Consider the following 69,737-nt stretch of genomic DNA (forward strand, 5'->3'; position numbering starts at 1 on the left):
AAACCCTCCCGATCCTAACCAGGGTTCATCGTACCGACCGCTAACCGGTAACCGCCGGCCTCCGGTTCCGGTATACCGGACCGGTTTGGCCGGTTACCGGTCGGAACCGGACAAATTCAAATTTAAATTCAAACTTCCCCGTTCAACCGGTTCGTACCGGTATACCGGCCGGTTAGACCGGTTTACCGGCCGGTTAGACCGGTATACCGGCCGGTTTGACTGGTAACCGGCCGGTTTGACTGGTAACCAGTCAAATTCAATTTTTTTTCTTTTTTGGTTTAAATTCAAATGCCCGCAAAGTATACTAAATAAATGTTTGTATAACATATTTTAGTCTAAATGAACCCTCCAACCCTCTTTTGTACTACTTTTACATTGTATTTGTATACTTTTTTATGCACGTTTTTTTTGTTTAACTTTAAATCCCCGCAAACTATACTAAATGAACGAATTTTTGAGAAAATTTGACACCATTAAATTTGTCGCATCTTGAAGTATTTTTAGGAATTTTTTGAGATTTTTTCATTTTTTTTGAATTCAAATTTAAATTTTGAATTTGGACCGGTTTATACCGGATCAAACCGGAACCGGTCCGGACCGGTTTGACCGGTAACCGGTCAAACCGGACCGGTTACCGACGGTTAGGGGAACCATGATCCTAACTCGGATGGGTTCTTTTGGATTCCTCGTTGCAGGCACGGCCACTGGGCGCGCCGTTCAGTCCGTGTCCGTCCGTCATTCGGTCACAGTCAGTCAGAGCCGGGCACGTGAAGAGCCAGGAAGGACTCTTCCTCCCCCTTGACCCGACCGACCGAGGAGCTGACCCGCCGGCGAGAGACGCCGGTCGTCATCGTCGTCGTCGCGGTCAGTCCGGTGCGGCGGGGTCGAGCTCACGTGCGCCCCGCAGATCGATGTGCAGCCACCCATCGAATGGAATCGCCGGAGCCGGTCAGAGCAGAGAGGAGGTGGAGCCGGGAGGTCGATGGAGCCCGGCTGGAAACTTCTCCGCTTTGACTCCGGATTCGTTTCGTCCGCGAGAATATACGTAGACTGTCCGACTCCGACGTGTCCGCGTTTTGACTTGGGTCTTAGATCCTATTTCGAGGTGTTAACACTAAAATTTAGCACTTGTATGCATTAGTACTAGGAATCAAATAGGACCTTACAAAACGTCATTGAGAAAGTTTGCCGGTGTCAAATTTGAACTCACTTGCTCGTAATATGGTGTCCTACGGAGAGGAGACCTTCCGAAACTTTGGGCACGAATCTAACAACTACGCACTATGTTCTAAATTGTAAATCGTTTTTTTACTTTTCTAGATATATAAATATTTGCTATGCATCTAAATATACGATATACCTAAATACATAGAAAACAATTTCTATCTAAAAAATCAAAACAGCCTATAATTTAAAACCAACGGAGTATTTTGGTTCTTTGGGTGTGCATAGTTTCGCTGGATTTGTCATGGCAAAAATTTTGGTAACTAGTGCTCCCTCTCTGTTTGAGAATGGAGGTAGTATTTTCATTAGCGAGTTGTATAGACACCAGAGTGTTTTATTGAGCTCCAGCGGTCAGTTTCCTATAGCAGTACATTTACAAATAGTGATAATGGTTATTAATTTAAGCATATTTTATGCCTCATCCATACTTCGTGTACCGGGTAACGCCTGCGTACCTTTTGGCACAGAACGGGGGGTCATTTTTTTTTTAATTTCCGCGAGCACGTGCCTAGACCAGTGTCAAGTAACGTCTAAATCAGCCCTACTACAATGGGAGTGTGATCGATAGGAACGGGCTCAGTACGGCCAGCTCGTTGTGAAAGCTGAATTTCAAATGGATCCTGAAGCAAAAAAGAAAAAGAAAAAAAGACCCTGTTTCTAAGCTCCTGCCAATTTTTTAGCGAATATTCATCATTTCAAATACGTCCTTATTATTGACTACTCTATTTGTTTCAAGTCATAGGTTTTTTTGGAAACATATAGTTAGACTGTTAGATATAGTGTTTATCTAGGTGCATAGCAAAATTATGTATTTAAAAAATTTAGAACAACCTATAATTTAGAACCAAGAGAGTACTATCTTGATAAGTTGATGTCTCATAGAGCAAATTCAAGCTTAAAATAGCTAGCTTTATTTTCTCGTCGGAACATTAAGTGTAACTGACCATAAGAAAAGTATGTTGGAAGACTTTCACAAGCGATTCTAGTTGGACATTGTTAACAGATGCATATATCGACTTGTATTTACAATATAAGTGAACTGTTGTCATGCTAATTCTTTTAATGGTTAACAGTGCAAATGCAACAGAGATGATTGGATCTGAAGTTCCTTTTCTGTCGAAAGTTCAGGATTCAGGAACTTGTGAAGCGGCCTCAATGACTAGAAGTTTTCGCGTTTTCCCCAATCCTCGTCAGACACAGGATATATGCGCAGCACGTTTCTTTGGAGAAGTGTCGTGCCGTACATACGTGCTGTCACGTTAAAAATGCCTTCTTCTATGCTTCATTCAGTTGAGTCGGGGCGTGTATCGCGGGGAAAAAAAAAGGGGGTAGCACGTGCTAAGCTTTATTTGTTATCCTTTTCACACGTGCAAGAAAGGTGTCGCAGTTCTGCCTTTTTAGCACTGGCGTGCTTGTTTAACATAACATTGGGTCATGTATTTGGCTTTCTACTACTCCCTCCGGTCATCAATAGATGACGTTCCGACAAGATTTTTTAGTTCATTTTAGTTCAAAGTTCTGGTACTTTTCACTAAAAAGTTACCTTTTAAGATTTGATCATTCTCCGGCATGGCAGGACTTTTTGGTACTTTTCATTTTCTTGCGATTATTATCATTGACTTTACCTAGAAGCTAATTAAAGTTTTGGGCAACATACATGCAAATAGAAACCACCCATACAAGTCTCCAGACAATATCGTCAGCTGGAATTTTTTTTTAATTTCAAGTACTGTTGAAGGAAGCACACCATGTACTCTCAGTCTCTCACACACCACGAAAAAAAAGCGCTCGCGTGTGTGTAATCTGTGAGCACCGAGTTTTAATCCTGAAGGAGCCATATCCTCATGCCTCCACCACCAGACTAAGTAATTTCTACCGAGTAGAGTTTCCTAAAGATAAGAGGGAAACTTGAGGCTGCACATCCAGGATGAAATCTCATGGAAACTTAATGAGTCCGGCCAGTTCTCGACAAGCTCAGCTTACCATGCGCAATTCATAGGGGCGATCAACACAAACCTCAACGAAATCATCTGGTCGGCTTGGGCACCTCAAAAATGCAAATTCTTCAGTCGGCTAGCGGTTCAAGATAGAATCTGGACTACGGACAAGATAGAATCTGGACTACGGACAGACTGCAGTCGAGAGATTGACCGCATAATCCGGCTTGTGTACTTTGCCACAGAGTTCCTGAGACTGGAATGCACCTCTTCTCCGAGTGCAGGTTCACCAGGCGTATTTGGGCTGATATTTGTACTTGGCTTGCGGAACCGTCACTGCACCCCATAAATTGGAAACAAACAGCCTCAGTACATGAGTGGTGGTCGACTCTGGCCAAAACACAAGCAGTTCCACGCAGAGGTTTGAAATCCTTAGTCATCCTTGTGTGCTGGGAAGTATGGATGGAGCACAACGCTTGCATTTTCAACCGTACAGAAGCGCCCTCTTTCATGGTGACTGCAAAAATCAAAGATGAGGCGTCGATGTGGACTATGGCTGGTGCGAAGCATCTGGCACACCTCATTGGTAGAGTGTGGGTCTACTTGCGACCATGTTTTTTACGCTTTAGCTGTGTGCTATCTTCTGTATAGTTTTTAGCCCTCTGACTTTCCTTCTTTTTATTAATATAACAGACAGTTCTCCTGCCGGTTCCGTTTCAAAAAAAGATAAGAGGGGATCTTTTTTAAATGAAACATAAGGGAGAAAAACTATTGTTCAGCCAGGCTGGTTACACTCAAGGGTTTTGCTACACAATAGTCCGAATTGATTGTGGACCGTCCATTTGTTAGATCTACATGGCTAAGATCACTTGTTACCTCCTAGGAGGGGCAATGGGAGAATTATATATTTATATATTTTCTTAAAAAACATTATAAATTAAGTTTTGTTAGTAATTGTTTTTAGCTCTCCTGAAGGCCTTGCACCGACCATCAAATGGATCGGACCATGGATTAAACGGCCACCACATTCCACCCTTTTTAATTTTAACGGAAAAGTATAACAAAAAGGTTAGTGGTAGAGAAGAGTCAATCTCCTTTACTCCTCCGGACATTTTAACTTATGATTTATTTGACCCTTACCGTTTGGGGCAATTCAAAGAATAGCACTGGTCTCTAACGGTAATTTATATATTTTTTAGAAAAAACAATAAATTAAGATTGCTAAATAATTTTTTTATCTCTCCTGAATTTTAAATTAATATTACTTTGACCTCTTACCTCTTGAGGAAATTCAGAGAATAGCACTGGTATCTAACGATGTTCAGGAAATAGCAGTACAAGTATGTAAAATTACAACATAGCACCGCAGCAACTTAGCGATTCATGGAACAACACTCCTTGTTTTCCTTGTTTCTACCAAAATCAAAAGACCAATTTGCCCCTTGTGTTAACAGCATGTTTACGTAACCTTGGGTTGCTTATCATTAGTGAGATTCTTGATTTCTAATTGTCTTAGGAAGCAGTGCCATCAAATCTAGAAATTATCCCCTCAGTGCCACATCCATTAGGGAGCAGTTAAATGACCATCCGTTAGGGAAAAATTGATGGCAGGTTGTACAAAGGGAGGCTAGCATATACCTGAAATGTAGCAGGGACGATTTCTTCTATTTATAACTGACAGGAGGATCACAATCAAAATAATAGAGTGGTTAAAGTTGATGGAGTGGTATTTAGCGATTCATTTGGCAAAATCATTGCTATTTTCTGAATTCACTGAGTACCGTAGCAAAGTCCTACATCCCCATAGCTCAACTCCAAACGCTCACAAGGCAAGTGCACCCCCCTCCCCCCCTCCCAAACAATTTTCCACAGCGCTGCCAACATCCCCTCCTGAAAAGCCCTCTAAGCTCAACCGCCACTCAAACCCTAACCAACTCACACGAGCCTAACCTGGTCAGCCACATGCAATTGACACTACCGGAAATCGGGTATACGTCGAGTGTAACAAAGTTTGCCGAGTGCATAAACACGGGCACTCGGCAAACAGGCTCTTTGCCAAGAGCGATACAAAAAACACTCGGCGAAAATGAAACACTCGGCAAACAATAGATTTGCCGAGTGTCAAGTCCAAGACACTCGGCAAACAGGCTGCTTTGCTGAGTGTCTGGGCCTCTGCACTCGGCAAACAGCCAAACATGCAGCCTTTGCCGAGTGTCTGGGCCCCTGCACTCGGCAAACAGGCAGTATTTGCCGAGTGTCTGGTCGTTACGACACTCGGCAAAGTCATCGTCACAGTTACCCTTCCGTTCCATCTTTTTTTTTGCCGAGGGCCGTCTAGACACTCGGCAAAGTGTTTGCTGAGTGCCTGATGAAAAACACTCGGCAAACACGCCTTTGCCGAGTAAACAGTCGTCGTGTGCTGTATGCCGAGTGCTACACTCGGCAAAGCCTTTGCCGAGTGTCTGGGGCATTCGGCAAAGCAGAGAAATCCCGTAGTGTGACCATCATTTTACTCTTCCCCGTTTTGGCCTGACCCATAGGAAATGTATAAGGGACTAATAATGATGGCGCCTTCAATTGAAAAGTACCCTTACAATTTTCACTTTTCCTTATTTTGGTTAGGATAATGTACTTCCTCTATTTCTTTTAAAAAACAAAAGTTATTTGTTCAAGGGTTGATGATTTTAAGTTTTTTAAAAAGAAGCCTAACTCCAAAACCATGGTGGCACCTAAACATGGCTGGGTATAGATTACACTACTGGCATATTTAATGAAAAGGAAGCACACGGGGCTTTTCCATCCCTTGGTTGGAATTGGGAAACCGAATGTTAGCACCTAGTTTTGGTGGATTATGACGCCAGCCTTAGGAAATTTGTTTGGAATATTTCACTGTAAAGTAGCGGCTGTAGTCTATCTTCAATCTCTGGCGATTTGACAAAAGGAACAGCTAAAAGCATGCAGGAAGGTGCAAGAAAAGATCGAAGCTGCTGCAGCTAAACGTATATGCAGATAATGGAAGGGCCTTTTGCGGAAGAAAAAAAAAGAACGAAGGAGAAAGAACATATCTGAAGAGCCATCTTGCTCGTCGAGTCACCTTCAGTTCAGTTCATCCTAGCTCCATGGTGGTGAGTGAGCAGGACAGACCGAGAGATAATAAAGTCTAAAAGAAAACTGGAGCTAGTCGTCCGTCAGGTCATGGAATGGGAACAAAAGCATGAAGTTGCTATGTACTTGGACCGGTAGCTCGGATTATCATTATCAGTGTAGTGTTAGCGATGTTTTTATTGGGCGTATCACACTCACGGGCTCACACGTGGCACAGTACTCCTGATAGATGCACACAAGTACTGCATCATTTTCTTTAGGGAAAAATCCGGTTTACACCCTTGAACAATCGTAAAAGTCTGATTTTCAACCTTAAAGTATAAAACCAGATAGGATAGGCGATTCAACTATCGAAACCGGGCAAATTTGGTCATCAGGGTGGTTTCGAAGGTGGTTTTGTATTTTTTTAGAAAAATTAAAAAATTCTAATGAGATTTATAAAATCAAGACTAATTAATTTTAAAATATAAAAATATGAAACTAGTTTCAAATTTTTTAAAAAATGTAATCTATCTATTATTGCTCTATTTGAATCTTATTTATTCAAAAATAATAGGCACAATTACAAGCAACCAAATACTATGAACATAAAAAAATGGATTCGAATAATGACAAGTACAGTGCCAATAGATATGTTACATTTTTAGAAAAATTTTGATACCCATTTCATATTTTTTGATTTAAAATGAATTAATTATGAATTTTTTAGTTTAAATTTGAATATTTGTAATTTTCATAAAATGAAAACCCACCTTAAAACCATCCAAAGGGCCCGGTTTCCATAGTTGGATGGTCTAGTTTAAGGGTGTAAACTGGACTTTTTCCCTTTTCTTTATCACCTCAACTCTGTTCTTAAATCATTTGAAAAAAAAACATATCTGGTCGTACCACAAATAATGTTTCAGAATTTGGAGTGTGAACCTGTCCGGGAGGATGTATAATATATTTTTTCTTTATTTAATAATTAATAACTTAGAAAATTGTAGAAATATGAAACAAAATACAGAGGATATGTTGTAATTCCATCAAACTCCCGTTTCTTTTTTTGAACATTGTTGGGACTAATAATTTGGAATGCAGAATTTTTGTTCGACTGTAAGGATTGAGTCACGAACGTACCACGACCCACACATTTTGAACGTCTACAAATGAACCATTAAAGCACCCAGATGAGTAAATTATAGGTACTGGATTTGTCTCACTTTAACTCTCATCTCCACCACAAATTGTAAGTTCAGAAAAAGAAAAAGGCACAATCTTAAATGTAGTCCTTTTGCTGCCCAAGTGCGACAACGAGGAAAAGTTCAGAAAAAGAAAAAGGCAGAAGCCTAGTGTCCTTTTCCTGTCCATATGCTGCAGCATAGATCGATCCAAAGGGTAACGCTAACGATGATGGCGAGAGCCGTGCACATCATGAGTTGAACTGTTGAACGGGTCTACCGCGCGAAATTTCTCAACAAGCCTATCCTCTGTCCCAGGACAATTTTTATTTGGCAATCAAAGCAGACATCACGAGAGGACAAGAGAGGGCACAGATTGATGATGATCTGAGTGGACGGACCGGCCGGAAGCCGTCAAAAGAGCTGCTGCCGTTTTGCCGAGCTTGCAGTGGCCAAGTTGCAGCAGGCTCGAATTCCTCAATCCTCGTGTGCATGGCTTCCGTCTCCGCGTCTTCTTCTCCAGGGGCTAGCCCTGGAAATATGACCTCATCTCGGTCTCAGATGTGGTTGTTGGTTTGCAGGGATGCACTGTCCATGGTTCTGTTGCTAGCTAGGTGAAAATTTGATGATTAGCATTGAGTTTTCATTTCAGCGTGGGTGCCCGGGCCCTCGGAGGCTACGTAGCTCCGCCCCTGATTGGTTGCAGAAGATTTTGCATTTGTCATTGTCGTTGATAAAACTTGCCCTCTTCGAGATAATAAATGTAGAGATCCCATGCACACCAAACATGCTCAAAATTTGCAAACATTTGTTGCCAGGTGGAAAAAGGATGATTCAGTTGGTTATTATGTGTGAAACTCTAGTGGTAATGTGGCATGTCAAATGATTATCCTTAATCTTTTTTTCTTACTTTATGCAGTTCAAGGCGGCATGCTTGAAATATACTCAGGGCGTGTTTGTTTCCTTGGCTCACACACAAGCACGTCGTCGCTGGGAAAAAGACACGGCTCCAACTCCGCTCGCGTCTCACGTACGTTCTGCGGTTAAAAAAAACCATACTTTGCATCTACCGCGATTTTCCGATGTTCATCTGCCGCAGGCTATTCAACGGAATTTATTGGAATTTTTTTTGCTAGCTAGACGTACGCATGCAAACGAGCCCTCAATGTTCATTTCTTGCTAGATGCATAGCAAGTACTTATCCAGCTGGTGCATAGAAAAGAAGTAGCCTTAAATTCAAATACTTGTCCTGACTCCTGCATATCTAGAAATACTTATCTTGTGACAGAAGGGGTATGGATCAATCGGGTGCATGCTTGCGCTTGTTAACAAAGGTTATGAGGGTAATAAATATGAAAATTACCAAAGGGAGTACAATGTGCCTTTCTTGTCATGTTAATTCTCAACCATCCAATTTACTATACAGGTTTATGAGGCTTAGAAGCAAGGAAGCAACCTTCATCTTTCAAACTGAGTGGGAAGAATATTAATATACCCTTCCAACTATATGATCCATAAACGATAGGACAGTGAAGGGATATAGCCATATAGGACAAGAACAGGATATTTTATCCTGCAACTCCTTTGCGGCTTGGTTAAAAATGGGTCAGGAAGGTGTCGAGAAGTTTCCTAGTAAACTTACGGTGTAGATAAAATACTATCATTATTGTTTCACTAAGCACTAGCATGTAGCATGACTACTGACTAGTAAAAAGGTACACCAGAGAATAGTGGACTTATTTTCTTAGAAAATGACTTGTTGATGACTTGCATATTTTAATTCGTAATAACTAATATATCTACTAGTAGATATCTATTTTTTATCGAACCCTACTTCCCTCCATAATGATGCCTAGTGAACCCTATCAGGTAGAGTATTCTCCGTCATGCCTGTTTGGAATAGAACAAGGTTCTTTTTATGGTTAATATTGAAAATAACAGCTTCATGTGAAAACCATACAAAAATCCTGTGCAATTTCTGACGTGAAGTGCTCGTGGATTGTGCAACACTGTGCTTGATAGTACTACTTGAGCTAGCATAATGCACAACTAGTATAAATAGCTAGCTCCAAGAACCGTAAACTCCATGAGGCAACACACATATGACCAGGGAAACCCCCTTCGTCCATATTGGCAGTTTCGTAGCAAGGATGGTTTGGTTGACACAATAAGAAAAACCCAGCAACCCATTGACCAGCTGCGGAAACAAGAAAAGCAGGGGCGGAACCGAGATTGTACATAAACCAAGGGGCTCAACGCAAATTAGTCCCCAAGACAAGCCCATCCTCTCCCTATAAATAGATCCAAGAATCACAGGGAGCAAGAAGGCCATCTCGGGGTGCTTTGTATATATAATCTCGTTGGCTCAGTTCAGAGCTCTAGCTCTGGTATCTAGCTATATAAACTAATAAGGTGTAGGCTGCAGCAGATAGAAGCATTAGATTCCAGGAGAATTGGGTTCCAACTTCCTCCATTTGGGCACCTTATCTTGCAGCTATATCTCCAAATCTAGAGCCTCCAATTGCATCAGGGCCAGTAGAGTGATGCAAAGGGAGAGATTCTTGGGGTCAGTGGCATGCAGTTGGGAGAAGCTTGTGGCATCAGGAAGGATACCAGCTGCCGGGTGTGGTGATGAAGGAGAGTTTGAAACGCTCTTGGATTTGTCTATTTGAGGTGAGCTTGCTAACCCCTGCCTATATACAGGTTAATCTAATTAAGCTTATAGTTTGGGTGCACAGGTTGTGACCTCGGTTTGTAGTTGTGTGCGTAGGTTCTTGTTCAGTTAGCAAGGAGATTGTTCCTGTGGGCGAGAAGAGAGAAGATGGCACCCCCTGCGGTGGCGGCGCCGCCGCCGACAACCACCATGGTTTGCGCAAGGCAAGGACGCCTCCGGCAGCGTTATGAAGGATGCTATCGCCTCGTCTCAGGGTACTTACTAGTTACTAGCTGCTTGCATCATGCACGCCTTGTTCAGTAAGGGTTTATTTGCATTCGTCATAGATGAGGCATTCAAAGCTAAGCATGAACAGGAAAGAAGGGTTATAACTCTCATAAACATCACATGAAATCACAGCTGAAGAGTTTAGAAGAATGGAGAGCATGTAGGATTACACTGTTGCTCAAGAAACAATGATTCATGCCGAATGAACAAGTTATTGGCGACTGCAAAAAACTACATTATAGCAAAAACTTCTCTCTCACATGCATGATGATTCTCCTTCATCTTCTACATACTAATGGCTGGTCTTACCTCTTTTCCTTCTTTCAGATGCATCCCTTACATGGTCAAAGAGGAGGGTGGGGAAGAAAGCGGCTGCCAGGATGTGCTCGGCAGGCTGCAGGTGCTCATGATCTCGACGCCGAAGCGAGGCGATCTCATCTTCCCAAAGGTGAGGCAACAGAATCACATGACGATCATGCATGCTCACACCCACACACACACACACCCTTCAATCAATCCTGCAAAGAATCAGCATATGCAGCGCGGCATAATTGCTCAATGATAAGCTAGAAACAAGCTCGTCAGCAGGTCAATCATCGAGTGCCCGGCGGATAGAAAAGGAATCGCCATGGGCACACAGAAAAAGCTCTTTCTGACGACGCGTGCCGTGCTGCAGGGTGGATGGGAGGACGACGAGAGCATCGACGAAGCTGCGTGCCGGGAGGCCTTCGAGGAAGCAGGCGTCAAGGGCGTAATCAGCGTAGGTGCCTTCACCTGCTCCCCTGATGACGTGGCACGCCTCTTTCATTTGTTAATTAATATATTATTATTATTAGCTGGTGGATTAATCAGAGTATAATATACGTTCATGCGTCATGCATGATAGGAGGAGCCCGTGGGCTTAGTGCCGTGACATGTTTGGATTTTTCTTTGATGCCTTCGGAATGCATCGGATATGGTAGGATGTTCATGGGTTGCTTTCATGCCAGTCACTGTGGTATGTGGAGGGCAGAATGGTCACGGCTAAGTGGCAAGCAGCTCCGAAAAGTCAAGTGCTCATCCTCTCATAGGCCATTGATTGCAATATACTTTTTTTTAAATGGTTTTATATATAAGGAAATTTTCATGGATGGAAAAAAAAAACTGTAGCTCACAATTCAAGGAAAAGAAATGAAATGAGCTATTTAAATGTTCAGGATTTAAAACCTTGCAAAAGATGGCCTGCATGATGAGCAAGGCAAACCTTGTATTGTATGTTTCCTTTATGATACTTCTAATCCAGTAGGAACATTGCACCAATGATAGGTGGCCAACAGCCCACATGCTGCACAGGCCATCATGCTTAATCCATGCACATGATTTTCATGTGCTGGCATGGAGATATGCAGCATTACTGGTGACAGTAATTCACATGTTTACTTCAGAGAAGAAGAATATGCCAATGAGAACACTGCAGCATTATTTACTTTTCTGCATTTTTGTGCCTGAAATTGAGCTTAGGCAGCAAATATTTCGGCCCAAAGTTCATCGGCGAAAATGCATCAATATGTCAATAGCTAACTGGAAATGGCTTTGATTCAGGCAACACCGCTGGGGGAATGGATCTTCAAGAGCAAGAGCAAGCAGAACAGCTGCGGCCTGCAAGGGGCTTGCAAGGGCTTCATGTTTGGACTCCAGGTCACGGAGCTGCTGGAGATCTGGCCTGAACAGGTCACCCATGGCAGGAGATGGGTGAGCATGTCATTCTATAGCTCCAACTGATCTGCGCAGACTTGATTCTATATCAGCAGCAGCTCATAGAGTTGTTCCATGTTTATGTTCAGGTACCAGTCGATGAGGCGTACGGTCTGTGTCGGTACGACTGGATGCGGGAAGCACTTGACAAACTGAAAGAGCAGCTGCTGTTCGAGAGAAATTTCAGGCCTTTGCCATCGCCGGAGCTGGTGGACTCATCGAGCTTGTACATGGTGATGCCGGCTGCCGCTGAAGGTACTGTAGCACTGTGCTGAGGCTGCTGATAATCTCACTCCCAATGGCAGTGACCAGCAGCTTTCCTCGCCATCTGAAGTTCCAGGAGCCAGATGGTTCAAGATGTATTTGTTGAGGATTAAATCTCGCCTGCAGAAAGAGTCGCAATGTCAGAACCTTGTGGAATCACCAGAACGACATCACATCTTTAATTAATAACCAGTTCATGTTGCTGAGAACTAATTGGAAGAAGCTAACAAATTTCAAGTTCTATCTGTTGAATGTTTCCCCTTATGAATGAAACAATTTTGACAACTGTAACATGTTACTGAATATTTGAATGAAGCCTCCAAGAATTATCTGGTGTCCTGAGAACAGAACTGAATGATGCAGAAAACTGATAATCTGACCTCTGGATGTGCAAGTCAAAAACTCAAAATAGCAAGGGATACAAAAACTAAGGAATTAATTAGCTCAGGGCCAACCCAGAGTCCCAGAGATGTGCATACTGGAATAAAATTAGTGACACACTGAATGGCATTTTCCAAGTTCGTGATCTTTGTGATGGTGTTGAATTAAATGGCCCAGGCAATGCAGGTGCACAGTTCCATTAGATTTGTTCGTCACGAAACCAGTAGTTTCCTTCAACAACTGAAATACTAACTGCATATGCAATTATCTCAACAACAAATGCAGAGATCCTAAGTAATACCTGGTGAAGTTGCATATGTCAAATCACTTGCAGTGCACTGGAATGGAATCATATGGCCAATGGAGAAGCTGGAGAAATACAGTAACAAAGAAAGGAGCATTAGAGAAAGTGCCCACAAAGTTTAAACCATTCCAATGGTTATCTGGAGACCATATACCAGAACACATTCCAAAAGTAAGGAATATGATTCGTTGAGTTGCTGTGAAAAACTAAACTGATACAACTCAAATGCTATACTACTTGAAGACAAAATATACCCATGAAAAGTACATTCAAAAGTTAGAGCAAGGATTTCATACAACAAATGCTAGCGAATTATTCAGTGAAAATTAAGGTTAGTTAGCATTCTACACAGCTCAGATGTTACAACTCATTCAATCAGCTGAGGGATGAAATGATACATCTCAAAGCTAATTCCAAATTCTGCTGCTTGTATACAGAGAACTGAATTTGATCAACCGATCCCCATATCCCATTCATTTCCTAGCAACAAGCAGCTCTCTTTTGAGTATTGTCTGAAACTCCCATTGTTGTAGCAATGACTTCTGCTCCGAGACTTACGCACCATGACTCTGACCAACCACTAATGTGCCAATATGTCAGGGTGGAGACAACACCTGAAAAATGGCTTTTATCTTGGCAACACCACAGCGAAAATAGATCTTCAAGTTCACGGACAAGAGCAAACAGAACAGCTGTGGCCTGCATAGTGCTTGCAGGGCTTCCATGTTTGCACCCCAGGTCACAGAGCTGCTTGAATCATGCTCTGAGCAGTCAGATAATAAAGTAATGGGACGATCTCATTCTACAGCTGCAGCCATCTGCCATTATGCAGACTTGAATCCATGTCAACAACTCGTGTGTATACAAAGGTACCAGAAGGGGAGGCTCGTAGTCTTTTTCAATACAATCAGACGCAATTGCTGAATTAGTTTTAGGAGTGTTTAAGAGCAACTAATGCCATTGGGGGAGCTGCTGGGCCCTATTGTATATAGCGGTGACAGTCTGACAGATGTAGCTGAATGGGGTGGAGTAGCTTTGCTTATCATCTGAACTTCCAGGAGCCAATGATTTAAATGGTAACGATGTTTGAGGCTTTCCTTATCATCTCACCTGCATAAACAAATTCAATGTCAGATTTGTTGGAATAACCAAATGAACATCTATCTTGTTGGAGATTTGATTCACAACTGTTCAATGTTGCTGAGGAATAATTAAATGAAAGAATCTAACAAATTTCACATTCATTTATCAAATGTTTCCGCCTTCTGAACTAAGTGCAAATTTTTCAAGTGTAACTTGCCCCTTATGTCCCTAGAGTGATGCAAAACCAATCATTCTGGATGTGCAAGTCAAAGAAAAAGGTTGATTGTATTCGAGCAATGGAGTCAACAGTACTGTTACATCACCACAAAAGCAATTTCACCCAAAATCTCCCTCTCCCTCTCACAAACACACACACACACACACACACACACCTCATCACACTGAGACATACCTGAAGGAGAATCCACATGTAAAATCATTTGCCATGCACTGAATATGGAACAATTACTCTTTGGAGAAGCTGGAAGTGCACGGTACAAAATAGCAGAAACAGATAAAGTACTTGCAATTTGCAAAGGAGAAACTAAACGATTCAAATAGTAAACTGTCTGAAGAACCAACTAGTACTTGTGACTAATATTATTCCTAGTCAGGAAAATTATTTAGGTTTGGAGATCCTACTGAAACATTTGAAAATCAAGTGCAGTAATATCTGAATCAAATATACCCCTGACCAAAACCTTGCAAGAGCAAGGATAGAGATTTGGTACATGAAATGCGGGTCAATTCACTGAAAACTATAAGCTTCATTAGCATTCTACACTGCAGATGTTACAATTTAATGCGTTCAATCAGCAGGCAAACAATGATACAACCTCAAAGCTAATCAGAAAGTCTGCTGCATGTAAACTTCTACTACTCACTAACACATACATGTACAGTTAAAGCACTCCACTTAACCCACTTATTCAGAAGAAATCCTTCTGTGGAATTGTGAGCTATGTACAGAGAGAGGTTGACATTTTATTTGATCAAGTATCTGGTTTTCTCTTCTTTGATGGGAGGCTAAATGCAGCTGCAGGATCCAAGGAGGTAGAACCACCATTTGTCTGGCCCAGACTACCAGCTAACACTGAGTCGCTCACCATGTCGAAGTTTATTCGAGTGTTTATCCTCCGGCCATTACTGCAGTTTTAACACAAAATGAAGTGATGCCAATTAGTGTTGTAAACATAAAATCAGGTTGTACAAAGAAAGTGTCATTTAAGCTATCATACTAGTTTAGGCGGCTATTTATAGCAGCTAAATCTTTCGATGGGCTCTGATAAGCATGGGTGCCTTCACCAATGCATGCATAAAAACTCCTGGAACTTGGTGAAAGCAGCAGATCCTTCTGACAAGTGGCATAGAGAAGAATGTGTTACTGGAGAAGGGATTGCAGCAAAGAGTGAAGTGCTAAAGATATGATAACATTACTCTAGACCATGCTTAAACAAAAAACAATATTGATATTCAGATACCTATAGATCACTATACTTGTGACATGATGGACAATAATAAGATGGTGGTAGCACCCATCCTCGTAGCATTGAGCCATTGACTAGTCTTAAAGTTACTTAGAATAAACTGAAATGTAGGGACAATATATTGTTGTAGCAAAAAGTACTCCAATCCTAGGAAATTTAGATGATCTGCATCTGGAGAATTGCCCCCACCATTCAATGGCATGCAAGGAGTAACCTAGCTAGAAAAACTATGATATTCATCTACATGATACATACTGAGTTGTGGCTTTTGCTGGGCTTCATTTCTAGCGTACCCAACTTGCTCAGGACTAAAAGGCTTTATTGTTGTTGATATTACTATGTTGTAGAATTTTAAACATGCATATGCTATACTAAAATATATTCCTAACCTCACTACCTTACCAAAACAGTTTGTGGTTATATGAGTTAGCTTACTTGATAGTACTAAATGAAGACGAAATAAAGCAATGAAATACATAATACAACAACAACAACAACAACAACAACATAGCCTTTTTTTTCCCAAGCAAGTTGGGGTAGGCTAGAGATGAAACCGAAAAGAAAAAAAAAAGGTCATGGTTCAGGCACATTGATAGCTAGTCTCCAAGCGCTCCTATCCAAAGCTATCTCTTTAGAGATATTCCAATCCTTAAGGTCTCTCTTAACCGACTCACCCCAAGTCAGTTTAGGTCTACCTCTACCCCTCTTTAGCAATGAAATACATAATGAAAAAAAAAACCTTGGTTTGCCGCAAAGGAGACACATAAACATTATGAGAAGAAGAAACTTTCTTGGGGGACATGTCCGGTAAATTTGGGAAAGGAGATGGCTTGGGTGATCCAGAAATTTGACCTAAGTAAAAAAGTGATGACATCAGTTCCTCATAGGTGAAGAAATAGCAGTTCAAATTGAAAAGGCAGCTATAGCACATACTATTAGGATTCTTGTCTTCTGGACGAGTACCAGAAGCGATTAATGACACCAGGAAAGGCTTGGCTGCTGGAACAAACACTTCATTGTAAAAAGTAATGATATCAACATGGTGTGATCCTAGTATCTGTTGATAGGAAAGACTGTCATAAAAAGGAGCAATAAAGGGCAACCAAAATCATGAGAAAGAACTGTCAGAATAAAAGATGACATATAGAAGCCAAGGTACATACCCCATTGCGATTCCTAGTCCCAACATAGATACTCAAAAAAACTTCTGGTTTGCATTGTGGCTCTCTCTTGTAATTGTTGAGTATCTCCCTGAATGACAGTTCTAATTGACAAACCTGTCAGAGAAGGCATGGACGCATGGTCAGCCCAAATAAGAGGGAAGTAATAACAGGAAGTTCATTAAATAGCATAAATGATACCTTTGCAACACCATAAAGGCAGCAAAGAATAATTTGATCAATGTGTCGATTAAAAAACAATGCTGCCTGTTGATCAAGGATCTGCTTGAACACATTATAGACACGCTCTGTCTGTTCCACATATTGGATCCTTTCACACAAGTTCCTTATTCTAATAGCAGCCAACTTCAGAATCTGAACAAATTGCAGCCCAAAATTAGAACCTTAAAAGGAAGATAAATCATAGAAATGAAGTTCTAGATACAAGAAGATCCATACTTTAGAAAAGAATATCTGAACCGTTATGTCAACACATTTGTCATTCCCACCAACAGGGTTACTTACAGTTGGACTGCACAGTAGACAGGCGGTAAATGTTTATGTTTGGTTAAGAGAGAAGTAAAGTGTGTGAAAACTAGTATAACTGAAACGGGTGAACAAACCTTGCAAACGTGGACTGGAGTGGATGGCATTTTGCTTTCAAGTTAGCGGATACAATGTGGCTTTGCTTGGGTGGTGGCGTCTGCAAATTGCGCTCTACTACTGTGTTCCTGGATTCATTGCACAGTCTCTTTGGCGATCGAGGATCAGTGTTGTCATCTGCAAGAAACAAGTGATGATCAAATAGTGAGAAGGGCCAGAAGTCCAAACTAAAGGACTAACAAAGTGAAATCTGTGAATTGCTTGTTTCAAAAGATTGCAATCTAAGAATTAAGGTATTTAAACCTTGAAATTCTTAAATGGTGTCTACTCGGTTCTATGAAACTATTGCACAGTTAATATAAAGGAAATAGATCCTGGACTGCAACTTGAGTTAATGATAGCAGTAATAAATGGCTGACCATGCTCACGAACCAGAATTCATGAAAGGTTCTGCTGATAAAATGGCACTGACGACAACTATAACTACTGAAACACAGACTGCAAAACATTGTGCAACCAAATTGGCAAGACACGTACTACTACCAACCTTGTTGTACAACAAGAAACATGACACATTTTGCAAATAAAGAGCAGAACACTATGCAATCAAACTGATTAGATGATGAACTGCAAGTAGCATGCAAGGAGAAGCAGCCTCAGGAATTGGAACAATTGATCAAACAAACTTTAAACTAAGGCTAGGTAGCGAAGTACCTGGCGCAGCAGCACGTTTCTTAGATGGTGTAGCTGGTAAGCCCTCGACAAGAACATTTTGCCTTGCCACTAACTCGTCAAGAGATGGCATTGGTTCAGCCAAAAGACCAAGACGATTTATTTCTGAAGCAAGAGATGGCCTGGCAACAATCAGTGAGTTATACAATGATGAACCTTTCTCCCAGGCCATGCTTTCCAAAAGTTGTTCTTCTAAAGAATTTAAGTGTCTTTTCAATTCTCTTGGAAGGGTCTCTTCATGTCTCACAAAGTTCTCGATTATTTTGCTCAAATCAAATGCAGTTAGACCAGTACTCTCCAGAACAGCAGGAAACATCATGATTACTGTCTTATGTGTTGCCAATACTAGCTCAGCTGAACATGCAATCAAACATCGGTGAAAACGCTCGTTTGACAGCAATGGAGTTAGATTATTTACACTACTGTTCTGTGACTCAGCTCTGCAGATTGCCTCCAATACCCTATAGTACAACTTGGAGGCTTCCATTTTTCTTGCTTCTGCCCAAGGGACATCAAATGCATTTGCACAATTGAGGCCTATCGAACCACCCCGATCTGCAGCAGACTTTGTCGGGAAAATTGCTTCCAAAACTATGCTGACCCTTTTTGTCACATCATTTGTCAAATCCCTATCACATGATGACAGCAACTGCTGAAGCTTAGATGAAGGTTTATCTGGCAATGAAGATATGACCTCGCGAAGCCACTTAGCTGTTGTCATGGCAGACGTTACTGGTGTCATTTGCACAATCTTGACTGAACCACCATTGACAGGTGATGGAGGCGAACAAGGGACAGTCAACATGTTTTTTATTGTCTTTGTGGGTGATGCTAATGTTTCAAAGGCACGCTGCAAAAGAAGAAAATGAAATGACTGAAATAATCTGCAAATGAATTCAACCTAGATTAATAAATGATTATGAACCATTTTGAATACCTTTGAACATCCTAAATTAGTGGAGCCCCCAGATGATTTCTCAGCAGAGGGAATGTAGTCATTGCTCAAAAATAATTTCAAATCAAGCTCCCATTCCCAGCTATTGGAATCACATAGTTTCTCCAATTTTTTCAAATTTAGCTGGAAACTCTCCTCATCAATGAGACCATTGAAACACATCAGACCATCTGCAATAGAACATAACCCTTCAGCTAATTAAAGTGTGTGACATAACCACAGCTCAGTATGCATAAACACATGCGAGGGAGGAAGGTTCCGTACCTGTGTCTATTTTATCCAAATTTTCTGTTTTGCACTTTGAAGCACTTAGTGCTTTCACACCGAAGAAGTCCTCTATTGCTCTGTGAGATTTGTCCATTATTTCTTTCAAGCGTTCTTCAGAAGTATGATAGTTATGACATAATGAAGCAATAATATCCACACCTTCCTCACTTTGTTTGACTGGATTCAAACAAACAAAACAAACATAAATAGGTGCTATATGCTACACGAATAAAATTAAAAATTTAGATTTGGAAGGAGCAATTGACAAAATGTGGAGAATAATTACTTAAGTGAGAAGAGCTTTCAATTGTAAAGCTCCTAAATTTGGCAGGCACATGAATCAAAAGTATGGCCTGCATTTCACCAAACAGTTTTGTGGTTACTTAAAAGTTCAAGTAGCAGCTCACAGTATTAAGGGGGTCAAAGTTCAAAAATCAATGATGCAACAAAAGTAAGGAAGAAAAGCAAACTCACCAATACAGCAACCAATCCATGGATGCAGGATACTAGGTCCTTAAACAATTCCGGTGATCTCGAGCGAAGCATTAAGAAGAGATTCCACCCGAAAAGAAAATAGTCAGGAATGTTTGTTGCTGATCCAGGTTCCTGATCAGTAGTTGAACTTGAGAACAGTTCATTATATGCCTTACGATAAAACCTGCCATTTCATGACAATGTTGATAAGACTTATTCTACCAGACAAACAAATAGACGAACTAAATTGTTATAATACAAATCAGCAGTTGTAATTAGTAAAACATTCTCACTAATGATGAACATCACATCTGAATACAAGACAAGAAACCCATCAAGAATTTTGCCATTGTCAAATTGTGTACAAGGCATGTCACCTATATTTACCTGCTTGCATCGGCCAGCAGATTTACCAAACTCTCCAACTGCTTCAGCTGATTTCACAAGTCGAAAGCACCATGCAGAAACAAGAAAGTTAGGGCATCCCTGAGTCTATCTTTTCAAAACAAAACAAAACAAGATCAGTTCTCAACCAACCTCAAGATGACCCTCCCAGTCCCGGCCATAACGACTCTCTAAGATCTTCTCAATCTTCAGACCAATCTGCTGCATTTCCTTGAAGAAATCGTCATACCTGCATGCCAAACCAAAGGCAACCGCAACCGACTCAGTGGATTACTAACGAGAACGAGACTAAAACTCAAATGAACATAACAAAACATCACCTACTTGAGCTTACAGCCCTTCAAGATCTCACACAGTCTGATCCCAGAGCCCTCTTTCCGCCCCTTCAGCTTCACCGCGCAGTACAGCACGAATGCTAAGCAGAGCCTCTCCGCATCCTTAGCCTGCAATGGTCCGTTCACGCTCTAGTTAGCACACGCGACACAGGAATCGAAGGTTTAAGCCACAGGAGGCGATGCCCCTCACCGATCTGCCTCCAACAGAAGGCGCCCCGAGGAGCGCGCCCTTCGCCTCATCCAGCAGCGCCGCGGCCTCGCCGGCGACGCCCTCGCCCACTCCCAGCTCCTGCACGAGATCACCAACCCCCCAAAACCGTAAGACCTCGAAAAGCAGGAAACCCACGCCAGAGGGCGGAGGGACGCGAGAGATCTGACCTTGCAGAGCTCCGCGAACCGCGCCTCCACGGCGGGAGGCGCCGGCGGGGGCTGCGCGGCCATCGAAAACAAACCGAAGGGTCGCTCAGCCCCGAGGCTCCGGACGCATCACACGGCGGCCGCGACGAATCGGCCGGAGGAGTCGCCGGAGAGCGCGGGCTCCGGCGAGCTAGGGTTTGAGGGATTTGGGGATCGGGGCGGGGGATCTCGGGTTGAGCAGGGTGGGGGCCCTCACGCTAATTTATTTGTCTTCAGGGGGCTTTTGCGAAACCGTGGATTACGTGGTTCTGTTTAGTATCCGTGGTATTACGTGGTTCTGTAGGGGGGTTAATAGAAAATGTGGGGATTTTTTCTTTTTACCGTTGAAGCAGGGCGGTGGCCGATGGGATCCGAGGGGGTAGCTCAAGCGCGGGAAAGTTGGCGGTCGGTTTCTCCCGTACGCGCCAAAAGTCGGCCAATGGGGTCGTGCCACCTGGAAATACCCGCAAATTTTACTGTTTAGAATATCTCGTCAAGAGAAGTAGTCGGATTATGCACCACGATCTGAAGGATATTAAGTTGTTGATTGTTCATAACTTCAGATCAGCTCGGTAGCTGGTGCAAACTTGGCGGGCTATGCACTTATGTGGAGTTCCTTTTTTAGCAATTAACCATAAATTACTTTTATTGCTCCTCAATATTAATATGTCTTAATTGTGAATTAATTTGGTATTATAGATGTAATAATATAACTTTCTAAATATTCGGTCAAAATAGATACTTCCTCCGTTCCAAATTGTATGTTGTTTCAGGTTTTATAGATACATGTAATTTGTTATACACATAAATATATATCATGCCTAAATATATAGGCAAAATTATGTACCTAGAAAAGTTAAAATGGCCTATAATTTAAAAGGAAAGGAGTAGGGCAAAACCAAAATGAACTACAATTTGAATGAACGACCAATAGAGATATTTTCACTTTAGAAGCTCAAATACTAGACTTAGAGAGAATATGAAGTGTGTATCTTTAGAATCGAACTACCCAAAACTCAAATATTTTTTTAAATAAATATAATACTTACAATATTTGCATGTTTTATTTGTTAAATGGTATTGATATTTTTTTAATTCATGAAGCATTTAAATTCAATTTTTCAGCAAATATTGTTGGATGATGCATTGTGTTGAACTTTTCTCGCATTTGCAAGTACCTTTTAAAGTGATTTATCTAACACATGTGTTCTAAGCTTGATTTTGTGTAATCCATATTGCACACTGCGTATGAGGGTGGCTGATAAAGTAATGATCGACAGGATAACCATACTGTTCTATACATCTCATGACAACTTACTATGAGATCACTATATAATTACTAAAATGCATGAGATTATGGAAGGAAAAATAATGGCTAATAGAATCAAAGAAGGGGCAAGGGGCATGAACGAAAACAATTATAGCAAAATGGCAATGAACAACTTACAAGAAAAATTCTCACTAAATTTGGGTGAAAATGATGCGGGGGATTCATGTATAGTCCCATATTGTTTTCATATTTATGTTATCACTTCTAACGTTTCTTAATTTTAGCAAAAATAAAAACCTAGTTTTCTATCAATTTTGCAATAAAATTGTAAATGCAAGTTAATAGTATTCCACAAATATAAGAAAACCCCCGAGAGTTTATGATCGCGTTTGTATTTGTGTATTGTCCCTAGTGGTATGTAACATATTCTCTTTGTCCTACAAAGATTGTTTATTTAGACTCTAAAATTTGTCCTGCAAAGACTATTCATTAATATTGTAATGGGGTTCATCTAATTAAAATAATATCAAGTACTAAGGAACTATTATGTAGCGAAATGTATGGAGTCAATCAAATACTCCCTCCTTCCACGTTTATAAGGCGGACACGCATATCAAGATTCAAACTTTTCTATCTTTGACCAATAATTTAATTTTTTTATTTTTATAATATAAACTTTATATGGTTGGATTCCTAATCAAATATGCTTTACCATGATTATAAGTTTATAACCATAAGTGATATAACATATGAGAAGTGATGGTCAAAGTGTTAGTTGAAAGACCGTGCCATATTGTAGTATGCCTTATAAACATGGAAGGAGGGAGTACTTAAGTAGATGCTATTTTTATTTCCAATACAGTTGCACTTATTAAGGATCTTGGAATAAATAAACCACATCACGTACAACTACTATAATTAATTAAGAGTAAAAAGATTAGTATTTGAAATTTTTTAAACAAATATTTGTTTTTATGGACGGAGAGGAGTATTCATCGGAAAGTAGTTTCTCCGTTGAAGAGGCACTCTTCCTCACTGATGTGTGGACCCACTGCATTCGGATTCATATGGCAGTGGCCGGGTGAGTCCGAGGCTCATCCATTCATGACTGCGAAGTTAAGTATACCTGCGATGACTTTATTGAGATCAAATTAATTTACCCGTATGACTTTATTGAGATTAAAGTTACCCGGAGGTGACCAATCCGAAATAAACGGAAGAGATGATTTACGAACGGCCATGGTCGAGGTACACTCAGCTGGTCGCCCGCACACGTGGCCTGCGGCCAGACGATGGCCGTTGCAATCCAACGGCCGGGCCGGGCTTCGAGCTGAGAGTGAGAGGCTACCGCCGCCGCCGTTGTACTCGTGCAAGCATACGACCCGCCCACGGCCCCACTACCGTGTCGTCTTCCAGCCGCTTCCAAAACCCGAGAGAGGCGGCCACGCCGGCGCGTCCCCGCCCCGCCGCGTGTACCGGCGCCGCGACACGTCCCGCGGCCTCCCGCGCCACCTCGCACCCGCCGGTTCCAGACGCTTCCTCGCCTCCGCCCCTTCTCCGCCCGCCATAAAAGCCGCCACCGCGAGCTCACCAACCAGAAGCATCCGCCAACCCCGGAGTCATCCCTTCCGTTCCCAAATCACGAGCCAACAACACTCTCCCCGCACACTACAGCGGCAGCTCGTCGCCGGCCGGTCCGCCGCCATGTACATGGCATCCTGAGCCGCCGCCGCCGCGCGGCCGCGGTGCAGCGCTACTGGCGCCCCTCTTCGTCCGCCCTTCAGTCCCGCTCGGCGGCGACGGCGGCCGCTGCCGCGGAGCACCTGGAGGCGCCGGCCCGCCGGAAGGCCGGCGGCGGCGGGCTCCCCCGCGGCGACTACGTGCCGGTGTACGTGGCGTTGGGCCTGATCGCGCTGTCGGCGGCGCTGGGGCTGCACACGGCGCGGCAGCAGCTGGCGCACGCGCCCAACGTGTCCGTCGACAAGAAGAAGCGCGAGGCGGTGCCGGAGGTGGCGCTCGACGAGGCCGAGCGCTACGTGTGGAGGTCGCTCTTCCGCAAGGTCGCGCACGTGCAGGACGACCGCAGCCTCGCCGCCGGCCTCGCCGACCCCGTCGCCGAGTACCCGTACGTTCTTGTTCCGTAGCTTCGGAGCTGATTACTTGTTATTCCATGGCGGAGCGAGAGTGATCTGATGATCGGTTAATTTGCTTTTGTTGATCTGTGCGGTGCGCAGGACGAAGAAGGCGGTGACGCTCAAGGACGTGGGCGTGGAGACGCCGGGGATCGAGCAGAGCAGGGAGGGCATCGTCGGCAGGATCTTCAAGAAGAACCACGCTTAGATTTGAGCAGCGACGGGGCTTGATTGTACTTGGCTGCTTGTTGATGATCTGCTTGTTGGATCCATGGGGTTTGCTGCTGTCATTTAGTGCTGTACTAGTTTGGGAGTCAAATCGGCTGTACTTTTTGGAGGTCGATCGATGTGTGTTATAACTCACATGGATGTACATAGTCAGAGAACACTCTGCTTTCTCAAATGAAATAAGCTAAATATCGCAACGTGCCCTCATCATGTAAAGAAATCTTCACCACGGAGCATCCGGGGATGTGTCCATCAGTAAAAACGGGTGTTCGAAGAACAATTTTTTTTTATTTTGTGGAATCAGATGGATTTTTGCTCATGTGTTGTGTTCACAATGGACCCTACAAATCATATTCGTGGAGTGAGCTTAGGGGTATCAATTAGTGATTCGGGAGCTTAGGGGTGTTTATTAGTGATCCGTGAGCTTAGGAGTGTCTGATCCGTGAGCTTAGGGGATCTATTAGTAATCGTTAGGTACATCTTTAATTTTTAGTTAACTATTTTTTAAAAAATAAATTTTATTTTGAAAATTTAGTATAAAATTTTGAGCTAAAGAGGAAGGTAAATTTAAAGGTCACTAATTTGCAGCTTTACCTGAGCTCACGTGCACTAGCAAACAAATACTCCTAAAAATAAATAACACACTCCTTGCGATCGATTCCCGACAGACGACTACCTTCCAACTTTCTATTTCTAGAAAGTTTTTTATTTTCAGAAATTTCTATTTTCAGAATAAATTATTATAATTTATGTACATAATTCCGACATATAGTTGTTGCTCATAACTTCTATAAGATATTTTTTATATAACTAGCATGGTCGCATGTCGCATGTGATTTTAAAATATAATTAGTTTTAATTTAAAATACATTGAACCATACATTAATAAAACTAAATTAATTTTTAAATTAATTCCTAAAAATATGTATCATAATAGATGGCACTACTGTCTCGTAACTTAGATTGACACAAATCTATTATAATACGAATCTATTATAATAGAAATGGAGCCAAATCAATTAAGTGGTTGAGGTTTGAAGATATAGGAATAGAAGTTTTGCAATATATTGAGGATCTATTTGGAGCGAAGAATAACAATATATTAAGATCTGTTTGGAATGAAGGAATTGCAATATATTGGAATGGAAACAAAATGCAGGAATATGGTTTGTTTGTTCCGGGGAACAGAGGAAAGAAAAATATAAAGGAAACGTAGGAGGCGGTGTTTAAAATATGGGAATGAGAGCACAAGAAATTAGATTTAGGTGGGTCCCACAAGTGAAGAAAAAAAAAAAATGAACTTGCGCTGCCAACGGCTGCATCTCTTACCTAGCTATGTACTTAGCTACTGACATATGTGCTCAAGTAGGATCTGTCGTCAGTGTAAACTGACGACATATGTGCTCAAAGCATTCTTATCCCCTTCCACCGTTGGGTTCGTTCCCATCTGTTTCTTTCTCTCTCCTCATCTGTTTCTCTCTCTTCTTCTCATCTAGCTCTCTTCCTATCTCATTGACAACCAAATAATTGCGAATAATGTTGTTCCATCTTCTTAGCTTGTCCAAAACAGAAAATTTCACTCTTGACCGCTAGGATCGCTCCCAATGGGCGCGTGTGGAATCAGGATTGCAAACTGCAGTTTATGACAAATTTAATCACTTCAAGAGTTTTCTCGTTCCATAAAAGAATGCAATGCTCGTATTTAGGTAAGTTAGACATATAACTACAAAATAATGAAAATTTCGTTTTCCATAAATTAAATATATAAAAAATAATAAATGATGGATAGAATATACTTTTACAATAAACTTATTTAAAAATATAAATGTTAATACTATTTACTATAAATATATTTATATTTGAAGTACTTTAATCGGCACAGATTCCATAATTGCATTTTTAAGTGAAGGAGATATTATAAAACTGAATTATATTTGCGATGTATTTATAAAATCAAATATGAAGTAAAAGATTACGCATCTATTTTTTAAAGTACTCAGGAGCACTTGTGAATCATGGAAGAACTCAATCTTCCACCTACGCCGACCGAAGACTGCCGATAATTGGACACGCCTATTGAGCTCACGCACGCGCACACTCAAAGGCCGAAGACTGCCGATAATTGGACACGCCTATTGGGTTCACGCGTGCGCACACTCACACCAGCCCGGCACCCCTCAGCGGATGTCCGTTTTTCAGGCTTTTACAGTTTTTTTTTTTGAGATTACAGGTGAACAACGCTTGAGCCAGTTGTCGGGCCGTACGCAGATTAGCCTACTACTGGTGGGCCGATGACAGCGGAGCCCAAACCGCTGGGCCTCAAGCCCGTATTTTGTCCAACACCCGCGAGCCAAATATCTCCCGCCCGTGCACCCGGTCCACGCAAACCCCAACATCTATCCGTTGCGCCCGCCTCTCCCACTATCCACACGCTTCCACCCACCGGCTTAAACCCCACCGCCTCCTCCCCTCCCTCCGATGACCCCCGCCTCCCCGTAGCCTCGGCGTCCCCGCCCCCGCCCCTCCCATGGCCGCCCCACCCGCTCGCGCGCCTCCGCCGCCGGCGCCCCACCCGCATCCGCTGCTCCTGCTGCGCCTCCGCCCGCCGCCCGCTCGGATTCCCCCGGCCCGCCGCCTGCGCCTGCGCCACCTCGCCTGGGCGGCGACCGCCACGGCCGCCGCGGCCTCCGTGGCCCCCGACGACATCTCGCAGCTCAACTACCGCCTCCGCGCCATCGTCCGCCGCCGCGACGCCGCCGCCGCCGCGCCGGCCTCCTCGTCCTCCGCCGCCGTCGACCCCGCGCAGGCCGAGGCCTTCCTCCGCATGATCCGCGACCAGCAGCGCCTCGGCCTCCGCCAGCTCCGCGGGGAGGAGGCGGAGGGCGACGGGGACAGGGACGAGGAGGGCGGGGGGAGGGCGAGGAAGGGGGTGGCGGCGGGAAGCTCGCTGGGGCACCGGGTGGACCCGCGGGAGCTGGAGCCAGGGGAGTACGTCGTGCACAAGAAGGTCGGCGTCGGCAAGTTCGCCTGCATCAGCGCTGAGGACGGCGTCGACTACGTCTTCATCCAGTACGCCGACGCCATGGCCAAGCTCGCCGTCGACCAGGCCGCGCGCATGCTCTACAGATACAACCTGTATGGCCTCCTTAAACCTCATCCACCCCTCGTTTGCATACTATACTGCTTCTGCGCTGCAACCCTTTAGATTGGAAAATGAAAATTGTGTTCCTTCTATCAATGTACCCCAATTGGAAATGCTAGTCGGTACTACAAACAGACATTTGAAACTGTCATTTTCAGGCTGGAGGTGGCTTTTGCAATTCTCATTGTTTGCAATGGACACGTTCACTTGAATTTTGCTTTCATGCAATGCTATGACCTATGAGCCATTATCTTGATCTCTACTGGAAATTAAAAATTCACGTTAACCATTTATTCAGATTAACGTCTTTTTCAGGCCTCACGAGAAGAAGCCACGGAATTTGAGCAAACTGAATGATCCTTCTACCTGGGAGAAGCGGAGGCTGAAAGGAAAGCTTGCTATTCAGGAGATGGTTGTCGACCTGATGGAGTTGTATTTGCAGAGGATGAGGCAGAGCAGACCTCCATACCCAAAGCCTCTGGAAATGGACGAGTTTGCTGCTGAATTTCCGTATGAGCCTACTCCAGATCAATGCCAGGTCTACTTGAATCAAATGCTATTATTTGTCCTTCTAAAAAATTTGCCTTTTACATTCCTTATTTTTTTCTAAGTTTGTACAAACAGAAAAATTGCAGTTATCCTTTCACTGACATAGATGGTAGAGAAACTAACACCCTTGATGATTGACGTGGTGTTTGTATTTGCTACTTTAGATCCTGTTCAACATTGCATGATATTTTCTCCAAAAAAAAAATCCTTCCTGGTCTGGCAGATGCTTAGGTCATGGGTGAAATGTACAGCAACGCTTTATGCCCTCAGAATCTGTAGCTAGATTGCTTCCTGATTTCTGGCATACATGTACTGCTCTTTTTGGGTTGAGCTTAGAAGTCTTTTCTGATCCATTCGCAACAATAAAGAGGGTGGAAAGGAGATTTTACATGCCTAGTGACTCTTTGCTGCCGACAAAGCGTGACAAAGTGGCGTGCCACATAGGAAAGGGGACAAATGTGAGCCCAAAAGAAAAGTTTGAGGATAGGAACAGTCGCTTTGTGATTGTTGAGGGATGAAATTGAGCCTCGGGGACAGATTGAGAACAAACTAATTCTAAATTTCTAATCACAATAGTCCTACTGGGATCCAACTGTCCTAATATATTAACATGAAAATTTCCCTGAGTAGGATCTGAATTATTATAATTGCATGTCATTGCTATGTTCTTGCTTCTCAATTGTTTTGAAAACCATATCTGGTATAATTTTCTTTTTCTTTTCCATCACGAAGACATGATGGATTTCTTCCTAATCCTGTGATGTCTGTTTGATTAAGTAGTTCATGTACGATTGTACGGAGAACAAAAATTCTCAATAATCACATTCTGATGGCAGGCTTTTATAGATGTTGAGAAGGATCTGATGGAAAGGGAAACACCAATGGATAGATTAATCTGTGGAGATGTAGGCTTTGGCAAAACGGAAGTCGCAATGCGTGCTATATTCATTGTTGTATCTGCAGGATATCAAGCTATGGTTCTCGCACCAACGATAATACTTGCCAAGCAACACTATGATGTAATGACTGAGCGTTTTGCCACCTATCCGAAAATAAAGCTTGCCATAGTTAGTGGTGCTCAGGTATGCCATGGCAAAAATCAGTTTATCGGACAATATAATGTATTCAAGTTCTTTTCCCTTCAGAACATTCTAATTTTGTATTTTTATTATTGATCCTAGAACATGTGGAACCATAATCTCCTGGTTCATAATTCATAACAGCCTAACACGGTGCGAGAAAAAAAATCATATGCATATGACTTATATTATTTGCTAGAAAGGTAATAGATAATATATATGCAAAGCTGTGATAGTGCTGCGTTTTTGCTTAATGTTATAAATTCTCAGATTATCAAACTTATTTTAATGAAGCATATATTCTCATCCGATAGTGATTGGGAATTTTTATAATTATTCATTACTTTTGGAATGGTAGTGCTGTTTTGATGTCAAGTGTGTGGCTGCAGCCTTGCAGACCCCTCAATGTCACGGTTAATACATCTTAAAACAAATTTATTTGCTTAAGGGTCAACTGTCCATTGCATTGCATAACATATAATCTCTCTTTTTTTTTGCAGAGCAAAGAGGAAAAAGATGAGCTAATAACAAAGATTAAGAACGGAGATTTGCATATCATTGTTGGTACTCATGCTCTCCTTACAGAAAGGATGGCCTATAACAATCTTGGTCTTCTAGTGGTGGATGAAGAACAAGTACTTTTCTGAATCTTGCTACATTTTCTTTTTCCGTCCTTGAAATGTTCTTTCTTGTTTTTTCTTGAATATGCAGGAGAGCTGCATATCATTGCGTCAAGAGAGGAAAGGGACCAAAATAGCCTTACAACACACACCAGACACACTACCTAGGGATATGTTTTTGTTTAGATTACATACGCGCCCTGGACTGGAAAACAAAGAAACAACCACGACCATTACACTGATCCCAGCTGTCAGCCAGTACGGCTGGCAGCAACCAGAACACTGTGTCCTTTTGCCCCAGCCAGAAGCCATAGATCAGCATCTTCCTGAGCCAGGAGCAACGCTCAGTCGAGCCTGGGTGAGGCTCCATTAAACACAATTTCATTTCATGTCCTCCAAAAGGTCCAGGCAGCAACCAGAACACTGTGTCCTTTTGCCCCAGCCAGAAGCCATAGATCAGCATCTTCCTGAGCCAGGAGCAACGCTCAGTCGAGCCTGGGTGAGGCTCCATTAAACACAATTTCATTTCATGTCCTCCAAAAGGTCCAGGCGCCTAGAACGACCAAAGTGTTAAAACCCCCTCTAGCCCTTGTACTGATTGAGTCATGAGCATGTTGCCACCAAACAAAAAGGTCAGAGTTATCCACCTGTGGTGTCAATGTATAGATCCTGAAACGGCCTAGAAGCTGATGCCAAAATTGTCGTGCAAATACACAACCCGAGAGGAGGTGGTGGATGGTCTCATCTTCTTGTTCACAGAGGGGGCACTCCTCTGGATGAGGGAGTCCTCTCCTGGCCAGTCTGTCAGCTGTCCAGCAGCGGTTATGAGCCATCAGCCATAGGGAAGAACTTGCATTTTTTTTTTCAGAGCCCAGGTTCCCCAAATGGCCAAATCAGTTTGCTTGGTGCAAAGCATACTGATCCACTGAAAAAGGCCTCATAAGTTGATCTGGTGGTGAATTGTCCAGAGGCCTCTAATTGCCATTTATGCACGTCTTCCACCTCTGGCTGTAATATGACTTCCTGAACCAAATGCCATACAGCAAGGAATTCCGAGAGAACTGCCTCCAAATGATGGCTCTTTCTTGTTTTACTGTCATTTGAGTTTGGTTGCCGTTCTAGTCTGGTGATGTTGTGCAGTAGTTTGATTATGATGATTAGGATGAAAGGCAAGTACCCAGTAATGACTTGATTATTGGAAAGCTAAAATTAGTTTTATTCTTTTCGAAGCCCACAAAACTGAATTTCTGAAATGTTAGATCTAGCTCATATAGTTTAATGATGTGTTGACATCTTGCAAGAAATTTCAAGTCCAACTGCACGTTATCATATTTTATTTTTCTTTGATGCATATATCTTCACATACTCCATCTTTCTTCTTTACAGAAGTTTGGTGTCCAACAAAAGGAGAAGATTGCATCATACAAAGCTTCTATTGATGTTCTTACACTCTCTGCAACACCCATCCCACGAACCTTGTATCTGGCTTTGACTGGTTTCCGGGATGCAAGGTAAGGTGTGGTCACAGTACCATGTTCTTTTGTACTTTTACCTTTCTTCTTGCCGAGAGAGAGGAGATATTGTGTCCTTGAGAGTTTAAACACAGATGGTTTATTCTTTTATTGCAGAATGTGATGGTTACTAGTTACACTGCTTTCTTAAGACCACACCTAATGATTATCATAAGACATCAACAAGAAATTCAGTTTTTTTTTAATATTACTTGCTAACTGATCTACTGCTCCCTTTAGTCCCTATCAATCTGCTGATACTTCTCACTGGAGTGTGTTGTCCATCTGGGGTTAATGTAAAATTGTGACATAAATATAAAGGATGTGGCTAAATGGTCTTACTCTTACTGTATTTTGTTTAATACTTGTTCAAAAGATGGATAATTGCTAGCAATGTACCCAATTGTTTCAAATAAAACTTGTAGTGTAAGGATCTCTACAAGAGTACCATCTGTGGATTTTTCTTTTGCCATATTAGATTCCATGTATGATTGGATTATAGCTTGGAACAAATCAGTTAACAATCAGAACTACTAAGGTGATATGCTTGATATATTAGATAATGTTATTCCTTGTAGTGTTTATGTTTGCATGGTTCTTCATAATTTGGACACTTTAACTGCACTCAACTTTTATACTTCATTTTCTTGTTTTCTTATTGAAGTATATTTCTACTTTCAGTTTAATGTCTACACCACCTCCTGAAAGAGTTGCTGTAAAGACATATGTGTCAGCATTTAGTAAAGAAAGGGCCCTATCAGCTATCAAGTTTGAGCTGCAACGTGGCGGTCAAGTCTTCTATGTTGTACCACGAATAAAAGGTCATTGTTATCTTCAGATGGTTTTGTTCATGCTAGTTCATTAGATCCTCATAATGCACGAATCACAAATTTGTTTTCGTGATAGTTCTCGTTTTACTGTTCTTCAAGTTGTCCTGTTACCATGGGAAACAGTTGGCATGGTTGAGCCAAATTCACAGAATATGCGGTCAATGAGATATCTTGATTTTGTGTCTATATTATTTTATGGTGCAATGGTTCTTACATAACGAGATATACACCTGTATGAACTTTTTGGATAAAACAGTGCACTTGCATTTTGAAATACACATGCATTTCTCATATTTCATTTCATCATTCAACAGCAATAGACGATGTGTTGCAGTTTCTCAAGGACTCTCTGCTGGATGTACCGATCGCTGTTGCTCATGGAAAGGTAAGTTAACTAAGCTGTCAAGCAGGGCATCTGCTTTACTGTGCTATTTCATAATCCCTTGCACTTCAATAAACATTATCTATATTTGTATACCTTGCATTGTATTTGAAACCAAGATGTAAATGAAGATTTCCTACTATTTTCTCTTTAGCTTATTCCTTTGTGGGTAGGTGCCATGCTGTGGTTGGTTATTGTCCAAAATAATTCAAGTGGATGTTCTGTCTGGGACTCACGGACGACCTCACTCTTCTATAGCTCATATCATTTTATGCATTGATTCATTTGTTTAAGCTTAACAACAACAACAACAACAACATAGCCTTTTTTCCCAAGCCTTTTTTAAGCTTAACATGCCAACTTAATTCAATTCTTTATGTTAAATTGCTACCTGTGCCCTGAAAGTGTTTATGACCCAGTTGCTAACTATTGACTATATTTCTTGTTAAATATTGCCTGCAGAAAATGTCAAAGAACATACAATTTGCTATGGAAAAGTTTGCCAGTGGGGAAGTAAAAATTCTTGTCTGCACACATATCATTGAAAGTGGAATAGATATAGCAAATGCCAATACAATGATTGTCCAATTTGCTGAACTATTTGGACTTGCTCAGCTGTATCAGGTGGCTTTCTTTTCTTGTATGTTTTTTCTTTGCCTTGTTAGCAGAATATTTAATGTTACAATGCTTAGATCATATCAGCATGATTAAGTGTTAAATCATGCTCAATTGACAAATACTCTAATAAGGTGCATGTCTCTACTATCAAATCTCAAGCCCATTGTTTTTCCTTTCCTTCAGTTACGAGGAAGAGTAGGAAGATCAGGGAGGGGAGGTTTTGCATACCTCTTCTACACGGATAAGTCTTTGCTCTCAAGAGTTGCAATGGTGAGCTCTACAGCAACGACTTTTAGTTTCTTATTATATCCATTATTTTGTCCCAATAATGTTTACTGTATCTGATACTGAAAGCATATTTGGCTGTTATACAAGATGTGGAAGTCCCAGTAGCAAACAGAACCTGACCTTGATTATTCAGATATCTTATGCTTGTTACTTGCGTTATGCTAAGATAAATTTACAGAATAGCTGGCACTAGTACCTTGTTAGTTGTTTGGGCACGTTTGTAGAAGAGACCTACTCACACGGGGCAGAATACTGCCACACCAATAACCCTCCCGCAGCCGCATACACAAGATATCATGTCATTAACGTAAGAATCATGCTATTTAGTCGGTTGCTTTCAGATGTACTTTAAGATCAGGTCAAACTCTTGAAACTTTGACTGTTACTTTTAAAATGTTTTGTTAGAGTATATTAGGCAACTCCGGATATGGTTAGTTTAGGATTGATTGTAATCCTGGGATAACCTTCTTTATCTCTAGCAGAGGCTACTTGCCCTCCAAGCCATGTACTCCTATATATACCGCCCAAGGGGCTCAATGCAATACATCGACCACATTATACGCATCCTACTTTCCTATCTGGTATCACGAGACTAGGTTCTAACCCTAGGCCTCCGGCTTCCGCTGTCCTCGCGCCGCCCCCGGGGAGATCAATCAGATCGATCTCCGCCGGGGGCTGCGCCCTCGTAGGATCAGCGCGCGGATCCCTCCGATCCGCCGCGCCGTCGCGTCGTCAAGCACAGCAGAAGGACCTACCTCCCGTGGTGATGCGATCTCGTCGGCTCCCTCGTCGCCCCTTCCTCGCCGACTCCCCCCGTGCGCGCGGCCCCGTGCTAGCCCTCTCTTCTCTTGCGCCGTCGCTGCCCTGTGCACGACCGCGAGGCTGCGGAGGAGGTACGAGGTGCGCCAGGCTGTTGCGCCATCGGAGTCGCGAGATCGGGCCGGGTTACTGCGCCGCCCGGTCGATTCCGGCGCCGCCCGTTGAGATCCGTTGCCGGGACGAGCTGCAGCGGGGTCACCCCGCTTCGCCCCGGCCTCCACGCTCCTCCACCACGTCGCTCCTCCGCCGTCGCCGGCGGGCCGCGTCATCGTGGGGGCTCCATCCCATCTCGGCATCCCCAGCACCTCTCCGCCAGGCACCTCCCGACCCACGCACGGGCCCCGGCCGCTCCCCACATCAGCGGAGGGCGCGCCGCCGCGCCGGAATCAAAGGAGGCAGCGCCGGCGTCCCGCTCCCTCATCTGCCCGATCTCCTTTTCTTTTTCTGCTCGTGTTGACCACGGGGGAAGGGATAAGGGGAGGGGCACTGCTAGGGGTACCTCGAGAATGTACCCAAGGTTCGTTTGCTGCTGCAGTTTTTTTCTTTTCCGATCTAAGATCGGTTTGCGTCGCCCTGCCGTTCGTCACCGTTCATCGTCGACACTCCCGAAGGACGAGGTTGTTGCTTCGCCCTCCAAGCTGCAACGATGACGTTCGTGATCAAGCCACCCTACCGGTGTCGTCGCCTTTTCAGGTGCTGGCGCCACTCGCCGCCGGTCTTCATCAAGCAAGTGCTCGATCCGCCTCCGCGCCTCTAGCCGTTCTCGCGCGGACATCGCCACCGATGTTCCTGAAGGAAGACGTCGTCGCCACCCCTGATCTGAGCGCGACACTTGCTGCAACCTGCGCCGTCGCCACCCCTGTTCTGAGCGTGACCTAAGTCGCAAACCGCGCCGTCTACCATCGTCATCCGCCGCACCGTCCTGCTGCTATCTTCGGCAAGAAGCTGCTGAGTTTGTGTACTCAAGCACCTCGACGACGCTTCGACCCGCGCCCCCTCCACGGCTTCGACCACGTTCACCTCGACTTTGGCTACTACGGCACTAAAGGGCTATCATCTGCATGAGTCTCCAGTCAAAGCTTTCGCACCGGCGTTCCGACTGCGGGGGGATACGTCTCCATTATTCTCCAGTCTGACCGTTCGTGTTGCTACCGCTACGACTGCGGGGGGATGTTAGAGTATATTAGGCAACTCCGGATATGGTTAGTTTAGGATTGATTGTAATCCCGGGATAATCTTCCTTATCTCTACGATAGGCTACTTGCCCTCCAAGCCATGTACTTCTATATATACCGCCCAAGGGGCTCAATGCAATACATCGACCACATTATACATCCTACTTTCCTACATGTTTAGTTTGGATTCATACATGTACATGCTTGAAAGTACTTTCTGTTAAGGGTATAATAGTCAAGGGTAATATTAATCTCCTAGTCTAGGGTTCATCCTCAAAAAACCAACACCCTTAAACTCTTTCATGGTCTTATAAATTTATTGTATTTTATAAACATATTTAGATATTCTAGTAGAAATAATGGTTAGAGGTACTCGTTGGGAAACGCGGCATGCCCAAAACATTGAGTATTTTTTTTACTGGAGGGTGGGAATAGGAGGCTTCTTTTGCTTTACGGAACCAAGCAAGTATTTAACCTCCAAAAGAGTCCATTTATGACAGGCAGATCAGAGCCTTCTACATTTGCCATTTAACATTTCCATCTACAGGATAGACTTGGAGCTATTGAGGAGCATTCAGAGCTTGGCCAAGGTTTCCATGTTGCAGAGAAAGATATGGGTATCAGGGGGTTTGGAAGTTTGTTTGGTGATCAACAGTCTGGAGATGTTGCAAATGTTGGCATCGATCTATTCTTTGATATGCTTTTTGACAGCTTGTCAAAGGTATCTTCATTTGTTGAGACACACATTTTACTAAATTTTCCCTCATTTTATTCTTGTACTTAATTCATTCTTTTTGGGCCTGTAATAGAGCCTATAACTCTGATATATTTTGTCATCATGGCATTGGTTATCTAACATCATGTTTGGCCTTAAAACTATTGAATCTTTTGCCTATGAAATTTATTCCTTTCTTTTGAGTCTTGAGGTGTGCATTATTGTCTTTTGAATCTTGAGAGTTGGGACCACTCAAGATAATTAATACAGTTTTGGCTAGTCCAAATGCATCAACCTGTATATTTGTATTTTTCAATTCCAGTTTGAAACTACTTGGGAAGAATTATGCTTTGTTTTTAATATTGAGTAATTTAGCAATTTCTGCATTTTGTGTTAATTTTTCCGTTATAATCTTGACATGATTCTTTGCACTCTTTCAGGTTGATCAGTTTTGCCTTGTACCTGTTCCTTATAAAGACGTTCAGGTGAACCTGAAAATACTTCTCAATTTGGTCAACATAGCTTGCTTATGCAAGCATTACATCATGATATGTTGTGATTCTATTAAAACATTGTTTCTGAGTGGCTCTTTTCTTCGAACAGCTGGATGTAGACATTTCTCCTCATCTCTCCTCTGAATACATAAGTTATCTGGAAAATCCTGTTGAATTGCTCAATGAAGCAGCAAAGGCTGCAGAGAAAGATCTATGGACCTTAATACAGTTCACAGAAGATCTTCGTCGACGATACGGAAAGGAGCCCCGTGATATGGAGGTCGGGAAGTGCTAATATGTTCAGAGTTGATGGTTTCAGTTTAGTGGCTTGCTCTGATGTGTGTTTCTTTCTTTTTCTTGCAGTTGCTATTGAAAAAACTCTATGTAAGACGGATGGCAGCAGATCTTGGTATCAGTTGGATATATCCATCTGGCAAAAAAATATTCATGAAAACAAACATGAACAAGAAGGTATTTAGACTCATGACAGAAGCGATGACTTCTGAAACACATCGGAATTCCCTATCATTCGTTGGAAAAGAAATTAAGGTAAAGACCCACGTGTCCGATATGCAATTTCCCAAAGCAGATAGAACTGTCAAGGAAAATCGGCTTGCAGTGATCATTGTTAAAATACTACAAATGAAGCTTCCAAAGCAAACTTTACTCATGCATGAATAAAATTAAAGTTGGGGTTTAATAGGTTTTATTTCCAAAATCCAATTGAACAATGTTGTCAAACTGGTTAACCTCATCTAGGTGTGCATCCCAATGCTTAGTGGCTTAGTGACAACCTTATATGAACCATTTGATGTAATGAATGAAAGATGATTAAGAAGAGACGTACTGTTCGAGCCTCATAGGGACAGACTGACAGTCATTTTACCTACTGGGTACATGACAAAAACCGTGACTTTTAACTATACTTTGTCATGAGTTGCGGTAGTTACAAGTTATTTCTTTTGCAAAAGTCTTAATACCTAGAAACATTAGCAGGCAAGGCTGCCTCATTGTATAGTGCCAAGTCACTTATAAGTTACTTCGTCCGTCGTGACCCTTGTTATCTTTTGGGAATATCTCATACGTTGGTTCATATTTTCCATGTTAATATGCATGCAGCACAGAAATTTCTTTTTTTGAGTCCATCTGGACGAACTTATATTTACCTTCTCTCATATGTATTGCCCCTCTAACAAGTGTGCTATTTTTTAGGCTGAACTACTCGTCAGTTTACCAGACACTCTACTTCTGAACTGGCTTTTCCATTGCTTAGCAGAATGCTATGCTGTAATACCAGCCCTTGTGAAGTACTAGATTCTTCTATTTACAATAACTGAAGGTTTTTGCCGCCACCATGAAAGGGAACAAACTATCCATGCTTGAAGAGGAAGTCTATCTCAGAAAGCAGTCTTAGCATTTTGTTTAGTCTGCGATGGATGATTCTTCCTCGTGGCCATATTGACTCTCAGGCTCTTGCAAGCCAAGACATGCCCGATCATAGACAGGATAAAAGCCTGTCGAAATTTTTAGCATAGCAGAATATACCCATAATCTATACATAAACAGGTATTCTCTCGAGCTCTAAAGTTCCCATTTTTTCTTTAACAATTTATTTATCTTAGTACTTCCTATCTGAAGTTGGTCTGCCAAATTTTACAGGACACTTTCGTTCAAAATTTTTTACAGGACACTCTTGACACGAAGCCACAGACTGACAGCATTTGGCCGATGGATTGCCTGTTTCATAATCACTAACCTGAGATGCAGCTGTGACATTGGGAAGCTCGGAGAATTTGTTCAGGATCCTATATGGCAAAAATAGATTATATTCGAAATTCGTTCAATATTTTTGATAGATGAACCATCAAATCGCTGCTTGACTAACTGGTAGGTAGCGCTTACATTAGCCATACACCATTTTTTGACAAAAAAGAAGCATTAACTTCGGTCTGTAACTTAATGTATTGTAAATGCTTATCCAAGCAGGGAGTGGCAGACTGCCCGTGATCCTATTGGCTTTGTAAAACTAAAGATGAACAGTTTATGAGTTGTGCTTCAATGCACTCCCTCCGTTTCAAATTGTAGGTATCGAGATTTGTCAAAACGATCTACAATTTGGAATGGAGGGAGTGTAAGCTCAGCTTGTTTCAATTGAAGATGAAAAAAATATGTCAGATAAGCACTCTTATCAGATGAAAAAATATGTCAGATAAACACTCTTATCTGTTATAAGAAAAATTTTGCTTTGTAAATACACAAAGCTGTAAATCAAGTCGTGAGGTCCAGTGTAAATTTGTTTAAATTTGTATGTTGAGTTCATTTGAACACAATGGTCAATTGTGAAGCAGGCAATCGGATGAATAAAACTGACAAACTGGTGTTGATGATAGGTGCAACCCAGCTGCAAATAGCCCAAGCTTTGAAAATAATGCAAATTCGGTAAACATTCCAACAGGCTTTCATGATTTTCTAGAGTTTATGATTTTTTCACAAATCTAGCCTCGTGAGATTAAATTTGCCTTCTTTTGTCCCTCTCTCGAACTGAGCTATTCCGTCCATTTAGAATTTGTTTTCTATTCTCTAATTCACCCGATCCGATAGTACTTGTTTTTGGAACGTCCAGTGCCAAAGTCACTGATTTCAGTAGAATTCCAAAGAAAGACTGTTGGCAGCAGGTGGAGACATTGGCCCCCTTCCAAATAATAAATGCGGACAGGGTAGAGCTCGGCAGAGGGATCCATGGATGGTCCATTTAGAATTTGTTTTCTATTCTCTAATTCACCCGATCCAATAGCATCCGTTTTTGGAACGACCAGTGCCAAAGTCACTGATTTCAGTAGAATTCCGAAGAAAGACTGTTGGCAGCAGGTGGAGACATTGCCCCCCTTCCAAATAAATGCGGGCAGGGTAGAGCTCGGCAGAGGGATCCATGGACGGCACCGTTGTGGTAAAGGTCGTAATGCCAGAGGAATCATTACCACAAGGCATAGAGGGAGAGGTCATAAGCGCCTATACTGTAAAATCAAGTTTCGACGGAATCAAAAAGACATATCCGGTAGTACTCACACTGGAATTTACGAACAAAAATTGCTCTATCAATCACCATCTACTTTAGATATATCTTCTGAAACTCTTTTCAAATTCAAAAGTCCAATATCTTCCTCCAAATTAGTGAATTAGGAGGGGTTCTTTTGTGCAGAAAAAGAAAGAGCAGTGCAATCTTTCAAACTTGCATTTGAATCCGGGTGCAAATGAGATTTCAAATGATTCTTCTGTTTCGTAGCATGCAGCGCAGAGCAGGAATAGCTCAGTTCGAGAGAGGGGGTTTAGGAATTCTAGACTAAATCTGTAGCCTTTCCTGCCCGAAAGGGTCACCCCTCCTACCTCCCCTCGCAGGGGAGTTGTTTCTCCCTCTCCGGGGCTTTGACAACGACGCAATTATCAGGGGCGCGCTCTACCACTGAGCTAATAGCCCATCGCGCGGGCCTCCCAAAGGGAGGCCTGCTACGCCAAAAGCGAGAAAAACTCCATCCCTTTCCTTTTGACATCCCCATGCCGCCACACGGGAGACATGGGGACGTCAAAAAGCTGCGGTTTTATTTTATTTTAGACTGCTCCTTAGGAACCTTTGGATACGAAGATTTCTAACATCTTAGTCTCATAGTTTTAAATTCCCGAATCGAATCAATTTAAATTAATAAAAGAATATCGGTCAGCCACAAACTTTGTGTTTGTGGATGGAATCCCCCAAGAAGGGTCAGAATGGCAGTTCCTGCTCCTTGAGTGGTACCAAATAAATGATTACTCAAATCAGGATTTTGGGCATAAAGATTCCACTGACCCGTCAGAAGGAAAGTAAAGGTCCTTCCCCCTTTGGAAGGCTGTGGGCGAGGAGGGATTCGAACCCCCGACACCGTGGTTCGTAGCCACGTGCTCTAATCCTCTGAGCTACAGGCCCACCCCGTCTCCACTGGATCTCTTCCCGGGGGGTACCCCCCAAAAGGGACCTTCTTCTCAAATTCCTTCTCTTAGGAACACATACAAGAAAAAGGATAATGGTAGCCCTCCCATTAACTACTTCATTTTCATTTATGAATTTCATAGTAATAGAAATCCTTGTCCTACCGAGACCGACCAAATTGAATAGCCTTTTACCACTCAGCCCAATAAACCAGTAGAAGTGGAATAGAATAACCCGGTTGAAGGGTAATGATCATACGTCTGTAATGCATTGTATGTCCTAGAATAGGTCCCATTCTTCTACCCTTTCCGGGTAGTCGATGGCTATTGATTTATTCCTCAAGCAAGTCAGCTATTCTCCGTTCCTTATACCCAGCCTGGGCATCACTCACTCCTTCCAGACAGCTGCCCCGCCTTCCGTGGAAATCGTTGATACGACACAACCTATAGCTAACTTTAGAGAGCCCATTGATTTCTATATTGAGTTACAGATCAAGAGAGATCGCGGATATCATACGGAACTCCACAAATCAAATGTTTCATTTCATCCGGGAAAAGCCACCTCTTTCTCCACAAACAATACACTATGTAGAATATCCTGACTCTGAATAGTTACATGCAAGTCTATATAGCATAGAAAAGCAAGTTGTCGATGACGGGTACCCCAGCGAAGCTGAAGGGAGCACTGAGCAATGAGGGGATGAGGGCGACTCCGCCCACAGGTTGGACCACAGGCAAAAGTCCTTCCACGGCAAGAGAAGGGTGACCAGAACAAGAAAAGGGAGCTCTTATTAATATGATTTACCAGTCCTAAAGTCATTTATATTGGAAGTTTGGATAAGACCATTCAAGAGTTTCTATCTGTTTCCACGCCCTTTTTTTGAGACCTCGAAACATGAAATGGGTCAGGTTTCTTTGTTATTGAGATAGGTGAATTCTTTAGGATCCATCCCCCAAAGGAACCGGACGGTTTTTTCCTTTTTTGTTTGATTTGAGAACCCCTTGAACGTCTTTTCAATTCAAAGGGTTCTCAAAAATTCGAGATAGATCTAATTAGACTTAAGACCTTAATTTTACTTTACAAAAAAAATTCTTTCTTTTGTTATTCGAGTCAAAGAAGTGTGAGAATTTTATAACTACCCCAAAACTACCAATCTTTTCATTCACAGCCCAGGCACAATGACGCAATTATCAGGGGCGCGCTCTACCACTGAGCTAATAGCCTGTCACGCGGGCCTCCCAAAGGGAGGCCTGCTACGCCAAAAGCGAGAAAAACTCCATCCCTTTCCTTTTGACATCCCCTTCCGAGTCTTATAGTATTAAATGAACAGATAAGAGAACTCTAGTATTCTACTAGAGATTCTCTTTGTATAGTCTTGAGGGTGGCATCCCTCTGATGAGGAGCGATTCAGGTGAGATCCCATATAGATCTGACTTTCTGTACACTCGTGGGATCCGGGCGGTCCCGGGGGGGGGGGGGGCACCGCGGCTCCTCTCTTCTCGAGAATCCATACATATTTATGGATGAGTGCTATTGGCGTAGTTGGCCTGGCTCTGAACGCTTGTATCAAAACCTTCCTTTCTAAGGCGAAGAAAGAGCTTGGTGCTGAGGCCGAGCTTATTAGCTTGAAAAGGGGTCAGTTTGCAATAGGTGAGCGCCTCAAGGAATCCTGGCTACGAACCACGGTGTCGGGGGTTCGAATCCCTCCTCGCCCACAGCCTTCCAAAGGGGGGAAGGACCTTTACTTTCTCCCTGAGGGGAAACATTTATACAAAACACCTATCCCGAGCACATGCAAGGGAACCGTAGACAGGCAAGTGAAATCCAATCCACGGGATAATATTTGTAAAATAGCTTCATTTAGTCCAATGTTGGTTATGGAACCAATTCCTATAATTATGAAACCCATATGAGATACGGAGGAGTAGGCTATCCTTTTTTTGAAATTTTGTTGACCAAGAGAAGTTGAGGAATCTTATGGAAATAGCATGGAATAAGGTTTGATCCTATTCATGGGGATTCCGTAAATATCCCATTCCAAAAATTGAAACAATCGGGACTTTTTGGAGATTGGCTGCAGTTACTAATTCATGTGATTTTGGGTTGTACCAAGTCTGAAACCGTAAATTCTCAAATATTGCTTACTTCATATAAAACGGAACTCCTAATGACTAGAATTCTCTAAGTTTTAGAATGTCTTGTTTAAGAGGCGAAGTATTTTTTTATTGGAATTCAATTATGAAATACCATTCTGAACTTAATTAACTAATTCAATTTTTCCTTTTGAATTGAATTTTACCTTCTTTCCTCTTTTGGGGAATCGAACCCCGAGCTCTATGGCATCCAGAGGAAGAGAAATCCAATGATCGGTTTCTTGAACAGAAACAACCAATGTTGCATCATCGGGTTCACAGACTTTCCTCCTCCTCGAAGATCATGGATCTATCTGGTCACTGAAGCTAAATGGACCCGCTTGGTAGAGTCTAGAAGACCACGACTGATCCTTAAAGGTAATGAATGGAAAAAGTAGCATGTCGTAATAAAATCAATTTTTTTTGAATTCCGATTTTCTGGACTTTAGCGGCTTGGCCGGTTAACCGGAATTCGTGATTATTGCGAAAGGAGCTCACAAGACAGAAAGCAAAGTTCCGCTCGAGTTCTGGATCCGAAAGTCGGTGCTCAGGCAAGGGATTTCCCTTTCTTTTTCAATTGTCAATTTGGATAGGAAAGGGCACGGTAAAAAAGAGCCCTTTGATCTCCGCCGATAACAATCCAATTCTCAGAATGCAAGATCTTATCATCGAAGATTTCCGGGGCAACCCTTTGTCTTCTTTCTCTCTGATTTCTCCTCGTTCGAGAGTCTCCGCCCTTCTTCCACTCCGTCCCGAAGACTAACTAAGACCAATTGCTTGTAAAAGTTCATTCAAATCGGCGGAGCATAAAAGACGCATTTTCTATGGGATTCCGAAACCACCAGCCGCCCCGATCTAATTCATGATGAGCCCACCAACTTCCTGGCGAGATGCCTACGGTCTTTTTGAGTGTCTATTTATTTTCGATTGGTATGTTTATTTTTTTATAGTATAAGAAAAGAAAAATAAATTGAATGAAATTCGTGGATTTACCACGACCTTGGTTGTCGGGTAAGTTCCGACCCGCACGAAAGGCGTAACGATCTAGGCACTGTCTCGGAGAGAGGCTCGGTGAAATAGACCTGTCTGTGAAGATGCGGACTACCTGCACCTGGACAGAAAGACCCTATGAAGCTTTACTGTTCCCTGGGATTGGCTTTGGGCCTTTCCTGCGCAGCTTAGGTGGAAGGCGAAGAAGGCCCCCTTCCGGGGGGGGGGGGGGGGGAGGGGATCAGTTTCCTATGTGTTGACACCAAATTTTGGCACGTGTCAAGAAAGCGTGTTGAAGATGAGAAAAAGTTATGTGTTGTACGATCGGTGGATTTGGGAGGATGATCATGTGCCACGATCAAAGATCTTGCTGACCGAAGGGGAGGAAGTTGACCAGATATTTTAGCTTCGGTTTGGCAAGTATTATCTTGTTTTTAGAAGTAGTTTTTTATTCTCTAGAATAGAATCATGCTTTGCCGTAATCGGCTAGGATTGTGTTAGCGAGGGGTATAAATATAGACCCCCGGCCATTGTAAAGATTGATACACATCCAAACAAACAAACTCTACTATTCACAATTTACTTTCTTGTCGGCAACTTCGCCATCTTTTTTCTTTTCGCGAGCTCTTTCAAGCCGATCAAGGACGTCTCACATTCGAGCGACTTGGTTTGTAGGTAAGTTTTCATTTACCAAGTAAATCTGAGCTTTAGCTTCGGCGCATCGTTGTTGCTTTGTTCAGATCTATTCAAAATTTATCGAATTTATCTAAGCTTTGATCTCTAGGCGCATCGCTGTTTTCTCGTTTAGATTAATTCACAAACTACCCGGCTTAGTGATCTGTTTAATCGGCTGTAAGCTCCTTGTTTATCACGATAGACCTTTTAAAGCCGATTAGATTGAATCATAAGCTTAACTTTGTCCAGATCCATACATTCGTGGGTTTGTACATTATTACTCGGCACGCGTCGGCTTTAGATCTAGCCGTCCCGGTTGCTCATCGGCATCGGCAGCTTATTGCCGATCCGTAATACATTGCTTTTATTACACGCTTATCTTACACGATCTTTTGTCGCCTTTTGAATCGGCAAGGCCTTGCCGATACCCCGCGTAAGAGTGATTCGGAAATCCAGCCGATACACTCTTGAATTTGACGGTTTGTTGTTTCCTTGTCAATTTACAGGTCAAATTGACTGGCACGTCTTGGTTCAAATCAGTACAGTCCGGGCTTGGCGTACGAGGCTCCTAGGCTTGGTGTGTGATCATCTCGCGTCAACACATCTTTTGGCACGCTCGGTGGGACAAGAAACATCAAGATGTCAGAGAAGGCAGAGGTGTCTGAACAGAATCAGATCCTGATCGATAAGGAATAGTTGAAGGAAGAACACAATGTAGAACTTAAAGCACTTACAGATGCTTTTGAGCAACAGTGCCTTTTATCCTTCAGCACCAACAGAAGTGGATAGGTAATCAAGAAATTCGATTTTCCCATTTTTGTATAACATGAAGACTCACATAAAGAGGACATGATGATTCATCAGATGAATCAGGCGATTGGACATGCTTTCACGAATCATGCTCCACTCATGGCCAACCACGTCCACAATGCTGTGCTCAAGACGCTACAAGATAGAGGGACACCAGGCTTTATGGGACCAGCTTATTATCAGGGTAGTCAGATGGTCTTCTCTCCTGTTGGATCGGCTCCTGGAACATCACAGATCCATCCTCAGGCTCCGGCTGATGAGGGTGTCATAGATGCACAGCCGATTAGTACTATGGCGTCAACTCAGATTCCTCCTGTGTACACCAATTCTACGCCGATGGCTACATATGCACAGGGGAACTTTATGCCAGGTTTCCCAGCTGGTTGGGATCCAACTACTGGACTTGGTATGCCTCCGGAATTCATGATCCCATCTCCATCAAAGCATACAAGTACATCGGCTTCTCAGCCGAAGAATCAGCAAGTCAATGCGTCGGCTTCACAGCTGACTCAGCCTCAAGATACCGCACCAGCATCACAACCGGCAGTTACACCTGCGTCAGTACCTTCGCCAGCAAGCCCAAGCAACATGTCGGCTCCATGGCCGACACCTCAACAACAGTATCTGGCGATGATGCTGCAACCCAAATCTCCTACAGAAGTCCTGGCTAACAGATTTCCTCACGCCAATGGAGTCACCTGGGTTTTCCATGATTTTGCAACCGGCGGCTTGCGTCATGTGGACGTACCCAATGTGCCTAATATTACACAGCGTCGGTATGGTCAGAGGGCAACACAGGGCAATCATAGCAATGAGATGGTGCTGTATCAATCGCCATCCAATCAACCCCCTCAGCAAGCTACACAGACTGCATAGGCTGCTCAGCCGATGACCTCGCCGTTGACTCCACCAGCACCACAGGCAGTATCAGCTGGTGGCCAACAGATCGACTGGGCATCCAAGATTGCTGAGGTGATGAGAGATCAGTTTGGTTTGAAGCCAAAGCAGCAGAATCTGATGTACAAAACTCCATATCCAGCTGCTTATGATCAACTGCCATTGCCCCACAAGTACAAGCTTCCAGATTTCATCAAGTTTTCTAGACAGATGGAAGTCTCCACAGTGGAACATATCAACAGATTCATTGTGCAATGTGGAGAGGCAGCTCAACATGACGCATTAAAAGTGTGTCTGTCTGTTTTCTATGTCTTTGTCTAGATCGGCCTTCACATGGTTCACTACATTGCCAGCCAACTCCATCATATACTGGGCCGATCTGGAGAAGCAATTCCACCAGTTCTTCTACTCTGGTGTAGAGGAAATGAAGCTGACCGATTTAACCAACCTGAGGCAAAGAAATGATGAATCGGTCGATGCCTTCATTCAGAGGTTCAGAGATGTCAAGAACCGGTGCTTTAGTCTGGTTCTATCTGATCAATAGCTAGCAGAGGTTGCCTTCCAAGGACTCCTGCCACACATCAAGGAGAAATATGCTTCTCAAGAGTTCTACAGCATCAGCCAGATGGCCAACAGGATGACAGGGGAGGCGAGACCATATGAGCAGAAGAGAAGCAACTTTCAGAAAAAGGTTAACTTTGTTGACTGCTTAGATACTTCTGACTCAGATGATGATCAGATGGTGGTATCGGCTGAATGGGTTCAGAACAATAAGAAGCCGATCTCATGTCCTTTCGGTAACAAAGAACCCGAGAAGTATGGGTTCGATATTACCAAGGCTGACAAGATCTTCGACCTGTTACTGTCAGAGGGGCAGATCAAGCTGAAGCCACATCATAAGATCCCGACAGATCAAGAGTTGAAGAATATCAAGTTCTGCAAATGGCACAATGCAACATCTCATGATACCAATGAGTGCAAAGTGTTTCGTCAGCAGATACAATCGGCTATAGAGCAGGGTAGGCTCAAGTTTGAGACACCCAAAAAGCCGATGAAGATTTATGGGCATCAGTTTCCAGCAAATATGGTAGATGTTGGAAAAAATGGTAATGCTTTACAAACAAAGATGCTTACATCACAATCGGCCAAGGAGTCTGGTGCTGTTGATCCCAAAGCACAGATAGCGTCCGATGAAGCTAAAGGCAAAGGGCCGCAACAGAGGGAAGAATCAGAGGTGCCTAAGAAGAAGGTCACGTCTCAGATGCTGTTGAACAAGTTCCAGCGTGATCAAGAAAGAAGACAGTACCGGGAAGAATCTTCACGACGATGTGAAGGGCATTGGAAGTGTCCTTTCTTTGTGTACTGTTGGGAAGAAAGGTTGACTCTGCCGACGGTGGATAATTGTCCAGAGTGCAACAGTTTCTATCGTGAAGACCGGTCGTACAAGAAGCCACATTTCGACCAGAGGCCTCGGGGCCCGATCATTAGCGAGAGATGTGATGATAGACGCGTCTCTGTTCATGATCAGCTGGGGGGCAGGGTTTCTGTACATGATCGGCTGGGGGCAGGACCATGCTACGTGATCCTGCAGGAGGAAGGATTTCTGCTGATGAGCAAATTGAACAAGCTACTGCTGCTCAAGTTCCCGACGAGTACCCACACCGCAGAGATCCAGAAAGAGTGCTTGTTCATGATAACATTGATCGGCCTCGATGGTGCCCAAGAAATCTAACCAGATCACAGAAGAGGCGAGTTCAAAGGCTACGTCAGACAGAGGCACTGGAGGAAGAGGAAAGAAGAGAGGCTCCTAGAAGGGGAGTCAGATCTAAGTCTGGCGTGTCAAGCCAAAAGCTGTTGAAGGACAACAATCAGAACCATCGGCTACATCCGTTAATGTAACTTCCATGCTTCCACCAATCCAAGCAGTCGGTTATCCCAACCGTTCCTAATGAATGAGTTCCTAGAAGATGAAGGGAAGTTGGGGCACGGGTTCACGTCGGCCGATGCATTGAAGGAAGTAGATATTGGAGATGGAGATAGACCAAGGCCGACGTTTATTAGTGCTAAGTTAGATCCCGAGTACAAACAGGAGTTAGTGAAGCTGTTGAAAGAGTACAAAGATTGTTTTGCTTGGGAATGTTATGAGATGCCAGGTTTGGATCGATCTATTGTTGAACATCGTTTACCTATCAAGCCTGGGTATCGGCCACATCAGCAAGGTTCCAGACGGTGCAATCCTAAGATCTTACTAGATATAAAGGCCGAGATCACAAAGATAATAGAAGCAAAGTTCATCAGGCAATGCAGATATGCTGAATGGATATCTAATGTGGTTCTTGTATATAAGAAGAATGGGAAGCTACGTGTGTGCATTGACTTCAGGAATCTCAATGAAGCTACTGTTATCGCCATAAATTAACAGGATTAATTTATGGGCCGAAAGCAAGATGGACTTAAAGCAGAAAACTGAAGAAGACTTGTAAATCGGCTCCTGCGTGAGCATCTGGGCCACATGGGCCATGTATCCTTAGATTTAGTTTAAGATTAGAGATGGAGTCTGATCGGGACAAGATTAGTTTAGATTGTTTCCCAAGTCTCCGGACTATAAATATGTATCCTTTGTTATTCGTAAAGAGAGCGTCATCACGACTCGCAAACAACAACTCTCGGCGCATCGCCACCCCTAATCCTAGGGTTTCATCCAAGTAAGTGCCATGCTGCCCTGATCGCTTCTTGCAATCAGGGCAGTATTGTTCTTACTTTTACCTTGGTATTACTCGTACTGAAGCGTTTTTGATGGCGAGTAGTACTAGTTATCTTGATGTTCGTAGCATGGCTTTTAGTAGATCTGTTGTGCTTCGTTGCTTATCATCTGCGAATATCATGTTGTCTCTGTGCAATCACGTTTCAATCTCATGCTAGTTCTTGTCACATAAAACTAGTTGCACAGAGGCAACACCCTGCTTCTTTTATGTCTAGTAGATCTGATCTGTTCTGGTTTGCTCTTATCCTAAGAGTTGGCGTAATATCTGCTAGGTTAGGCCTTGCAAATGGATTGGATGATCCGGTGGTGTAATAGATGCTTTATCTTAGCCCGGATAGGGATTGTTCCGGGAATCGGCTCTTGCTAGTTCTTAGGCCTCTGTTTTGGGTTGTGGTTTAGTTATCTGTTATGTTCATTAGGCCTAGTCACGTGTAGGATGTTCCGATCTAGCAGTGAAGCTGTTACTATCGTGGATTAGATCAATTAGATTTAATTGAAGCAGTTTTACAGTTATTTGCTTTATTTATCATATCTGGATACAATCAGATCCCATCTGACACCGGGACTCGATCGGCTCTTTAAAGCCGATGCAAGAGTCGTCCCGGGGAGCCGACCACGGCTCGGACTTATGTTTACACGTGTCTTTGTATGCAGGAAACTGTTCGGAGCACGTCTGCACCCTCCTGATCGGGTATAGGTCAGGTGGCACGCCCGGTTTTCACACATCCTCCAGGCGCGTGACGGAATTGCGGGCCGTCGACGAGGGAGCAGTGCCTGCCAGCGCCCCAGCAACCTCCCGGCTCTTCGTGTTGCCCGTCGCTGCTCGCCGGTGGGTTTCGACTGACAACAGCTACGCCGATGGATGGTTACCCAATGCCAGTTGCCGATATGTTGGTAGATGCTGCTGCAGGACATAAAGTGATCAGTTTTATGGATGGGAATACTGGGTATAATCAAATATTCATGGCTGAGGAAGATATTCATAAAACTGCATTCAGATGTCCAGGGCATGTCGGTTTGTTCGAATGGATTGTCATGACTTTTGGTTTGAAGAACGCTGGAGCAACATACTAGAGGGCCATGAATTACATCTTTCATGAAATCATCGGCAAGATTGTTGAGATTTATATTGATGATGTTGTGGTGAAATCCAGGGGGTACCAAGAGCACTTAGCCGACTTGCGCAAAGCTTTGGAATGTACCAGAAAACATGGATTAAAAATGAATCCTAACAAGTGTGCATTTGGTGTGTCGACTGGGTAGTTCCTTGGATTTATGGTGCATGAGAGAGGGATCGAGATCAGCAGAAGACTATTGCAGCCATTAACAAAGTAGTGGCTCCGGAGACAAAAGTTGAACTTCAATCGTTGATCGGCAAGATTAATTTTATTCGGAGATTTATTGCTAATCTATCCGGTAAAATACAGCAGTTCAGTCCTTTATTGAAGTTGAAGGCCAATCAGAAGTTTGTATGGGGAGAGGCACAACAGAAGGCATTGGATGAAATCAAATAGTATCTAACATCGCCTCCTGTGTTGGTTCCACCGCAAAAGCACAAGCCGTTTAAGTTATATTTATCGGCTGATGAACGTGCTATAGGATCGGCCCTTATTCAGGAGTTTAAGGGAAAAGAGCGCGTGATATATTTTATCAGTAGAAGACTCTTGGATGCTGAAACCAGGTATTCTCCTGTTGAAAGATTATGTCTTTGCTTATACTTTTCTTGTACCAAGCTTAGACATTATCTATTATCGGCTGAGTGTGTTGTGGTGAGCAAAGATGATGTTATTAAATACATGCTCTCGTTGCCGATTCTGAGTGGGAGAATTGGAAAGTGGATTCTGGCCTTGTCTGAGTTTGATTTGAGATATGAATTGGCTAAAGCAGTTAAGGGACAAGTTGTGGCTGATTTTGTTATTCAGCATTGTGGGCCAGAATTGGGAGTTGTTGATCTAGTTCCATGTACATTATTCTTTGATGGTTCATCGTGTGGAGTTGGATCTGGTATTGGCATTGTTTTGGTGTCACCTCGGGGCGCAACATTTGAGTTGTCTTTTCCGATAGAAGCTACTGCTACCAACAATCAGGCTGAGTACCAGGCTTTGCTTAAAGGGATTCGGCTGTTGCAAGAAATTGAAGCTGATGCAGTTGAAATATTTGGGATTCCATGCTTGTGGTTAATCAGTTGATCGGCATATATGAGTGTAAAGATGATGTCTTACGAGTTTATCATGAAGAGTGCTGCCGATTGCTGAAAGAATTCAAGAAAGTGACCGTGGAACATGTACCCAAACTTTACAATGGAGATGCTAATCGGTTGGCACATCATGCTTCTGGTTATCGGCCGATAGAAGGTGTGATGACTTTGGAGTTGCCTACTAATGATTGGAGGAAAGAGATTGTAGAATATTTAGAAAATCCCTCCAAGAAAGTAAGCCGAAGAATCAGGTTTCAGGCAACTAAATATGTGCTGGTCGAAGGAGAGCTATATTATCGGATGATTGATGGAGTTTTACTTAGATGTCTTGACAAAGAGGATGCTAAGATTCTGATGGGAGAGATACATGAGGGTGTCTGCGGTTCACATCAATCGGCATACAAAATGAAGTGGGTAATCAGGAGGAACGGATACTTTTGGCCAACCATGTTAGAAGATTGCTTCGCTTGTTATAAAGGTTGTCAAGGGTGTCAGAAATTTGGGAATGTGCAGAGAGCACCGGCGTCGGCTATGAATCCTATTATTAAGCTGTGGCCATTCAGAGGATGGGGAATTGATTTGATTGGACAAATTTATCTGCCATCCAGAGCCACAGATTATTTCACCAAATAGGTGGAAGCAATTCCTCTGAAGACTGTGACATCCAAGGCGATGATTGAATTTGTGAAAGAGCATATTGTTTATCGGTTTGGTACTCCGCAAACCATTATACTCAAGCCAATTTCAGAGGAATTTGTAGGGTTTGCTGCAAGTATGGGAATTAAATTGTTAAATTCTTCTCTATATTATGCTCAAGCCAATGGCCAGGCAGAAGCTTCCAATAAAGGGATCATTAAGTTAATTAAGAGGAAAATTGAAGAACAGCCAAAGAGATGACATACGACTCTTAATGAAGCTTTGTGGGCCTATATGGTGTCTTATCATGGGGCTACTAAAGTATCTCCATATCAGGTAGTTTATGGACATGAAGCTATACTTCCTTGGGAAACTAGACTCGGTTCCAGATGGGTTACATTCCTGGATCAAATGACAGCCGATGATTATACTGCGCTAATGAAAGATGAGTTGGAAGATTTGGTTGGGCATCGATTGAAAGCTCTCATCAATATTGAGGCTAATAAAGCTAGAGTGGGCCGATGATATGATAAGAAAGTCAAAGACAAAACTTTTAACCAAGGAGACTTGGTGTGGAAACTGGTCTTGCCGATAGGAACAAAAGATCCCAAATTCGGCAAATGGTCTCCAACATGGGAAGGGCCATATAAGGTTAATAGATGTGTTCTTGGAAACACATACATTCTGGAGACATTGGAGGGAGAAGAATTTTTCAGCGCACTTAATGGCAAATATTTAAAGATATATTATCCAAGTGTTTGTGTGGATGCATAGCCGATTATGTGAGAAGATCGGTTGGGTTCAGAGTAGCCGATACAGAAAGTGTATCGCCTTTAGTGCAAAAAACAAGGAAAGGCTTTATCGTATCATGATGCGTTCGAGTGTTTTCGTGGCCAATATAACATATATTGCCCTTAGATCTAAAATCAAATCCAGAACATGTCATTCAGGTTTGATCTAAATTTCTGTTCGATTTTGGATAGCGAAAAGGTGTTGGTTTGTTCGGCGCAATTGCAAGGCAGAAATCAGTACAAAACATAAAGACGAGGGCCAACGGGGGTAGCCAGTTCATTGATTATATTTACAAAAGAGCCAGATAGGCTGTTACATGCTACAACCTAATCTGACTCTCCTCCGAAGAAGTTGCTGATGACCCCCTCTAGACTCACGTCGGTGGCGTTGGCGGGAAGGCTAACATCATCAACCAACTCGTCGAAGGTGTTCCGCGCCTCTCCCCACTCAGGGAAGACCAGCTCCCATTGCCGGTAGTCCGCTCCGGACATGTGGGAGACGACGGCGATGGCCCTGGCAGCGTCCGCGTGGACCCCATCTCAGCGAGCTCTGTGATGCGCGTCGGGATGTTCCGGAGGCGTGCGGCGACGGTGCTTCCCCTTGCATTCACCGAGTCGATGGCGACTCGGGCGGCGTCCAGAAGGTTCTGGACCTGCGACTCCAAGTCTAGGAAAGGAAGGATTAGACCAGAAGATGTGAAGAAGAAATTGCTGGAGAAAGACATGGCCGGGAATCTTACTGGTAGCCTTGGTGTCGGCGTTGGTGAGCTGGCCGCGGACAACGACCTGATCCGTCTGCGCCCGGTCAAGATTGCGGCGGGCTTCGTTGAGCTGGCGGAGGAGGTCGCGGATGTAGTCCTGGGTGCCCTCATCTAGGACCCGGAAGTTGGGGGGAGCTCCATGGCGGCATATCTGTAGAGAAGAACAGATGGTCAAAGGCAAACCTGAGGTACAACATTGGCGGAAAAGAGAACGGTGTCTTACCCCCAACGGGGACGGAGCGGCGGAGGAGCATCGGAGGAACCCTCGCCGATGCGCTTGTTGCTGGCCATTTGTTCTAGAGAAGGAGAGGAGGCTAGGGTTTTTTGAGGCTTGAAGAGGAAGAAGGCAAGGAAAGGCTCTGGCCGATGAAGAGATTATAGTGCCGATGGGACGATTTATAGCCCAAGATTGAGAAGATAAATCGGTTGCGTGCACCGGCATGGCCTTTACTCCTGGGTTCAATCGAGGGACATATGGGTAAAAAGACGGAAGGTGGATCGGCAGATTCCCATTGTGCGGACGAGAAGGTGAAAGGCTGAGGGCAAAAAGGAGATTTTTACTTGCCACCTGCACGGGAAGCGAGACGGCAGTGAGTGAAGAGACTGTTCGCCAGCGTAATCATGGCAAGGCTTAATTTCAAAGTAAAAAGGGCATTTTTACTCCGAAATTAGAGAGCATGTGTTGACACCAAATTTTGGCACATGTCAAGAAGGCGTGTTGAAGAGGAGAAAAAGTTCTGCGTTGTACTATCGGTGGATTTGGGAGGATGATCATGTGCCACGATCAAAGATCTTGCTGACCGAAGGGGAGGAAGTTGAACAGATATTTTAGTTTCGGTTTGGCAAGTATTATCTTGTTTTTAGAAGTAGTTTTTTATTCCCTAGAATAGAATCATGCTTTGCCGTAATCGGCTAGGATTGTGTTAGAGATGAGTATAAATATAGACCCCCGACCATTGTAAAGATTGATACACATTCAACCAAACAAACTCTACTATTCGCAATTTACTTTCTTGTCGGTGACTTCGCCATCTTTTTTCTTTTCGCGAGCTCTTTCAAGCCGATCAAGGACGTCTCACATTCGAGCGACTTGGTTTGCTGGTAAGTTTTCATTTACCGAGTAAATCTAAGCTTTAGCTTTCTGGCGCATCGCTGTTGCTTCGTTCAGATCTATTCAAAATTTATCGAATTTATCTAAGCTTTGATCTCTGGGCGCATCGCTGTTTTCTCGTTTAGATTAATTCACAAACTACCCGGCTTAGTGATCTGTTTAATCGGCTGTAAGCTCCTTATTTATCACGATAAACCTTGTAAAGCTGATTAGATTGATCATAAGTTTAGCTTTGTCCAGATCCATATATTCGTGGGTTTGTACATTGTTACTCGGCACACGTCGGCTTTAGATCTAGCCGTCCCGGTTGCTCATCGGCATCGGCAGCTTATTGCCGATCCGTAATAGATCGCTTTTATTACACGCTTATCTTACACGATCTTTTGTCGCCTTCTGAATCGGCAGGGCCTTGCCGATATCCCGCGTAAGAGTGATTCGGAAATCCCGCCGATACACTTTTGAATTTGACGGTTTGCTGTTTCTTTGTTAATTTACATGTCAAATTGACTGGCACGCCTTGGTTCAAATCAGTGCAGTCCGGGCTTGGCGTACGGGACTCCTGGATTTGGTGTGTGATCATCTCGCGTCAATACTATGCTACATGAGGAATTTGTCAATACTTTTGATATCAGAATGGAAGAGCAGAAGTTAAGGAATCTCTTAAGGCCAACTTTCGTCTCTGCTCGACGGGTGAGTCTTGCAGTCAAGCTCTCTTCTGCCTTTGCACTCGAGGACCAATGTCCGTCTGGTCCGAGGAAACGAAATTCTTTAAACGGGAAATAGCTAGTGTGGAATTTATCTGATATAGAACACACATATCGATAAAATAGTTTGAACTATTTACTAGAAGGGCCCAGCCTTTTTTTCCAATGCCGAATGGACGACCTGTGTATAAAAAAAAAGAGAATTTTTTTGGATTACATTCTGTGTGGTGAGAGGCGAGTGAAGTAAGGACGACTGTCAAGAGAGAAAGAAATAGAATCTCATGTCGACTTGGAAGTCAATAGTAAATTTTTTCTGAACCATCTTCAGAGCTCCCATATTCCTCTTCTGAGTCTTCCTCTAGAGCCGAAGGCCGTGTTTGGTTACCAAATTCAAAATTTCAAAAAAAAATTTCGGCACCTGAATGGAGACTTAAATCTAGACGAAATAAAAAATGCATTGCGACTGCTGTCTGTAAATGGCGAGACGAATCTAATAAACCTAATTAGGCTGTAATTAGATGCTAAATTGCTACAGTAATGCTGCAGTAAATAACCTCTAATGTCGGATTAATTAGGCTCATTAGATTTGTCTCGCGATTTACAGACAAGTTCTGTAATTATTTTTGTGAATAATTTATGTTTAGTACTTTAAATATAGAAAGATGCCTTTTCAAAAACTACACGGCCTTCATTTTGAGTGATTTCGGGAGAAAACCAGGTCCATGCCCCGCTACCGTCCTCCTCGGGGACACGGTTGACCGCGCCCTCCCTCCGCCCCGCCGCGTTTCTCGCCGCCCTCCCCCAAAACTCCGGCATCCTCCGCTCCTCCTCGGGACCCCCTCCGACCGCGCTGCAACCCACCCCAATGGCGGAGGCGCTGCTCCTCGCGTGCCACCTCGCCCTCGCATTCTCCCTCCTCGCCGCCTCCCTCTCGCACCTCCTCGTCGCCGCCGTCTCCCACCTCTCCCCGTCCTCCCTCCACCACCGCCTCCTCCGCCTGCTCCGCCACCCGCTCCTCCGCCTCCTCCCGCCGCTCCTCGCGCTCCCCTTCGCCTTCCTCCCGCTGGCCTCCCCGCCGCCGCTCCCGCTGCTCCTCCTCCCGCCGCTGCTGCCGCTCCTCCCGCTCCCGTTCCTCCCGCCGCACCTCCCGCTCCTCCTCTCCCTGCCCCTCCTCCTCCTCGCCCGCGCCGCCGGCCTCCTCGCCGCCTCGTTCCCGGCCTCCGACCTCCAGCAGCACGCGCTCGCCGTCGCGCGCCTCCTCCTCCTCGCCGCCGCCGCGGCCTCCCTCGCCTCGTCGCTCGCCGCGCACGCGCCGAGGGGCGCCGCGGCGGCCGCCGGCGCCCACTTCGTCGCCGAGGCGGGGCTCGCCTGCGCGGGCGCCGTGGGCGGGCTCTGGGCAGCGCAGACCGGGCTCAGCCTCTACGTCGACGCGTGCGTACCCGCCGGGTGCCACCGGCTCCTGGACGCCGGTGGCGCCGCGTCGCCCGTCACGCGGTGCGAGGTCGAGGAGGCCAGGCTCAGGGCCGTCGCCGTCATGGACCTCGCCCTGTCCGTGCACTGCGTCGTCGTGGCCGCCGTCACGGCCGGGGTTCTTCTCGGGGTGGCGAGGTGGTTTGGGGTTGACAGCGGCGCCGGCGTGGGGAGGAGGCATAAGGGATCGTCGTATGATGCATTGCCCACGGTGGCTCCGGCTGGGGCCATGGCAGAGATGGAGCATTTACAGGGTAAGGGCATTGTCGGCAAGATCATGGCGCAGGAGTGATATTTGAAGGGTTGTATTGGATTAACTTGGTCCATTTGGACCGACTAGAGTATCTAATCTTGTCCAGATGTGAACCCCTGAAATCGAGGGGAAATTTTGGTCAACATGGCAGCAGGATTTTGTTCCGAGGGAGAGTACTAGTAGTTGCTGCTGTGGACCAATTGCTTTGTTGAATTGGCCAATAGCTCAATCTATACCTGGGAAATTGTTGTAGGTCATGGAACTGATCTCAGTGCATTGTTGATGTTTGCAATATGAAGTAGGGTAGTTGTGGCTACTTCAATCAACAGAATTGAATTTGCAATATTTCTTGTTTATTACTGGTTTCATAGCTATGGTTGTTCATCTGTTGAGCTCTGGCCGTCCATTCAGATACCGTAAGGGAATTATTAGCTAGATTTTTGGCCTGTGATTGCAGTTGTATTTGAACAATCGAGTCTTGCGTACTGTTTCTTGGCCAAACTCAAACATTTGTTATTGACTTAGTTTTAATAAAGAGTGAAATCTTGAAGGAGCTCAAGCAATTACCTGATGAACTCATAATGATGTTAGTTGTTAGACGCATGCATCAGATGTTATTAATTTCACAAGTGACATAAAAAAATGAACTTTTCAACCAGAAGTCAAATAATTCAGAATCTCTTTGCACCAAGAGGATTATTCAGAATTAGAACCCCAGGGAATAGCCTGTTAGGGACACCATTGGTAGGTTCTCATCTCGATGATTTGTTAAATTTGATATCATTACTTTTTTGTTATTTGACTAGAACGTGAGAAAAGGGTTATTCATCAAACTGAAGCTAAAGGGTTGACAAGAACCTTATTCAGTCATATCTGTTAATAATAGCCTTGCATGATGCATCATTTGTCAAACTTAAAATGCTTCCTCTTTTTATGCCCATGTTTCAATTTTTACTTTCAGATTTATGATTGAATTTTGGAAATGAAATTTCATTTATGGTATCTTTGGGTGCTTTTTATTTTTTTGTTATATCTATCACATATTAACTGAAGTACTCCCTCCATTCTCTTTTGATAGTCCTATTTCCAAAACTCAAATATTCACAAATGATAGTCCTATTTGCTATTGACAAGGACCATGACGATAAATAGCATCAGTAACGAGGAGTTTCTAGCAAAGACATTGAGGGACTAGCAAAAAGCCTTGTGTTACATTAAATAGATGGTAAGCAAGGTTGCTTTTCGTTAGTCATTGTGTCAAGGTGAAATAGGACTATCAATAGAGAATGGAGGGAGTATATAACTATATCTAGGTGTATCTGTTGAGAGTGGCAAACCTGTGTTGTTTTCTTCACAACAATTCTTTTATGGTTGTGGAAAATTTTCCATTGGAAGCTGCAAGAATCTTCTATTTATTTATATTTTATCATAGATATGTTTTGCAGCAAAAGATGTCCTCTAGAGATCCTGACATTGACAACTAACTACTTGCTATAACATCTGTGCTCCAGATCTACACCTTTGTGGATTTCTTGCCTAGTGCTTCTTTTTATTAGTGGAGAAGCTGTTTGGCTACTACTTAAACCGAAGGGTCACTTAGGACTATAATCTATATTTCTATCCACTATGAGAATCTTGTTGAATTCTCATTTAGTAGTAGTTTATCTGTGGGTGAATATCATTTGACTCTGGTTGAACTTATGCTTGCGCAGATGCAAAAGTGAATTGCTAGGTTCAGAATTACATCTTCGATTGTGTATGGGTCTCCGGTATGCAATTTCTCCTTGTGGTTGTATATTTATGTGGTGAGTGGGAACCATCCGGTAGTTCCTTGTCCCAAAACATATTCAGACAACTATCCAAGCATGCTACTTATATTTGGACAGGTCATCCACTCCTTGGCAATTCTAATTAATATTTAGGGAAGTGCACATGCTTTACCAGTAAAAATTGTGATTGCATCTTCGAAGAGGTTGTGAAGAGTGAACCATGTGATGTGGCTAATTTATTATTCCACTCAACTTATCAAGAGCTTCTGTTGGCATGTAATATTATTGTCTTATGCATAGGTGTCAAGTCAGATAAAAAAACTGGTAAACATCAAAGTGAGTGTTTAGCTTTCTTTTGAAGCAAAGCTGATTAATTTTGTTTTAGCCTTGCCATACTAGGTGAGATGACATGAAAGATGGAGGTTATCAGGTTGAACTGCAAATAGGAACCAAATGCAACCTTGAGTCGGACCAATTGATGATGGGCACAGTCAGATGCCATTGGACAAAAGCTTTCTTCAAAAAGATAGTTCCACTATGTAAAGTATATGGTCTCTTTCTAGGCGGTTAAGCCTATTTTTATCACTTTACCACTCTGTAATCCAGTAGCACCTTGTTTTAATTATACATCAATTGCTGCTTGTCTTGGTCATATTAGTTTAGTTATTTGTGGTAACTGCATCATGCATAGTAGCTTCTGAGCACTATATAAATGGCAGGTAAGCTGATTCATTTCCATATCCCTCCAATGTTGTCTGCATCTTGAGTTTAGAACCGAGTGACAATTGGCATGGCTCTCTTGGTCCCTCTCTCCCTTGAAGGCTCTCTCTGGTAAATCTGGTTGGCTTTCCTGCACATATCCAGTACCATCTTGAGAAAGCCTTCGGGGAGGAGGGAGCCCAAGCAAGCCACAGTGCCTGTACCAAATACAGAAAAGATGTGTACTTTTCAGAAAAGATGTGTACTGATTGGTTATTTTTTTATTTGGTTAATTTTTTTGAGAACTTGAGTATTTACTGGTAAGTTAATTATCTTTACAAGGACTGGATGCATGAAGCTACTGATCATCTCGTAAACAGGTACGAGAAGGAGAACACTGAAGAAAGTCAGTTGCCAGGGCTTTCTTCACTTGGAGGTCTCATCACTACTGAATTATGGGAATAGGTATGAGCAACGTCATCATAATAGAGGCCAAACAGGTTAACGAAACCCAAATCAGTATTTACCTTTCCCGATATATATATAAATTTTTCCTGCCCGAGAAATATCTTTCCTGCTATTTTAGTTGTACAAAGCTGATACTTTTTAATTCTTTCTATTCTACTAGGTGGATGTTACTGTTGTTGAACGTGCTCAACTTACGACACAACAGCCCTAGTTTTGGCTCTGCTCCACCTCTTGTTGGGCCATCATGTCCGGCCCCCGGCCGCCGCAGAGAGAGTCCAACAGCAATTAAGCCGTACCAAAAGCCCGTATCAACACCAAACCAAGGCCTGCCCGACTCCCCGCCAAGAACACACCGTTCCCTTCACGGCCGCCGGCCGCCGGCCTTCCTCCGTTCCGCCATCCTCCGATTGCCTCCCTCTCTGATCATCGTTGCCTAGGACTCCGGAAGATTTGCCGAGGAGTGGTCCACCCGGTTTGTTCCGTGCTTATTTTTATTTCTCTGAACTCGGCGGCGGCGCGAAGTCCTACCCACGCATCCATCCCGGCCGGCGCCGCTTTCCTTTCCTCCGCGTCGGCGTCGACAAGGTAGGGCATGGAGATGAGCACCGACGCATGTGGAAGGCGGGAGCCACGGCCATGTACCTGTGCTCCTCCGCACCTCGCTCCTCGTCTCGCGGGCAGCCTATGGTTCCTGATCTCGGGTCCAGATCTGCCTGAAGATGGGGTTGCTGTATATCGTAGGTTCTGTTCCATTACAATTTCAAAATTCTCCGAAACATGCTATTACATACCTCTTCAATGTGTTTCTCAAAATTTATTGACCAAACTACTCCCAGTCTTCTTCTTCCTCTATGTCACTACGTGAAATAATAATGATTCACATACTTGTTTTTACTTGACCCAACTATGTGAAATAATAATGATTCACATACTTGTTTCTAGTTATGTCATTAAGTTGATGATGAAACAATCTGCTTCAGCCACCATACTTTCTTCGTAGTCACTGACTTCATTGGCATATATAATCTTTGCTTGTTGCTCTACTGATTCTTTCTTGCGCATCCGTTATAGCCTTCTCTTTTGTGTGTAAAATAAGCCTGAGGGACACTACCTCGGCTGTAAATACTTTGATTTTTGTTTGTTGTTATTCTCACACTGTTTATCATTAACACATACATTACCTCTAACTAGATTACTATTGCAAGCAATCTGTCCGGTGGTAAACCTAGCCGGGTGGCAGAATGCACCCGCCTAAGCCCTGAGGGAGAATGAACTCGGGGGTTGCTAAGATTAGTCCGATCTAGATGCAAGAACACGATGAGCACCGAAGATTTAGAATGGTTCGAGCCGCCGGAGCATAATACCCTACATCCACTGTGTGTTGTATTGCTTGTGCTCTCAAGAGATTGAGAACGAGATTGTTCGGAGTGAATCCGAGCTTGTATTGTGTCTGCCTTCCCTTTTCTGGCTTCACGTACTCCTCCCTTTTATATCTCAAGGGAGGAGTGTACATAGCCGTTGGGTCCCCGACAGATGGGCCCAGCGATGTAGTATAAAATAACATAATGTACAGACATTATGGCGTTGCAGGCGACGGAGACCTCATTCCTGGATTTCCTTGCTTTGCCCGTGGGAATCTTCCGTCCGGCATAATCATGCCCTGTCTTGTCGAAACGGCGCCAGGACGTAGCTTGCGGCGTAACTTGCCGTAGCCTGCCGCATAGCTGAACGGGCCGTGTAGCTTGCGGCGTAGGCGGTACGATGAAAGGGTGCCGTGCCGTCGTATCCATTTAATGCGGCAGACGGGCTTTGCGCGGATGCGGCGCATGCGGCTGCACTGTGTACCTCGGTAATATGCGGTCTACAGTGAGGCCTGACAAAAGCTGCCCCGCGTGCCGCGGCAACAGAGCACGCCTCAACCACCCGCATTGAATGCGGTTGGTGGGCGAGTCTTCTAGCGGAAGACTCGCGCCCGTGCCTGCGCCTGCGGGACACGTGGCGCCCCCGGACCCTGCTCCGGCGGTATATTGGTTCTACGCGCGTGGGAGGTCCGGACGGACGCGGGGAGGTCCCGGACCCCTATGGGGGGGTCCGAGCCCTCGGCTGTTGGCGCGGAGCTTCCCCTCCTCAGGGACACGTGGCGTCACCGGACCCGTTCCCAGAGCGGGGAACGGGTCCGGGGCCGTTGGCCTGGTGAGGTACGAGCCGGACCCCTGGGGCCCGGCTGCTCCGCCCCTTAGGGCGTAGTTATGGATGACTACGCAAGTCCTGTCTTACTGCAGTAGGAGTGGGTATCTCTGCTACAGTGTACCGACACAATCGGTTTTGCATTGTATCGTAACTTGGATATGCGGTAAAATATGGTTGCATGTACATACTACTATAGGAAGGATATGGCCAAGACAGTGGCATATATGACCCAACAAAAGGATACAGTGCAGCGGCACAATTACCTTGTTGTTGGTGAGATCTTTGTTGCTCTCGATGTCTTGGTGGTGAATTTGCATCTCTAAACAAAAGATATACACAAGCAAAACCAACTCATCTCCCTTGCATGCAACCTCGATGACAAACACAAAAGCATGCAGAACAATTGTTGTTTAATAACCAAGCACCGGAGCACGAACGTGATTCATCTCTACAATGTCTACATGTATGGACATAGGTAGATATACACGTTCCAACTTTCAAAAAGATAGCAGGATTATCTAACCGAAGTTCTCGGTCCAACCAAATATCACTACGGAAAACTTGTGATTGCCGTGCGCCCAAAATCACGGGCACACGACAAACACAAATTTTGCCATGAGCGGTCAGAAAAACACACGAAAACTATCGGGCACACGGCAAAGTCAAAAGTTGTCGTGTGCCCAAGTAAAAAAAAACACACGGCAAAAATTTAAGCACACGGCAAATGTACCGAGTACACCGTGTGCTGCCTCAAGCACACGACAAAAGCCCTTGTTTGTGGTGTGCCTAACATGTAGCACGTGGCAAACAATGCACCCAGAGATGGTGGTTGGCAAACCGTTAAGTTTGTCGTGTGCCATAGGGGGCACACGGCAAATGAGAACATATGCCGTGTGCTTTATATGAGGCAGATCGTAAAAATTTTCAAAAATATTTGATGCAGCACTCCTAACTTTTTCTGCTATCTACATAATATTCGTGGTACTATATGTTAAGTTTGGGCATTTTCTCAGTCTTTCTGCTATATTTAGTCAATTTATTTCAGTAAACGGATTTCTTGCGGATAAATCAAATTTGAATTGCAAGTGTTTTGAATAATTGAATATAACGAGTCGAAAATTGATATTTACGTTATTGAGTGCAATGTTAGGCCATATCCATGAAATGAAAGGAAATTTCGTACATCTTGCTCACGAACATTGACCACGAACGTCTGGCCGGATCGTTTTAAAATTCTGTAAAAAGCTAACGGGGTCTAAAAATCATAAGATTTGTCGTGGTATCATGATTTCGTATGCAGAGGCTAAGGTAAAAAATTGAGAAGGTTTCAAACAAATTATCATGTACGCTGCTCAGAAATCGAAGAATCTCTCTAAAAGATCCAAAGAGTTGAGAAGAAGTCATTTAGATTTCAAGTCAAAGTAGTCGAATTGGTGTATGGCTTCAAAACTTTTTGTACATGCAAAACACAACTTAGATTCTTTCTTAAAAAATTTGTTTATTTTCTGATGCATTTTTATAAGTTTATATTTTTTTTGCTATTAAGTAATATCATGTTATATACCTTGTACTTGATCTATATCTGCATAAAATAATGATTTATTTTTCATAAAATCATGAAACATGAATTGTCGACTGAATTTTGAAAGATATATAAATCAAATTATTCAATCAAATTAGTTAAACACGGTAAATCTTTAGGGATTCGAGGGGAATGGAGGCCCTTCCCTCCTAGGTCCTCCGGGATTTTAATTCAATTTGGTTCCCCGTTTCTTGTGCTTCCTTGTGCTGTTATTTGTGTGCTGGAATTTTGTTTTCTCTTGTTTGTTCTTGGCGCAGGTAGGCACGAGTTGCAGGCCAAGGGTGTTGGCGCTCTGCAGGGAGCACTCGGCCTTGGCTCTGCAGGGAGCATCCCAGCAGCGGAGCAGCGCACCTCTCCCTGGTGCAGTAGTGAGTCGTTTGGGCGTGCATAGCCGGAGCAAGGGACTTGGGTCCGCAGCACAGCACAGGGGAGCAGGCGCCCCTGGCCTTGGCGCCAGCAGCGTGGAGCAGCTATAGCAAACGCGCGCAGCAGACACGGCACGCACACAGGGAGAGGCACGGCGCCTGCTTGGCCGGGGTGTCCACGCGCGCCAAGGGAACGGCCCGCTCAGGGACGCAGCACAGGAAGCAAGCACAGGCAGCTCTCGTAGGGGGCAAGGCCGGCCATCAGCAGCAGCTTGCTTGGCGCTGGGCGTGCAGGCAAGCGGAGACCTTGGAGGGCGCGCGCATCAAGAAATCAGGAGCAGCTTCAATTTCAGCACGCACACAAGGTGCTTGAGTGAATTTTGAGCTTGCAATTTTTGTCGCCCTTGTGGGGGTTCTTCGTTGTTTTGCAGGTCTCCGACGAGCGTGTGCGTGTGTGGGAAATTCGTGGTGCGACGCCGTTGATTTGCCGCTGTTTTCGTTGATGCCCACAAAGTGCTCGGTGAAATGTCGCATAAGGTTTTCTTTCCCAAAATGGGCACTTTTGGCTAGCGCTTGTCTGTGTTTAGTGTCTAGATTAGTTGCTTTTGTCCTTAATAATCCCTGCTTGTCTTTTCATGCTTAATTAAGAGGTATCTTTCTAGCTTTTAATTCTAATCCGTTTGTGAGCCTCTTGATCGGTATTTTGGACAAGCTTTGCTTTCGTTTGATTCGAGCTTTGCTAATCTTTGTAGATTCTTGGTATGCTCATTCAAGTGAAGTTTTGTTGCTAGCTTTGCTCGAGTCGATCATTTTGCCTTATGATCATTTGTATCGAGCTCATGACTTTTTAATTAATCTCGGCTTCTGCTTTGTGTTGTGCTTTGCTTGAGTACTTCGTCTTTCACTTGCTTCCGCCCGCCTTGCGTCGAGCTTTTTCTAACTGTTCCTAGGGTGAACTTGTCACCTGTTGGCGTGTGTCGCTTTGGCGGTTAGAAGAGAGGTGTGTCGGGTTGAATTCGGGACATAGGCTTTGTTCTCTCGGTGAATTTTTGTCGCCTCTCATTCAACCCTCCCCTCTCTGGTCGCATGTCCGGTCCTTCAATATTTTATAAACAATAATACATCAGTCATTCACAAAAAAAAACTCCTCCGGGTCATTTCTTGATACAAAATCATTAATAATATTATCCAAATTGAGTATGTCCAGATGTCGTTCTCAATGCTGCACATAGTCAAACCATTTAATCTTCCTTGTAACATAGTTGACCTCAACCGTTTATCATCTTGTTTTCTTTTTTCCCTTTTCTGAGATCGCGACAAATGCTTCTTAAGTAACATTCTAACACCTAAATTATAAAGGAAAATAAACAGTACAATTAGAAGTTTAAACCTAGAAATTTAAGTATCCAACGCAGTCACGAACACGAAGTAGCGGATTAGTTTAGTTACTCACCGATTTGTTGTTGCTGATTGCAAAGTGCTGCTGCGGTGGTTGGTGAAGGGGATGAGTCCCGAGTGAGTGCTGAAGCAGGCCGGCAGGCGATCACCACACACCAGACGGTGGAGGCAGACACCACGAACCAGTCGCCGGCCAGGCGGGCGGCGGCGGCCACAAGGCATAAGCGAAGTCTGCGAAGCTGACGCACGACATTTAAGTTCTTTGATTCTTTCCCGTGTGGTCTGCGGAGCCAAGCGATCAAGCCACCTGCTCCTGATTGCCGAGCGATCTAGCGACGAGCCACCAAACCTATATGTATCGGTGTATACATATTTGATCATGGGCCCCCTCGGCAGTGGGCCCTAGGCGGTCGCCCCTCCCGCCTAGGCCCAGAGCCAGGCCTAAGGATAAATCTACAAGACTTAGTTCGAATGTTTCTAATTGAAATCTTGTCTAACAAATGTAATATTTTCACTTATGTGTAGAATCAATCTGCGGCATCCAATGATGAACCAATCAATCCAGACATGTCGCCTCCGCCGCCGCCTCAGCCTCCTTTGTGGCCGCCTCCTCAATGGGTGTCTTACATTCGGCAGTAATCGAACCAGCATCCGTGGTCGCAGCCGCCGCCGCCGCCGGCGGCCCCTTGAGTTGTATTGACTTCATTTGTAGGGACATATGTGCTACCTTTAGATTTGAACTTGTATGGACTATTACATGAACTTGTATGCACTACTTGTGGTCGTGGATGAACGATACTAGAGTTTATTTGCATTTGTGCATTATTTGACTATATAAATTGTCTATAATGTTTATTGTGATATATGAATTGTGTGCGATGATTATTGCGATATATAAATTGCTTGTGTTGATTTGGGTACCATATACTTGAGAAGATAAAAAACAGACAAAATATTGACACTTTGTCGTGTGCAATGACCAAGGCACACGGCAAAAAACTATTTGAGTTAGGTCTGAACCATTTTTTGCCGTGTGCAATTGCCACAGCACACGGCAAAGATTCAATATTTGCCCAGTGCTTTTGCCCAGGCACACGGCAAAGAATCAATCTTTGCCGTGTGCCTTACCATTAGGGTACACGGCAAAGGTGTCGTCGTCATGCCATCGCCGTCTAGGTTTTTTTTTGCCGAGTGCCACTTAAACACACAGCAAAAGAGCTCTTTGCCGATATTTATACACCTGCAGCTCTTTTGCCATGTGTTACACACGGCAAAGGATTCGCCGTGTGTTTATCGGGTTTTGCCGTGTACAACAGGCACACGGCAAACCCCATGTCTCCCATAGTGATATATCCACTCGTTCTGCGATCAGTCGATCACTTCAACCTGAGGTACTTACTATTTTAACACTGCAACTGGAGCGGGGCAATTGAATATTGAAGTAGGCTTGAACTAAGTTCGAGCTGCCCAAGTGTGACCCCAATGAATTCCGTCTTTGACCTAAAATCGAATCATGGAGTGAGCATGCATAGAAAAAAACATCACGACTAACATTCTCAATTTGCTTCATGTCTACTTCGCACTTATGCAAATATCATTTGAATCCCAATTCCTCACCCACTAGGGCTCGAGCATCGACCCCATCACTACTAGAAAACGAGCCATGAGAACCGATTGAAACAGCCTTAGACACCGGTTTTCCAACCGGTTCCCCCAAACCGAGACCAATGGCGTCACCCTAAAACCCCGGGTATTTAACCCGGTGCCTTTGGTATTCATTGGTACCAGTTGGAAAGACAAACCGGTACCAATGAGGCTGCCACGCTGACGCAAGGTGCAGCCCCTTTGGTATCGGTTGGTCTTTCCAACCGGTATCAATGATCTTTTTCTTTATTTTTCCAAATCCAGTTTTACCAAATCCAGTTTTGTTTGTTATATTTATTACTGTTTATTCTTTTATAATTGCTAAACGCACTCGATCTCTACAGTACTATACGTTCATTGGTCGTTCGTGTTCGATTTCACAGAATATTTGAAACTAACTAAAAGTCAAATGCGAGCATATAATTAAGCTAATTAGATGAACTAATATATTTATAAATATACAAACATCAAGGCATCACGTTTAGAAATATTTATAAATGTACAAATTATGTTTGTAGTCCAACCTATACTGGCCCCTTAGGAGCTCGATGGAAGTCCTCTATGGATGTGACTGTCGTGGTAGAACTCGCCTCTAGGATTCAGGATCTCGTTCAAAATGAATCCGGTGCGCTGCTCGCACACGGTGTTGATCTGATCGGTAGAGTAACATTCATCCCCCATTCGAGACATCTATCATTTAGAAAAAAAGGATTAACATCATGTGCGTTAGTATAATTATGAAAATGTACTAGTGAATGGTTTGTACGTATCCTTAAGTCCTCCGTAGTAGGCTTCCCGCATGGAGTCATGATGTGCAAGTAGTCGCATACGTAGTACCCGCATCAATCAGTTCCTTATGCTTGTCTCGCACACTTAAGGAGAAATAAATAAATTATTCAATTTAGAACATTTTGGAATTACTTAACTAGACAAATGTTTGTGAATCAACATACCGGATAATCCATTTTAACATTCAGTTCGAGCCTCCAGTGACCACGTCCTTTGTTCGTTTTCACAAATTGTTTTCACACCCTGCACTCAAAGTTAAGTTTGAGATTGAACAATTATTATTAACTGAAAAATGATTTGATTGTGCAAACTGAACTTACCTGTTCAAGGGGTCTATGATATGTTGGATTGCGGACTTTGGATTTCTCATTGAGTCAAAGACAACAAGATTGCCAGTCTCTACGTAAAGTATGAGTAAAATCCAATAATAACTGCAGATATAGATAGGATATATACATACATGCATTAGACGACTTAGTATTTATTTAGTAATTAATATAACAGAGGATTGAGTCGACCAATGCTTAATCAAAGTTGTATGGTATGTATATATAGGATTTGTAATTTTGCCTAGTCAACGAATAGTACATGTTTTGGCACGTGTCCCTATAATTTTGGTTGAGCATTTTCTGGTTGACTAGCAACGAAGACATGAAGCCGATCTGATGCTGCCATCCATGTTTTCGGCTTCTTTGAATCTCTTGTCTAAATGATACAATAGAAATTATATAATACACACAAATAATTACGTTCTTGTTAACAAAAAGTATTAATGTAAAGGTAAGTGATACTTACAGAGCCCAAATGGTGATGATAGAGGCGTCGAGGGCTTGTCGATGGTAAATGTGATATAAATCTTCGAAGTACACCCAGAAGTCGTCCTCCCCGCGGAAGAAATCATGGTCACGATACTTGACTCCAAACATTTTGCCTTCGTCATTCGACATTCACAAGTACCATCTATGCAAATTGAACATCTGCGTGCCTAGACTTTTCTCCTCTTCCTCAGTGACAAAAGGTTTTCCATGCTCGAATGGAGGAATGGGAGCGACAGGGATTTCTGCTACCTAGTCTTGCCCTATTGCCTGCTCTAGCGTTAATCCAGTTTCTGAAAGAAATATCGCCGCCTGTAGGTCTGCCTGGAGTTGTACGTCCGTCGGGTGTAGGACTGGCAACCCTGGAACCCGGAGGGCTCATGTTCTTTTTGTTGTGTGCCAAGCTGAAGAATGGTCTTGCCACATTTTTTCTTCATATTTCTCACCTTGTGTGCCTTTGTCAGAGTACGATCATAGTCCGAGGGTAAGCTTTCAGGTTTTGGTGGGTTGTCTAGATTCGCGAGGAACTTTTTCCCTAATTCTAGAGGTACCTTTTCCCTCGGCGGGGGGACTTTAGGCTTCAACTGTTCTTTTATATATCCAGCAGTATCCTCTTCCAACTACTCAGCGGTCTTCTCGTAGGTCAGTTTTCTTTCGACCGTTTTCTGCTTCTTCTTTGAGGGTCCAGCCGCTGGGAGGGATGTTGTCTTTTTCTTTCCTTTTTCTAGTGTAGGAGGAGTTGGAGTACTCGTGGCCCTTTGCGCCGGCGGAGACAGTGGTGAGGGAGGTGGTTGTGGGGACGGCGGTGAGGGAGGCCGTGGAGACATGGGATCTGTTTGCACGGGAGCCGTTGTGCTTGCAGTAATTTTGATGTCGGCCTTGCGCCATAGAACGACCCTCGTGCAGTGTGTCTCCCAATGTCTTCTCTCCATCCCCTCCAACGAAGCCAAGCTCAAGATTTCATTGTTTCCAACTATCTACTCGACTATGATGGAGGTGTAGCCAGGGGGTATCAGCCTTCCATGAATTGTAGTACAAGAATTCAGGGGCAGGTCTGACCCGTATGC

General features: G+C 43.6%; 5 protein-coding genes, 1 long non-coding RNA gene and 1 other non-coding gene across 11 annotated transcripts; 5 read left to right on the forward strand and 2 right to left on the reverse strand.

The window, feature by feature from the left end:
* The first annotated feature begins 9,738 nt into the window (after positions 1–9,738).
* LOC120685365 (nudix hydrolase 13, mitochondrial-like) lies at positions 9,739–12,700 on the forward strand. Of its 2 annotated transcripts, none has more exons than XM_039967232.1 (6): positions 9,739–10,099; positions 10,185–10,354; positions 10,695–10,815; positions 11,044–11,127; positions 11,949–12,098; positions 12,191–12,700. In XM_039967232.1, the coding sequence occupies exons 2-6, from the start codon at positions 10,248–10,250 to the stop codon at positions 12,374–12,376; spliced, it is 648 nt and encodes a 215-aa protein (XP_039823166.1). In that variant the 5' UTR covers positions 9,739–10,099; positions 10,185–10,247; the 3' UTR covers positions 12,377–12,700. The 2 variants fall into 2 exon arrangements, with proteins under 2 accessions (XP_039823166.1, XP_039823165.1); XM_039967231.1 differs by having other exon boundaries at positions 10,197–10,354.
* Positions 12,701–13,355: 655 nt separating this feature from the next.
* On the reverse strand, positions 13,356–21,142 carry LOC120685363 (retinoblastoma-related protein 1-like). 2 transcript variants are annotated; one of them, XM_039967227.1, is made up of 18 exons: positions 20,930–21,141; positions 20,742–20,840; positions 20,541–20,659; positions 20,349–20,445; positions 20,199–20,245; positions 19,812–19,995; positions 19,624–19,690; positions 19,335–19,514; positions 19,053–19,240; positions 18,098–18,965; positions 17,404–17,560; positions 17,240–17,312; positions 16,982–17,155; positions 16,784–16,897; positions 16,554–16,677; positions 16,360–16,472; positions 15,372–15,487; positions 13,356–15,279 (listed from the first exon to the last, which is right to left on the reverse strand). In XM_039967227.1, the coding sequence occupies exons 1-18, from the start codon at positions 20,990–20,992 to the stop codon at positions 15,126–15,128; spliced, it is 2,937 nt and encodes a 978-aa protein (XP_039823161.1). In that variant the 5' UTR covers positions 20,993–21,141; the 3' UTR covers positions 13,356–15,125. The 2 variants fall into 2 exon arrangements, 1 of the variants encoding a protein (XP_039823161.1); XR_005679524.1 differs by lacking the exons at positions 13,356–15,279; positions 15,372–15,487 and having other exon boundaries at positions 16,435–16,472; positions 16,554–16,693; positions 20,930–21,142.
* Positions 21,143–23,456: 2,314 nt separating this feature from the next.
* Positions 23,457–24,857, forward strand: LOC120685009. Its single transcript, XM_039966861.1, has 3 exons — positions 23,457–23,707; positions 23,791–24,342; positions 24,452–24,857. Exons 1-3 carry the CDS (start codon positions 23,457–23,459, stop codon positions 24,555–24,557), a joined length of 909 nt encoding a protein of 302 aa, XP_039822795.1. The 3' UTR covers positions 24,558–24,857.
* Positions 24,858–27,089: 2,232 nt separating this feature from the next.
* LOC120685364 (ATP-dependent DNA helicase At3g02060, chloroplastic-like) lies at positions 27,090–39,067 on the forward strand. Of its 3 annotated transcripts, XM_039967230.1 has the most exons (16): positions 27,090–27,712; positions 28,035–28,257; positions 29,105–29,350; positions 29,848–29,982; positions 31,354–31,478; positions 32,160–32,299; positions 32,623–32,693; positions 33,153–33,314; positions 33,492–33,578; positions 36,138–36,311; positions 36,746–36,790; positions 36,909–37,079; positions 37,163–37,348; positions 38,012–38,365; positions 38,459–38,686; positions 38,786–39,067. In XM_039967230.1, exons 1-14 carry the CDS (start codon positions 27,105–27,107, stop codon positions 38,111–38,113), a joined length of 2,475 nt encoding a protein of 824 aa, XP_039823164.1. In that variant the 5' UTR covers positions 27,090–27,104; the 3' UTR covers positions 38,114–38,365; positions 38,459–38,686; positions 38,786–39,067. The 3 variants fall into 3 exon arrangements, with proteins under 3 accessions (XP_039823164.1, XP_039823162.1, XP_039823163.1); XM_039967228.1 differs by having other exon boundaries at positions 38,459–39,067; XM_039967229.1 differs by having other exon boundaries at positions 38,486–39,067.
* A 1,616-nt stretch (positions 39,068–40,683) lies between these two features.
* On the reverse strand, positions 40,684–40,761 carry TRNAR-ACG. Its single transcript has one exon. It is a non-coding gene; the product is annotated as a tRNA-Arg (tRNA).
* A 15,160-nt stretch (positions 40,762–55,921) lies between these two features.
* On the forward strand, positions 55,922–60,791 carry LOC120686756. The gene is made up of 2 exons (XM_039968960.1): positions 55,922–59,884; positions 60,048–60,791. The coding sequence occupies exon 1, from the start codon at positions 56,094–56,096 to the stop codon at positions 56,988–56,990; it is 897 nt and encodes a 298-aa protein (XP_039824894.1). The 5' UTR covers positions 55,922–56,093; the 3' UTR covers positions 56,991–59,884; positions 60,048–60,791.
* A 1,399-nt stretch (positions 60,792–62,190) lies between these two features.
* On the forward strand, positions 62,191–66,337 carry LOC120686898. The gene is made up of 2 exons (XR_005680436.1): positions 62,191–64,389; positions 65,948–66,337. It is a non-coding gene; the product is annotated as an uncharacterized LOC120686898 (long non-coding RNA).
* The last annotated feature ends 3,400 nt before the right edge of the window (positions 66,338–69,737 follow it).

Source organism: Panicum virgatum, chromosome 8N, assembly GCF_016808335.1.
Source record: "Panicum virgatum strain AP13 chromosome 8N, P.virgatum_v5, whole genome shotgun sequence".
NCBI classification, from domain to species: domain Eukaryota; kingdom Viridiplantae; phylum Streptophyta; class Magnoliopsida; order Poales; family Poaceae; genus Panicum; species Panicum virgatum.

What these genes read in the sequence shown, in the direction of transcription:
- LOC120685365 (XM_039967231.1), top strand. Translation starts at nt 10,058, where the DNA reads ATGAAGGAGAGTTTGAAACGCTCTTGGATTTGTCTATTTGAG. An exon ending in TGCTATCGCCTCGTCTCAGG is followed by an intron (nt 10,355 to 10,694) that starts GTACTTACTAGT and finishes TCCTTCTTTCAG; the next exon opens with ATGCATCCCTTACATGGTCA. An exon ending in GCGTCAAGGGCGTAATCAGC is followed by an intron (nt 11,128 to 11,948) that starts GTAGGTGCCTTC and finishes GCTTTGATTCAG; the next exon opens with GCAACACCGCTGGGGGAATG.
- LOC120685363 (XM_039967227.1), bottom strand. Translation starts at nt 20,992, where the DNA reads ATGGCCGCGCAGCCCCCGCCGGCGCCTCCCGCCGTGGAGGCGCGGTTC. An exon ending in ACTGGGAGGGTCATCTTGAG is followed by an intron (nt 20,246 to 20,348) that starts GTTGGTTGAGAA and finishes TTGTGAAATCAG; the next exon opens with CTGAAGCAGTTGGAGAGTTT. An exon ending in CTGCTGGCCGATGCAAGCAG is followed by an intron (nt 19,996 to 20,198) that starts GTAAATATAGGT and finishes ATGAAATGGCAG; the next exon opens with GTTTTATCGTAAGGCATATA.
- LOC120685009 (XM_039966861.1), top strand. Translation starts at nt 23,457, where the DNA reads ATGGTCGAGGTACACTCAGCTGGTCGCCCGCACACGTGGCCTGCGGCC. An exon ending in GTGTACCGGCGCCGCGACAC is followed by an intron (nt 23,708 to 23,790) that starts GTCCCGCGGCCT and finishes CCGCCATAAAAG; the next exon opens with CCGCCACCGCGAGCTCACCA. An exon ending in GACCCCGTCGCCGAGTACCC is followed by an intron (nt 24,343 to 24,451) that starts GTACGTTCTTGT and finishes TGCGGTGCGCAG; the next exon opens with GACGAAGAAGGCGGTGACGC.
- LOC120685364 (XM_039967228.1), top strand. Translation starts at nt 27,105, where the DNA reads ATGGCCGCCCCACCCGCTCGCGCGCCTCCGCCGCCGGCGCCCCACCCG. An exon ending in TTCCTTATAAAGACGTTCAG is followed by an intron (nt 36,791 to 36,908) that starts GTGAACCTGAAA and finishes TTCTTCGAACAG; the next exon opens with CTGGATGTAGACATTTCTCC. An exon ending in TCGTTGGAAAAGAAATTAAG is followed by an intron (nt 37,349 to 38,011) that starts GTAAAGACCCAC and finishes GCTATTTTTTAG; the next exon opens with GCTGAACTACTCGTCAGTTT.
- LOC120686756 (XM_039968960.1), top strand. Translation starts at nt 56,094, where the DNA reads ATGGCGGAGGCGCTGCTCCTCGCGTGCCACCTCGCCCTCGCATTCTCC.